This window comes from Oncorhynchus clarkii, chromosome 5 (assembly GCF_045791955.1).
Source record: "Oncorhynchus clarkii lewisi isolate Uvic-CL-2024 chromosome 5, UVic_Ocla_1.0, whole genome shotgun sequence".
Classification (NCBI taxonomy): Eukaryota; Metazoa; Chordata; class Actinopteri; order Salmoniformes; family Salmonidae; genus Oncorhynchus; species Oncorhynchus clarkii.
Genome location: NC_092151.1, coordinates 21,255,742 through 21,325,190, shown reverse-complemented (window position 1 = coordinate 21,325,190; position 69,449 = coordinate 21,255,742). Strand labels below are relative to the sequence as shown.

Here is a 69,449-nt window from a genome sequence, read left to right as displayed (position 1 = left end):
TCCCTGTTTTAGGTCAGTTAGGATCACCACTTTATTTTAAGAATGTGAAATGTCAGAATAATAGTTGAGAGAATGAATTATTTCAGCTTTTATTTCTTTCATCACATTCCCAGTGGGTCAGAAGTTTACATACACTCAATTAGTATTTGATAGCATTGCCTTTACATTCTTTAACTTGAGTCAAACATTTCAGGTAGCCTTCTACAAGCTTCCCACAATAAATTGGGTGAATTTTGGCCCATTCCTCCTGACAGAGTTGGTGTAACTGAGTCAGGATTTTTAGGCCTCCTTGCTCGCACACGCTTTTTCAGTTCTGCCCACAAATTTTCTGTAGGATTGAGGTCAGGGCTTTGTGATGGCCACTCCAATACCTTGACTTTGTTGTCCTTAAGCCATTTTGTCACAACTTTGGAAGTATGCTTGGGGTCATTGTCCATTTGGAAGACCCATTTGCGACCAAGCTTTAACTTCCTGACTGATGTCTTGAGATGTTGCTTCAATATATCCACATACTTTTCCATCCTTCTGATGCCATCTACAGTGCCTTGCGAAAGTATTCGGCCCCCTTGAACTTTGCGACCTTTTGCCACATTTCAGGCTTCAAACATAAAGATATAAAACTGTATGTTTTTGTGAAGAATCAACAACAAGTGGGACACAATCATGAAGTGGAACGACATTTATAGGATATTTCAAACTTTTTTAACAAATAAAAAACTGAAGAATTGGGCGTGCAAAATTATTCAGCCCCTTTACTTTCAGTGCAGCAAACTCTCTCCAGAAGTTCAGTGAGGATCTCTGAATGATCGAATGTTGACCTAAATGACTAATGATGATAAATACAATCCACCTGTATGTAATCAAGTCTCCGTATAAATGCACCTGCACTGTGATAGTCTCAGAGGTCCGTTAAAAGCGCAGAGAGCATCATGAAGAACAAGGAACACACCAGGCAGGTCCGAGATACTGTTGTGAAGAAGTTTAAAGCCGGATTTGGATACAAAAAGATTTCCCAAGCTTTAAACATCCCAAGGAGCACTGTGCAAGCGATAATATTGAAATGGAAGGAGTATCAGACCACTGCAAATCTACCAAGACCTGGCCGTCCCTCTAAACTTTCAGCTCATACAAGGAGAAGACTGATCAGAGATGCAACCAAGAGGCCCATGATCACTCTGGATGAACTGCAGAGATCTACAGCTGAGGTGGGAGACTCTGTCCATAGGACAACAATCAGTCGTATATTGCACAAATCTGGCCTTTATGGAAGAGTGGCAAGAAGAAAGCCATTTCTTAAAGATATCCATAAAAAGTGTCGTTTAAAGTTTGCCACAAGCCACCTGGGAGACACACCAAACATGTGGAAGAAGGTGCTCTGGTCAGATGAAACCAAATTTGAACTTTTTGGCAACAATGCAAAACGTTATGTTTGGCGTAAAAGCAACAGCTGAACACACCATCCCCACTGTCAAACATGGTGGTGGCAGCATCATGGTTTGGGCCTGCTTTTCTTCAGCAGGTACAGGGAAGATGGTTAAAATTGATGGGAAGATGGATGGAGCCAAATACAGGACCATTCTGGAAGAAAACCTGATGGAGTCTGCAAAAGACCTGCAAAAGACCTGAGACTGATCCAAAACATAAAGCAAAATCTACAATGGAATGGTTCAAAAATAAACATATCCAGGTGTTAGAATGGCCAAGTCAAAGTCCAGACCTGAATCCAATCGAGAATCTGTGGAAAGAACTGAAAACTGCTGTTCACAAATGCTCTCCATCCAACCTCACTGAGCTCAAGCTGTTTTGCAAGAAGGAATGGGAAAAATGTCAGTCTCTCGATGTGCAAAACTGATAGAGACATACCCCAAGCGACTTACAGCTGTAATCGCAGCAAAAGGTGGCGCTACAAAGTATTAACTTAAGGGGGCTGAATAATTTTGCACGCCCAATTTTTCAGTTTTTGATTTGTTAAAAAAGTTTGAAATATCCAATAAATGTCGTTCCACTTCATGATTGTGTCCCACTTGTTGTTGATTCTTCACAAAAAAATACAGTTTTATATCTTTATGTTTGAAGCCTGAAATGTGGCAAAAGGTCGCAAAGTTCAAGGGGGGCGAATACTTTCGCAAGGCACTGTATTTTGTGAAGTGCACCAGTCCCTCCTGCAGCAAGCACCCCCACAACATGATGCTGCCAACCACGTGCTTCACGGTTGGAATGGTGTTCTTTGGCTTGCAAGCCTTCCTTTTTTCCTCCAAACATAACGATGGTCATTATGGACAAACAGTTATATTTTTGTTTCATCAGACCAGAGGACATTTCTCCAAAAAGTATGATCTTTGTCCCCATGTGCAGTTGCAAACCGTAGTCTGGCTTTTTTATGGTGGTTTTGGAGTAGTGGCTTCTTCCTTGTTGAGCAGCCTTTCAGGTTATGTCGATATAGGACTCCTTTAACTATGGATACTTTTGTACCTGTTTCCTCCAGCATCTTCACAAGGTTCTTTGCTGTTGTTCTGGGATTGACTTGCACTTTTCGCACCAAAGTACATTCATTTCTAGGAGACAGAAAGCGTCTCCTTCCTGAGCGGTAATGATGGCTGTGTGGTCCCATGGTGTTTATACTTGCGTACTATTGTTTGTACAGATGAACGTGCTACCTTCAGCCGTTTGGAAATTGCTCCCAAGGATGAACCAGACTTGTGGAGGTCTAACATGGAGGTCCTGTAGACTGTGGAGTGTGCCCCTGGCTAACTTTAAATACAAAACAAACAAAAACATTTTTTTTTGCAATTACATTTACTTTTGATACTTAAGTATATGTAAAACCCAATAATTTGAGACTTTTACTCAAGTAGTGTTTAACTGGGTAACTTTCACTTTTAGTTGAGTCATTTTCTATTAAGGTATCTTTACTTTTACTCAAGTATGACAATTGGGTACTTTTTCCACCACTGCAAGTGCATAGGGCGAGGTTACAAGAGTCTGCTGTGGTGAGAGAGACAAATGTTCAGGTGAGTTCGGGGGGGAAAAAATATTTGTCTACAAAACAAGGAACATTTCAGTATTGTGAAAAGACTAGCCTACAATTAGCTCAAGTTTAATTTAGAATGCTTCAGCTTTTTTTAGCTTTATTTTTTAAACAATAGAACCCCATATCCTGGTTAAATTAGACCTAGGAAATAAAAATGTGTTGCTTTTAACAATTTCGGTCACGTTTAATTTGAAAGGTTCAATCGTGTAGGCTTCCTCGGCATACACATCACAGACAAACTGAAATGGTCCACCCACACAGACAGTGTGGTGAAGAAGGCGCAACAGTGCCTCTTCAACCTCAGGAGGCTGAAGAAATTTGGCTTGTCACCTAAAACCCTCACAAACTTTTACAGATGCACAATTGAGAGCATCCTGTCGGCTGTATCACCACCTGGTACGGCAACTGCACCGCCATCAACCGCAAGGCTCTCCAGAGGGTGGTGCGGACTGCTACCTGGCTTCTTCACGCATCGCACCGACAGAAACAAACATCTCTCTGGTAAGAAGAAGGGGGGGGGGGGGGGGGGGGGGGTGTATGCCTTATGATTAACGAGACGTGGTGTGATCATAACAACATACAGGAACTCAAGTCCTTTTGTTCACCTGAGCTAGAATTCCTTACAATCAAATGCCAACCGCATTATCTACCAAGAAAATTATCTTCGATCATAATCACAGTCGTGTATATCCCGCCCCAAACAGACACATTTACAGCCCTGAATGAACTTCATTTGACTCTATGTAAACTGGAAACCACATATCTTGAGGCTGCATTTATAGTAGCTGGGGATTTTTTAACGTGGCTAATCTGAAAACAAGGCTCCCTAAATTTTATCAGCATATTAAATGCGCGACCGGGGCTGGCAAAACCCTAGATCATTGTTACTCTAATTTCCGCGACGCATATAAATCCCTCCCCCGCCCTCCTTTCGGAAAATCTGACCATGACTCTATTTTGTTGCTCCCAGCCTATAGACAGAAACTAAAACAGGAAGCGCCCGTTCTCAGGTCTGTTCAACGCTAGTCAGACCAATCGGATTCCACGCTTCAAGATTGCTTCGATCACGTGGACTGGGATATGTTCCGCATACCGTCGGACAATAACATTGATGAATACGCTGATTCTGTGAGCGAGTTTATTAGCAAGTGCATCGGTGATGTTGTACCCACAGCGCCTATTAAAACAATCCCCAACCAGAAACAGTGGATTGATGGCAGCATTCGCGCAAAACTGAAAGCGCGAACCACTGCTTTTAGTCAGGGCAAGGTGACCGGAAACATGACCGAATACAAACAGTGTAGCTATTCCCTCCGCAAGGCAATCAAACAAGCTAAGCGTCAGTATAGAGACAAAGTAGAGTCGCAGTTCAATGGCTCAGACATGAGAGGTATGTGGCAGGGTCTACAGTCAATCACGGACTACAAAAGGAAAACCTGCCCCGTCGCGGAACACGATGTCTTGCTCTCAGACAAACTAAACAACTTCTTTGCTCGCTTAGAGGACAACACAGTGCCACTGACACGGCCCGCTACCAAAACCTGCGGGCTCTCCTTCACTGCAGCCAACGCGAGGAAAACATTTAAACGTGTTAACCCTCGCAAGGCTGCCGGCCCAGACGGCATTCCCAGCCGCGTCCTCAGAGCATGCGCAGACCAGCTGGCTGGTGTGTTTACGGACATATTCAATCAATCCTTATCTCAGTCTGCTGTTCCCACATGCTTCAAGAGGGCCACCATTGTTCCTGTTCCCAAGAAAGTGAAGGTAACTGAGCTAAATGACTATCGAACCGTAGCACTCACATCCATCATCATGAAGTGCTTTGAGAGACTAGTCAAGGACCATATCACCTCCACCCTACCTGACACCCTAGACCCACTCCAATTTGCTTACCGCCATAATAGGTCCACAGACAACGCAATCGCAATCACACTGCACACTGCCCTAACCCATCTGGACAAGAGGAATACCTATGTAAGAATACTGTTCATCGACTACAGCTCAGCATTTAACACCATAGTACCCTCAAAACCCGTCAATAAGCTCGAGACCCTGGGTCTCGACCCCGCCCTGTGCAACTGGGTCCTGGACTTCCTGACGGGCCGCCCTCAGGTGGTGAGGGTAGGTAACAACATCTCCACCTCGCTGATCCTCAACACTGGGGCCCCACAAGGGTGTGTTCTCAGCCCTCTCCTGTACTCCCTGTTCATCCATGACTGCGTGGCCATGCACGCCTCCAACTCAATCATCAAGGTTGCAGACAACACTACAGTGGTAGGCTTGATTACCAACAACAACGAGACGGCCTACAGGGAGGAGGTGAAGGCCCGGGAAATTTGGTGTCAGGAAAATAACCTCACACTCAATGTCAACAAAACAAAGGAGATGATTGTGGACTTCAGGAAACAGCAGAAGGAGCACCCTTGTATCCACATCGATGGGACAGTAGTGGAGAAGGTGGTAGGTTTTAAGTTCCTTGGCGTACACATCACGGACAAACTGAAATGGTTCACCCACATAGACAGTGGGGTGAAAACGGCACAACAGCGCCTCTTCAACCTCAGGAGGCTGAATAATTTCTGCTTGTCACCAAAAACACTCACAAACTTTTACAGATGAACAATCGAGAGCATCCTGTCGGGCTGTATCACCACCTGGTACGGCAACTACTCTGCCCACAACCGTAAGGCTCTCCAGAGTGTAGTGAGGTCTGCACAATGCATCACTGGGGGCAATCTACCTGCCCTCCTGGACACCTACACCACCCGATGTCACAGGAAGACCAAAAAAATCAAGGACAACAACCACCCAAGCCACTGCCTGTTCACCCCGCTATCATCCAGAAGGCGAGGTCAGTACAGGGACAGAGAGATTGAAAAACAGCTTCTATCTCAATGCCATCAGACTGTTAAACAGCCATCCGTAACATTTAGTGGCTGCTGCCAACATACTGACTCATCTCTAGCCACTTTAATAATGAAAAAATTAATAAATGTATCTCTAGCCACTTTAAACAATGCCACTTTTAATAATGTTTACATACCCTACATTACTCATCTCTTATGTATATACTGTACTCTATACCATCTACTGCATCTTGCCTATGCCGTTCGGCCATCGCTCATTTATATATTTTTATGTACATATACTTTTTCATTCCTTTACACTTGTGTGTATAATGTAGTTGTTGTGAAATTGTTACATTAGATTACTTGTTAGACATTACTGCATGGTCGCAACTAGTAGCACAAGCATTTCGCTACACTCGCATTAACATCTGCTAACAATGTTTATGTGACAAATAAAATTTGATTTGATTTGATCACCGGGGGCAAACTACCTGCCCTCCAGGACACCTACAGCACCCGATGTCCCAGGAAGGCCAAAAAGTGAATGAAGGACAACAGCCACCCGAGCCCCTGCCTGTTCACCCCTCTACCATCCAGAAGGCGAGGTCAGTACAGGTGCATCAAAGCTGGGGCCGAGAGACTGAAAAACAGCTTCTATCTCAAGACAATCAGACTGTTAAACAGCCATCAGTAACACAGAGAGGTTGCTGCCTACATACAGACTCAAATCATTGGCCACTTTAGTAAATGGATCACTAGTCACTTTAATAATGTTTACATGTCTTACATTACTCGTCTCATATGTATATACTGTACTTTATACCATCTATTACATCTTGCCTACGCTGCTCGGCCATCGCTCATCCATATATTTATTTGTACATATTATTATATTATATTCATCCCTTTACATTTGTGTGTATAAGGTAGTTGTTGTGAATTTGTTAGAGTACTTGTTAGATATTACTGCATTGTCGGAACTAGAAGCACAAGCATTTCGCTACACTCACATTTACATATGCTAACCATGTGTATATGTGACCTAAACAATTTGATTTGATTTGAAAATCAGATCAATCATTGTGAACAGCAGCAGCAGCACAATATACTGTTATCACTACTAACTGGCGGCATGTAGAATGGTTTAGCTGCACTCACCCCAAACCACAAGTACTTTTCATGAGAACATTCATATCTGTGATTTGGTGCATTGTGTAGGCTTATTGTTCCTGAAAAGAGCCCGAAACTGTGAATATGGTTTTATGAATATTTCTGGTTTTGTGTGATCTTTGTGTCCCACCAGTCCTCCATCTTTCAAATAAACAAACAGTGTTCAGTGGCGCCTGGGCTTCTGAGCTCCTCAGAACAATCACTTCTTATTAGTCTCTCTCTCTCTCTCTAAAAATATTCCAAAACATACATGGAATGGAGCTACTGTAAGCACATCTACACTTGAGTACTTACGAAGGAGACAGTAAATGTTCCTGAGAGGCCGAGTTACAGTTTAGTCTAAAATGTACTTGAAAATCTATGGCAAGACCTGAAATGGTTGTCTAGTATTGATCAAGCAATTTGACAGCGCTTGAATAATTTTTTAAAGAATAATGGGCAAATGTTGCACAATCCAGGTGTGGAAAGCTCTTAGACTTACCCAGAAGTACTCACAGCTGTAACTGCTGCCAAAAGTGCTTCTACAAAGTATTGACTTATGTAAATGAAATATTTCTGTATTTCATTTTCAATAAATTAGCAATTTCTTTGAAAAACATGTTTTCAACTGGTCATTATGGGGCATTGTGTGCAAAAAAAAAATATTTCATCCATTTTGAAGGCACTGTATGTGTGTGTGTGTTATCAGGGGGAAAGAGGTAATTTGTGAAGGTGGCGGAGTTTCCAAGATGACCTGTGTTACCGGGGCAACTTCTTTGGATCTGACACACACACACACTCTGACACACACACACACACACACACTCTGACACACACACACACACTGACACGCTGACACACACACACTGACACACACACACACACACACACACACACACACACACACACACACACACACACACACACACACACACACACACACACACACACACACACACACACACACACACACACACACATACCTCTTCAGCCTATAATGAGTTAAATGATCTGATAAGGACCTCAGTGCTGTGACGTCTGAGAACGGAAATGATCCTGTTTTACCTTTCATTAACTTTCCCCTCATTCATTCTCACACTCTTCCTCTCATTATTTCTCAAATTCTTCCTTTCACACACACTGTCACCTCTCCCTCCTTCTGGGTGTTTCTGCATGACACTGTGTTCTGTTAAGGTATTCAGAAATTTCATACAGGGTTTCAGGTTTTTATTTTGCTTATATGTTATGACTAAATGTTGTGAAACTGTACACTATTCCCCTACCCATTCAGAACATATCAACACAAACAAATCTCTAGAATATACTTTGTTTTGTAGAAAACTGTCATGAAGAGCATGTGAAAAAAACAGCTGATTGTCTAATTACCTGGAGATTCTATAATCCTCAGCTCACCCTGGCAGAGACAGCCTGTGTATCTGATAAACCCACCTGGTACACTTGGTAAACCTAGTACACCTGGTAAAAGCACCTACACCTAGGCAAGTTCGCATTCAAATGACTTTTAAAGCCTTGAGACAATTAATACATGGCTTGTCAGTGGTGGAAAAAGCACCCAGTTGTCATACTTGAGTAAAAGTAAAGGAACCTTAATATAAAATGACTCAAGTAAAAGTGAAAGTCACCCAGTAAAATACTACTTGAGTAAAAGTCTTAAAGTATTTGGTTTGAAATATACTTAAGTTTCAAAAGTAAATATAATTGTGTAAATATACTTAAGTATCTAAATTAATTCCTTATATTAAGTAAACCAGAAGTCCCCATTTCTTTCACGGATAGCAAGGGGCACACTCCAACACTCAGACATCATTTACAAACGAAGCATGTGTTTAGTGAGTCCAGAGGATCATATGCAGTAGGGATGACTGGGAGTGTTCTCTTGATAAGTGTGAACTAGACAATTTTGCTGTTCTGCTCAGCATTCAAAATGTAACGAGTACTTTTGGGTGTCAGGGAAAATGTATGAAATAAAAAGTACATTATTTGCTTTAGTAATGTAGTGAAGTAAAATTAAAAATATAAATAGTAAAGTACAAATACCCCATAAAACTACTTAAGTAGTACATTCAATTATTTTGACTTAAGTACTTTACACCACTGTGGATTGCATATGTGTGCCATTCAGAGGGTGAATGGGCAAGACAAAAGATTTAAGTGCCTTTGAACGGGGTATGGTAGTAGGTGCCAGGCGCACCGGTTTGTGTCAAGAGCTGCAATGCTGCTGGGTTTTTCATGTTCAACAGTTTCCTGTGTCTATCAAGAATGGTCCACCACCATTCTAATGTTCCTAATGTTTGGTATACTCAGTGTGTGTTTTTAAGTCAGAACTCTAGATCCCAGCCAGACTCCTCATCTGGGGGCGGGTCCTCGTTGTCATCAGGGAAACAGTCAAAGTTGCCAGTGACCAGTGGACCCTTCACCTGGGAGAGACGAGATAGTGCTGAGTGTGTGTGTGTGTGTGTGTGTGTGTGTGTGTGTGTGTGTGTGTGTGTGCTCACAGTAGGAGTGAAGGGAGGGGCCAGAGTTGCCTGTCGGAGTCCCTCCCAGTTAAAACCTTCAAACCACCTGGAGACAAACAGGAAGCAGTCACACCCAGAACCAAACAATCACACCTCTCCTTGTAGTATCAAGACGACCTGGGCTGTGTCCGAAATGGCACCCAATTCCCTATAAACTGCACTGCCTTTAACCAGAGCCCTATGTGGCCAATAGGATTCCATTTCAAGTGAAGGCCTGAAAAGTCAATTACTGACTCTTAGGCATAGAACTGAGGCGAAATCATACCTGTTGCTTCAACTGCTCTAGTGAGAATCATGCCTAGATGGTAGCTAAAGAATTCAACTTTATATCAGAAAATATAGCTATTTCTATACCATGCAGGTAGGTAGGAACAGTAGTCATCATCACCATGGTAATTCTTACTTGTGTTTTTGGATGTCCTTTACCCTGTTCTTCTGGTTCCCCACCCTCTCAGATGGGTTGTCCCTGTGCAACACACACACACACACACACACACACACACTCTCACACACTCTCACACACACACACGCACGCACGCACGCACGCACACACACACACACACACACACACACACACACACACACACACACACACACACACACACACACACACACACACACACACACACACACACACACACACACACACACACACACACACACACACACACACACACACACACACACACACACACACACTGCGCAAGCACCATTTGATGAAGTCTCTATGCTCGTGTGTATGCGTGTGTAACCTGCAGAGGAGTTTGATGAGGTTGGCAGCACTCTTGGAAATCTTCTTGGGGAACTCCACCATGTCGATTCCTCTCAGGATGATGTTATAGGTCTTCATAGGATCAGAACCAGAGAACGGAGGACTGGAGAAAGAGAGGGAGAGAGAGAGGGGCAGGGGGATGCCAGAGAAACATCAGCTTAACATTTAGACCAATAATAAGACTAATACGATCTCATCTCTGACACACAGAGGTGGGTGTACCTGCCGCTGAGCAGTTCGTAGATGAGTATCCCCAGGGACCAGTAGTCAACCGAAACATCATGTCCCTTGTTCAGAATGATTTCCCTTGGCCAGGTACTCTGGAGTGCCACAGAATGTCCACGTCTTTTGACCAAGACCCACCTTCTTAGCAAAGCCAAAGTCGACCTGATACACCTGTATGTGTCTCTGTGTATGGAGTAAAGGTGATCTATAGTGTATGTGTCTCTGTGTATGGAGTAAAGGTGGTCTAGACTGTATGTGTCTCTGTGTATGGAGGAAAGGTGAAGTAGAGTGTATGTGTCTCTGTGTATGGAGTAAAGGTGATCTATAGAGTATGTGTCTCTGTGTATGGAGTAAAGGTGATCTATAGTGTATGTGTCTCTAAGTATGGAGTAAAGGTGGTTTAGACTGTATGTGTCTCTGTGTATGGAGTAAAGGTGATCTATTGTGTATGTGTCTCTGTGTATGGAGTAAAGGTGGTCTAGACTGTATGTGTCTCTGTGTATGGAGTAAAGGTGATGTAGAGTGTATGTGTCTCTGTGTATGGAGTAAAGGTGATGTAGAGTGTAGGTGTCTCTGTGTATGGAGTAAAGGTGATCTATAGTGTATGTGTCTCTGTGTATGGCGTAAAGGTGATGTAGAGTGTATGTGTCTCTGTGTATGGGTGTATGGAGTAAAGGTGATCTATTGTGTATGTGTCTCTGTGTATGGAGTAAAAGTGATGTAGAGTGTATGTGTCTCTGTGTATGGAGTAAAGGTGATCTATTGTGTATGTGTCTCTGTGTATGGAGTAAAGGTGGTCTAGACTGTATGTGTCTCTGTGTATGGAGTAAAGGTGGTCTAGACTGTATGTGTCTCTGTGTATGGAGTAAAGGTGATCTATTGTGTATGTGTCTCTGTGTATGGAGTAAAGGTGGTCTAGACTGTATGTGTCTCTGTGTATGGAGTAAAAGTGATGTAGAGTGTATGTGTCTCTGTGTATGGAGTAAAGGTGATGTAGATTGTAGGTGTCTCTGTGTATGGAGGAAAGGTGATCTAGAGTGTAGGTGTCTCTGTGTATGGAATAAAGGTGATCTATAGTGTATGTGTCTCTGTGTATGGCGTAATGGTGATCTATAGTGTATGTGTCTCTGTGTATGGAGTAAAGGTGATCTGTAGTGTATGTGTCTCTGTGTATGGAGTAAAGGTGATCTATAGTGTATGTGTCTCTGTGTATGGAGTAAAGGTAATGTAGAGTGTATGTGTCTCTGTGTATGGAGTAAAGGTGATCTAGTGTATGTGTCTCTGTGTATGGAATAAAGGTGATCTAGAGTGTATGTGTCTCTGTGTATGGAGTAAAGGTGATCTATAGTGTATGTGTCTCTGTGTATGGAGTAAAGGTGATCTATTGTGTATGTGTCTCTGTGTATGGAGTAAAGGTGGTCTAGACTGTATGTGTCTCTGTGTATGGAGTAAAGGTGATGTAGAGTGTATGTGTCTCTGTGTATGGAGTAAAGGTGATGTAGAGTGTAGGTGTCTCTGTGTATGGAGTAAAGGTGATCTATAGTGTATGTGTCTCTGTGTATGGCGTAACGGTGATCTATAGTGTATGTGTCTCTGTGTATGGAGTAAAGGTGATCTATAGTGTATGTGTCTCTGTGTATGGAGGAAAGGTGATGTAGAGTGTATGTGTCTCTGTGTATGGAGTAAAGGTGGTCTAGACTGTATGTGTCTCTGTGTATGGAGTAAAAGTGATGTAGAGTGTATGTGTCTCTGTGTATGGAGTAAAGGTGATCTAGAGTGTAGGTGTCTCTGTGTATGGAGTAAAGGTGATCTATAGTGTATGTGTCTCTGTGTATGGCGTAATGGTGATATATAGTGTATGTGTCTCTGTGTATGGAGTAAAGGTGATCTATAGTGTATGTGTCTCTGTGTATGGAGTAAAGGTGATCTATAGTGTATGTGTCTCTGTGTATGGCGTAATGGTGATCTATAGTGTATGTGTCTCTGTGTATGGAGTAAAGGTGATCTATAGTGTATGTGTCTCTGTGTATGGAGTAAGGGTGGTCTAGACTGTATGTGTCTCTGTGTATGGAGTAAAGGTGATGTAGAGTGTATGTGTCTCTGTGTATGGAGTAAAGGTGATGTAGAGTGTAGGTGTCTCTGTGTATGGAGTAAAGGTGATCTATAGTGTATCTGTCTCTGTGTATGGCGTAACGGTGATCTATAGTGTATGTGTCTCTGTGTATGGAGTAAAGGTGATCTAGACTGTATGTGTCTCTGTGTATGGAGTAAATGTGGTCTAGACTGTATGTGTCTCTGTGTATGGAGTAAAGGTGGTCTAGACTGTATGTGTCTCTGTGTACGGAGTAAAGGTGGTCTAGACTGTATGTGTCTCTGTGTATGGAGTAAAGGTTATCTATAGTGTATGTGTCTCTGTGTATGGAGGAAAGGTGATGTAGAGTGTATGTGTCTCTGTGTATGGAGTAAAGGTGATCTATAGAGTATGTGTCTCTGTGTATGGAGTAAAGGTGATCTATAGTGTATGTGTCTCTGAGTATGGAGTAAAGGTGGTCTAGACTGTATGTGTCTCTGTGTATGGAGTAAAGGTGATCTATAGTGTATTTGTCTCTGTGTATGTAGTAAAGGTGATCTATTGTGTATGTGTGTCTGTGTATGGAGTAAAGGTGGTCTAGACTGTATGTGTCTCTGTGTATGGAGTAAAAGTGATGTAGAGTGTATGTGTCTCTGTGTATGGAGTAAAGGTGATGTATAGTGTATGTGTCTCTGTGTATGGAGTAAAGCTGATCTAGTGTATGTGTCTCTGTGTATGGAATAAAGGTGATCTAGAGTGTATGTGTCTCTGTGTATGGAGTAAAGGTGATCTATAGTGTATGTGTCTCTGTGTATGGAGTAAAGGTGATCTATTGTGTATGTGTCTCTGTGTATGGAGTAAAGGTGGTCTAGACTGTATGTGTCTCTGTGTATGGAGTAAAGGTGATGTAGAGTGTATGTGTCTCTGTGTATGGAGTAAAGGTGATGTAGAGTGTAGGTGTCTCTGTGTATGGAGTAAAGGTGATCTATAGTGTATGTGTCTCTGTGTATGGCGTAACGGTGATCTATAGTGTATGTGTCTCTGTGTATGGAGTAAAGGTGATCTATAGTGTATGTGTCTCTTTGTATGGAGTAACGGTGATCTATAGTGTATGTGTCTCTGTGTATGGAGTAAAGGTGATCTAGACTGTATGTGTCTCTGTGTATGGAGTAAATGTGGTCTAGACTGTATGTGTCTCTGTGTATGGAGTAAAGGTGGTCTAGACTGTATGTGTCTCTGTGTATGGAGTAAAGGTGGTCTAGACTGTATGTGTCTCTGTGTATGGAGTAAAGGTGGTCTAGACTGTATGTGTTTCTGTGTATGGAGTAAAGGTGATGTAGAGTGTAGGTGTCTCCGTGTATGGAGTAAAGGTGATCTATAGTGTATGTGTCTCTGTGTATGGAGTAAAGGTGGTCTAGACTGTATGTGTCTCTGTGTACGGAGTAAAGGTGGTCTAGACTGTATGTGTCTCTGTGTATAGAGTAAAGGTGATGTAGAGTGTATGTGTCTCTGTGTATGGAGTAAAGGTAATCTATAGTGTATGTGTCTCTGTGTATGGAGTAAAGGTGATCTATAGTGTATGTGTCTCTGTGTATGGAGGAAAGGTGATGTAGAGTGTATGTGTCTCTGTGTATGGAGTAAAGGTGATCTATAGAGTATGTGTCTCTGTGTATGGAGTAAAGGTGATTTATAGTGTATGTGTCTCTGAGTATGGAGTAAAGGTGGTCTAGACTGTATGTGTCTCTGTGTATGGAGTAAAGGTGATCTATTGTGTATGTGTCTCTGTGTATGGAGTAAAGGTGATCTATTGTGTATGTGTCTCTGTGTATGGAGTAAAGGTGGTCTAGATTGTATGTGTCTCTGAGTATGGAGTAAAGGTGATGTAGAGTGTATGTGTCTCTGTGTATGGAGTAAAGGTGATCTATAGTGTATGTGTCTCTGTGTATGGAATAAAGGTGATCTAGAGTGTATGTGTCTCTGTGTATGGAGTAAAGGTGATCTATAGTGTATGTGTCTCTGTGTATGGAGTAAATGTGATCTATTGTGTATGTGTCTCTGTGTATGGAGTAAAGGTGGTCTAGACTGTATGTGTCTCTGTGTATGGAGTAAAGGTGATGTAGAGTGTATGTGTCTCTGTGTATGGATTAAAGGTGATGTAGAGTGTAGGTGTCTCTGTGTATGGAGTAAAGGTGATCTATAGTGTATCTGTCTCTGTGTATGGCGTAACGGTGATCTATAGTGTATGTGTCTCTGTGTATGGAGTAAAGGTGATCTATAGTGTATGTGTCTCTGTGTATGGAGTAACGGTGATCTATAGTGTATGTGTCTCTGTGTATGGAGTAAAGGTGATCTAGACTGTATGTGTCTCTGTGTATGGAGTAAATGTGGTCTAGACTGTATGTGTCTCTGTGTATGGAGTAAAGGTGGTCTAGACTGTATGTGTCTCTGTGTATGGAGTAAAGGTGGTCTAGATTGTATGTGTCTCTGTGTACGGAGTAAAGGTGATGTAGAGTGTATGTGTCTCTGTGTATGGAGTAAAGGTGATCTATAGTGTATGTGTCTTTGTGTATGGAGTAAAGGTGATCTATAGTGTATGTGTCTCTGTGTATGGAGGAAAGGTGATGTAGAGTGTATGTGTCTCTGTGTATGGAGTAAAGGTGATCTATAGAGTATGTGTCTCTGTGTATGGAGTAACGGTGATCTATAGTGTATGTGTCTCTGTGTATGGAGTAAAGGTGATCTAGACTGTATGTGTCTCTGTGTATGAAGTAAAGGTGATCTATAGTGTATGTGTCTCTGTGTATGGAGGAAAGGTGATGTAGAGTGTATGTGTCTCTGTGTATGGAGTAAAGGTGATCTATAGTGTATGTGTCTCTGAGTATGGAGTAAAGGTGGTCTAGACTGTATGTGTCTCTGTGTATGGAGTAAAGGTGATCTAGACTGTATGTGTCTCTGTGTATGGAGTAAAGGTGATCTATTGTGTATGTGTCTCTGTGTATGGAGTAAAGGTGATCTATTGTGTATGTGTCTCTGTGTATGGAGTAAAGGTGGTCTAGATTGTATGTGTCTCTGAGTATGGAGTAAAGGTGATGTAGAGTGTATGTGTCTCTGTGTATGGAGTAAAGGTGATCTATAGTGTATGTGTCTCTGTGTATGGAATAAAGGTGATCTAGAGTGTATGTGTCTCTGTGTATGGAGTAAAGGTGATCTATAGTGTATGTGTCTCTGTGTATGGAGTAAATGTGATCTATTGTGTATGTGTCTCTGTGTATGGAGTAAAGGTGGTCTAGACTGTATGTGTCTCTGTGTATGGAGTAAAGGTGATGTAGAGTGTATGTGTCTCTGTGTATGGATTAAAGGTGATGTAGAGTGTAGGTGTCTCTGTGTATGGAGTAAAGGTGATCTATAGTGTATCTGTCTCTGTGTATGGCGTAACGGTGATCTATAGTGTATGTGTCTCTGTGTATGGAGTAAAGGTGATCTATAGTGTATGTGTCTCTGTGTATGGAGTAACGGTGATCTATAGTGTATGTGTCTCTGTGTATGGAGTAAAGGTGATCTAGACTGTATGTGTCTCTGTGTATGGAGTAAATGTGGTCTAGACTGTATGTGTCTCTGTGTATGGAGTAAAGGTGGTCTAGACTGTATGTGTCTCTGTGTATGGAGTAAAGGTGGTCTAGATTGTATGTGTCTCTGTGTACGGAGTAAAGGTGATGTAGAGTGTATGTGTCTCTGTGTATGGAGTAAAGGTGATCTATAGTGTATGTGTCTTTGTGTATGGAGTAAAGGTGATCTATAGTGTATGTGTCTCTGTGTATGGAGGAAAGGTGGTCTAGACTGTATGTGTCTCTGTGTATGGAGTAAAGGTGGTCTAGACTGTATGTGTCTCTGTGTATGGAGTAAAGGTGGTCTAGATTGTATGTGTCTCTGTGTACGGAGTAAAGGTGATGTAGAGTGTATGTGTCTCTGTGTATGGAGTAAAGGTGATCTATAGTGTATGTGTCTTTGTGTATGGAGTAAAGGTGATCTATAGTGTATGTGTCTCTGTGTATGGAGGAAAGGTGATGTAGAGTGTATGTGTCTCTGTGTATGGAGTAAAGGTGATCTATAGAGTATGTGTCTCTGTGTATGGAGTAACGGTGATCTATAGTGTATGTGTCTCTGTGTATGGAGTAAAGGTGATCTAGACTGTATGTGTCTCTGTGTATGAAGTAAAGGTGATCTATAGTGTATGTGTCTCTGTGTATGGAGGAAAGGTGATGTAGAGTGTATGTGTCTCTGTGTATGGAGTAAAGGTGATCTATAGTGTATGTGTCTCTGAGTATGGAGTAAAGGTGGTCTAGACTGTATGTGTCTCTGTGTATGGAGTAAAGGTGATCTAGACTGTATGTGTCTCTGTGTATGGAGTAAATGTGGTCTAGACTGTATGTGTCTCTGTGTATGGAGTAAAGGTGGTCTAGACTGTATGTGTCTCTGTGTATGGAGTAAAGGTGGTCTAGATTGTATGTGTCTCTGTGTACTGAGTAAAGGTGATGTAGAGTGTATGTGTCTCTGTGTATGGAGTAAAGGTGATCTATAGTGTATGTGTCTTTGTGTATGGAGTAAAGGTGATCTATAGTGTATGTGTCTCTGTGTATGGAGTAAAGGTGATCTATAGAGTATGTGTCTCTGTGTATGGAGTAACGGTGATCTATAGTGTATGTGTCTCTGTGTATGGAGTAAAGGTGATCTAGACTGTATGTGTCTCTGTGTATGGAGTAAATGTGGTCTAGACTGTATGTGTCTCTGTGTATGGAGTAAAGGTGGTCTAGACTGTATGTGTCTCTGTGTATGGAGTAAAGGTTATCTATAGTGTATGTGTCTCTGTGTATGGAGTAAAGGTGATCTATAGTGTATGTGTCTCTGTGTATGGAGGAAAGGTGATGTAGAGTGTATGTGTCTCTGTGTATGGAGTAAAGGTGATCTATAGAGTATGTGTCTCTGTGTATGGAGTAAAGGTGATCTATAGTGTATGTGTCTCTGAGTATGGAGTAAAGGTGGTCTAGACTGTATGTGTCTCTGTGTATGGAGTAAAGGTGATCTATAGTGCATTTGTCTCTGTGTATGGAGTAAAGGTGATCTATTGTGTATGTGTCTCTGTGTATGGAGTAAAGGTGGTCTAGACTGTATGTGTCTCTGTGTATGGAGTAAAAGTGATGTAGAGTGTATGTGTCTCTGTGTATGGAGTAAAGGTGATGTATAGTGTATGTGTCTCTGTTTATGGAGTAAAGCTGATCTAGTGTATGTGTCTCTGTGTATGGAAAAAAGGTGATCTAGAGTGTATGTGTCTCTGTGTATGGAGTAAAGGTGATCTATAGTGTATGTGTCTCTGTGTATGGAGTAAAGGTGATCTATTGTGTATGTGTCTCTGTGTATGGAGTAAAGGTGGTCTAGACTGTATGTGTCTCTGTGTATGGAGTAAAGGTGATGTAGAGGGTATGTGTCTCTGTGTATGGAGTAAAGGTGATGTAGAGTGTAGGTGTCTGTGTATGGAGTAAAGGTGATCTATAGTGTATGTGTCTCTGTGTATGGCGTAACGGTGATCTATAGTGTATGTGTCTCTGTGTATGGAGTAAAGGTGATCTATTGTGTATGTGTCTCTGTGTATGGAGTAAAGGTGATCTATAGAGTATGTGTCTCTGTGTATGGAGTAACGGTGATCTATAGTGTATGTGTCTCTGTGTATGGAGTAAAGGTGATCTAGACTGTATGTGTCTCTGTGTATGGAGTAAATGTGGTCTAGACTGTATGTGTCTCTGTGTATGGAGTAAAGGTGGTCTAGACTGTATGTGTCTCTGTGTATGGAGTAAAGGTGGTCTAGACTGTATGTGTCTCTGTGTACGGAGTAAAGGTGGTCTAGACTGTATGTGTCTCTGTGTATGGAGTAAAGGTTATCTATAGTGTATGTGTCTCTGTGTATGAAGTAAAGGTGATCTATAGTGTATGTGTCTCTGTGTATGGAGGAAAGGTGATGTAGAGTGTATGTGTCTCTGTGTATGGAGTAAAGGTGATCTATAGAGTATGTGTCTCTGTGTATGGAGTAAAGGTGATCTATAGTGTATGTGTCTCTGAGTATGGAGTAAAGGTGGTCTAGACTGTATGTGTCTCTGTGTATGGAGTAAAGGTGATCTAGACTGTATGTGTCTCTGTGTATGGAGTAAATGTGGTCTAGACTGTATGTGTCTCTGTGTATGGAGTAAAGGTGATGTAGAGTGTATGTGTCTCTGTGTATGGAGTAAAGGTGATGTAGAGTGTAGGTGTCTCTGTGTATGGAGTAAAGGTGATCTATAGTGTATGTGTCTCTGTGTATGGCGTAACGGTGATCTATAGTGTATGTGTCTCTGTGTATGGAGTAAAGGTGATCTATAGTGTATGTGTCTCTGTGTATGGAGGAAAGGTGATGTAGAGTGTATGTGTCTCTGTGTATGGAGTAAAGGTGGTCTAGACTGTATGTGTCTCTGTGTATGGAGTAAAAGTGATGTAGAGTGTATGTGTCTCTGTGTATGGAGTAAAGGTGATCTAGAGTGTAGGTGTCTCTGTGTATGGAGTAAAGGTGATCTATAGTGTATGTGTCTCTGTGTATGGCGTAATGGTGATATATAGTGTATGTGTCTCTGTGTATGGAGTAAAGGTGATCTATAGTGTATGTGTCTCTGTGTATGGAGTAAAGGTGATCTATAGTGTATGTGTCTCTGTGTATGGCGTAATGGTGATCTATAGTGTATGTGTCTCTGTGTATGGAGTAAAGGTGATCTATAGTGTATGTGTCTCTGTGTATGGAGTAAGGGTGGTCTAGACTGTATGTGTCTCTGTGTATGGAGTAAAGGTGATGTAGAGTGTATGTGTCTCTGTGTATGGAGTAAAGGTGATGTAGAGTGTAGGTGTCTCTGTGTATGGAGTAAAGGTGATCTATAGTGTATCTGTCTCTGTGTATGGCGTAACGGTGATCTATAGTGTATGTGTCTCTGTGTATGGAGTAAAGGTGATCTAGACTGTATGTGTCTCTGTGTATGGAGTAAATGTGGTCTAGACTGTATGTGTCTCTGTGTATGGAGTAAAGGTGGTCTAGACTGTATGTGTCTCTGTGTATGGAGTAAAGGTGGTCTAGACTGTATGTGTCTCTGTGTATGGAGTAAAGGTGGTCTAGACTGTATGTGTCTCTGTGTATGGAGTAAAGGTTATCTATAGTGTATGTGTCTCTGTGTATGGAGTAAAGGTGATATATAGTGTATGTGTCTCTGTGTATGGAGGAAAGGTGATGTAGAGTGTATGTGTCTCTGTGTATGGAGTAAAGGTGATCTATAGAGTATGTGTCTCTGTGTATGGAGTAAAGGTGATCTATAGTGTATGTGTCTCTGAGTATGGAGTAAAGGTGGTCTAGACTGTATGTGTCTTTGTGTATGGAGTAAAGGTGATCTATAGTGTATTTGTCTCTGTGTATGTAGTAAAGGTGATCTATTGTGTATGTGTGTCTGTGTATGGAGTAAAGGTGGTCTAGACTGTATGTGTCTCTGTGTATGGAGTAAAAGTGATGTAGAGTGTATGTGTCTCTGTGTATGGAGTAAAGGTGATGTATAGTGTATGTGTCTCTGTGTATGGAGTAAAGCTGATCTAGTGTATGTGTCTCTGTGTATGGAATAAAGGTGATCTAGAGTGTATGTGTCTCTGTGTATGGAGTAAAGGTGATCTAGACTGTATGTGTCTCTGTGTATGGAGTAAATGTGATCTATTGTGTATGTGTCTCTGTGTATGGAGTAAAGGTGGTCTAGACTGTATGTGTCTCTGTGTATGGAGTAAAGGTGATGTAGAGTGTATGTGTCTCTGTGTATGGATTAAAGGTGATGTAGAGTGTAGGTGTCTCTGTGTATGGAGTAAAGGTGATCTATAGTGTATCTGTCTCTGTGTATGGCGTAACGGTGATCTATAGTGTATGTGTCTCTGTGTATGGAGTAAAGGTGATCTATAGTGTATGTGTCTCTGTGTATGGAGTAACGGTGATCTATAGTGTATGTGTCTCTGTGTATGGAGTAAAGGTGATCTAGACTGTATGTGTCTCTGTGTATGGAGTAAATGTGGTCTAGACTGTATGTGTCTCTGTGTATGGAGTAAAGGTGGTCTAGACTGTATGTGTCTCTGTGTATGGAGTAAAGGTGGTCTAGATTGTATGTGTCTCTGTGTACGGAGTAAAGGTGATGTAGAGTGTATGTGTCTCTGTGTATGGAGTAAAGGTGATCTATAGTGTATGTGTCTTTGTGTATGGAGTAAAGGTGATCTATAGTGTATGTGTCTCTGTGTATGGAGGAAAGGTGATGTAGAGTGTATGTGTCTCTGTGTATGGAGTAAAGGTGATCTATAGAGTATGTGTCTCTGTGTATGGAGTAACGGTGATCTATAGTGTATGTGTCTCTGTGTATGGAGTAAAGGTGATCTAGACTGTATGTGTCTCTGTGTATGAAGTAAAGGTGATCTATAGTGTATGTGTCTCTGTGTATGGAGGAAAGGTGATGTAGAGTGTATGTGTCTCTGTGTATGGAGTAAAGGTGATCTATAGTGTATGTGTCTCTGAGTATGGAGTAAAGGTGGTCTAGACTGTATGTGTCTCTGTGTATGGAGTAAAGGTGATCTAGACTGTATGTGTCTCTGTGTATGGAGTAAATGTGGTCTAGACTGTATGTGTCTCTGTGTATGGAGTAAAGGTGGTCTAGACTGTATGTGTCTCTGTGTATGGAGTAAAGGTGGTCTAGATTGTATGTGTCTCTGTGTACTGAGTAAAGGTGATGTAGAGTGTATGTGTCTCTGTGTATGGAGTAAAGGTGATCTATAGTGTATGTGTCTTTGTGTATGGAGTAAAGGTGATCTATAGTGTATGTGTCTCTGTGTATGGAGTAAAGGTGATCTATAGAGTATGTGTCTCTGTGTATGGAGTAACGGTGATCTATAGTGTATGTGTCTCTGTGTATGGAGTAAAGGTGATCTAGACTGTATGTGTCTCTGTGTATGGAGTAAATGTGGTCTAGACTGTATGTGTCTCTGTGTATGGAGTAAAGGTGGTCTAGACTGTATGTGTCTCTGTGTATGGAGTAAAGGTTATCTATAGTGTATGTGTCTCTGTGTATGGAGTAAAGGTGATCTATAGTGTATGTGTCTCTGTGTATGGAGGAAAGGTGATGTAGAGTGTATGTGTCTCTGTGTATGGAGTAAAGGTGATCTATAGAGTATGTGTCTCTGTGTATGGAGTAAAGGTGATCTATAGTGTATGTGTCTCTGAGTATGGAGTAAAGGTGGTCTAGACTGTATGTGTCTCTGTGTATGGAGTAAAGGTGATCTATAGTGCATTTGTCTCTGTGTATGGAGTAAAGGTGATCTATTGTGTATGTGTCTCTGTGTATGGAGTAAAGGTGGTCTAGACTGTATGTGTCTCTGTGTATGGAGTAAAAGTGATGTAGAGTGTATGTGTCTCTGTGTATGGAGTAAAGGTGATGTATAGTGTATGTGTCTCTGTTTATGGAGTAAAGCTGATCTAGTGTATGTGTCTCTGTGTATGGAATAAAGGTGATCTAGAGTGTATGTGTCTCTGTGTATGGAGTAAAGGTGATCTATAGTGTATGTGTCTCTGTGTATGGAGTAAAGGTGATCTATTGTGTATGTGTCTCTGTGTATGGAGTAAAGGTGGTCTAGACTGTATGTGTCTCTGTGTATGGAGTAAAGGTGATGTAGAGGGTATGTGTCTCTGTGTATGGCGTAACGGTGATCTATAGTGTATGTGTCTCTGTGTATGGAGTAAAGGTGATCTATTGTGTATGTGTCTCTGTGTATGGAGTAAAGGTGATCTATAGAGTATGTGTCTCTGTGTATGGAGTAACGGTGATCTATAGTGTATGTGTCTCTGTGTATGGAGTAAAGGTGATCTAGACTGTATGTGTCTCTGTGTATGGAGTAAATGTGGTCTAGACTGTATGTGTCTCTGTGTATGGAGTAAAGGTGGTCTAGACTGTATGTGTCTCTGTGTATGGAGTAAAGATGGTCTAGACTGTATGTGTCTCTGTGTACGGAGTAAAGGTGGTCTAGACTGTATGTGTCTCTGTGTATGGAGTAAAGGTTATCTATAGTGTATGTGTCTCTGTGTATGAAGTAAAGGTGATCTATAGAGTATGTGTCTCTGTGTATGGAGTAAAGGTGATCTATAGTGTATGTGTCTCTGAGTATGGAGTAAAGGTGGTCTAGACTGTATGTGTCTCTGTGTATGGAGTAAAGGTGATCTAGACTGTATGTGTCTCTGTGTATGGAGTAAATGTGGTCTAGACTGTATGTGTCTCTGTGTATGGAGTAAAGGTGGTCTAGAATGTGTGTGTCTCTGTGTATGGAGTAAAGGTGGTCTAGATTGTATGTGTCTCTGTGTACGGAGTAAAGGTGATGTAGAGTGTATGTGTCTCTGTGTATGGAGTAAAGGTGATCTATAGTGTATGTGTCTCTGTGTATGGCGTAACGGTGATCTATAGTGTATGTGTCTCTGTGTATGGAGTAAAGGTGATCTATAGTGTATGTGTCTCTGTGTATGGAGTAAAGGTGATCTATAGTGTATGTGTCTCTGTGTATGGAGTAAAGGTGATCTAGACTGTATGTGTCTCTGTGTATGGAGTAAATGTGGTCTAGACTGTATGTGTCTCTGTGTATGGAGTAAAGGTGGTCTAGACTGTATGTGTCTCTGTGTATGGAGTAAAGGTGGTCTAGATTGTATGTGTCTCTGTGTACGGAGTAAAGGTGATGTAGAGTGTATGTGTCTCTGTGTATGGAGTAAAGGTGGTCTAGACTGTATGTGTCTCTGTGTATGGAGTAAAGGTGGTCTAGACTGTATGTGTCTCTGTGTATGGAGTAAAGGTGGTCTAGACTGTATGTGTCTCTGTGTATGGAGTAAAGGTGGTCTAGACTGTATGTGTCTCTGTGTATGGAGTAAAGGTGATCTAGAGTTTTGATACTCTAGTTGTACAGGTGACGTGCTGGTAGAAATTAGGTAAAACGGATTTAAATTTTCCTGCAATAAAATCACCAGTTTATGGTTCTATACAGCTTGTTGAGTGTGGTTTTAGTGCCAGCATCGGTTTGTAGTGGTAAATAGACAGCTACAAAAAATACAGATGTATGGTCTACAGCTTATCATGAGGTATTCTAACTCAGGCGAGCAGAACCTCAAGACTTCCTTAATATTAGAGATCACGCACCAGCTGTTATTGTCAAAGAGACACACACCACCCCCCGATCTTACCGGACTCTGCCGTCTATCCTGCCAATGCATAGAAAAACTAGCTAGATGTATATTATCCATGTCCTTGTTCAGCCATGACTACGAGAAGCATAGTATATTACAGTTCTTAATGTCCCTGTTGATAAGATAGACTCGTACGGAGCTAGTCCAGTTGATTCTCAAGCGATTGCACATTTGGCAATAGAACAGAGGGTAGAGGCGATTTATTTACTCGCCACCGTAGTCTTATCAGAGTGCCTGCGCGCCAGCCTCTATAGCGCCATCTCCTCCTCCTTCGAGTGTCAGGATTTGGGCCTGGTCCATAAAATTCAATTTGAAGTAGACATCCTCATCCAAATGGAGGTTAGTGATCGCTGTTCTGATGTCCAGTAGCGATTTCCAGTCATAGAAAATTATGGTGGAAACATTATGTACAAACAAGTTACAATCAGGGCAAAAACCCTCCACAAAAAAGCACAATATTGTCCAGGAGACCATAAAACGGCCGCTTTCCAATGTAACTCCATTGTGGTTGATGTTAGGGTTAAACTGGGATGTGGACATGAAGCGAGGGTTAGGGTTTTGGTTGAGGGTAGGGTTAAACTGGGATGTGGACATGAAGCGAGGGTTAGGGTTTTGGTTGAGGGTAGGGTTAATCTGGGATGTGGACATGAAGCGAGGGTTAGGGTTTTGATTGAGGGTAGGATTAAACTGGGATGTGGACATGAAGCGAGGGTTTTGGTTGAGGGTAGGGTTAAACTGGGATGTGGACATTAAGCTAGGGTTAGGGTTTTGGTTGAGGGTAGGGTTAAACTGGAATGTGGACATTAAGCGAGGGTTAGGGTTTTGGTTGAGGGTAGGTTTAAACTGGGATGTGGACAAGAAGCGAGGGTTAGGGTTTTAGTTGAGGGTAGGGTTAAACTGGGATGTGGACATTAAGCAAGGGTTAGGGTTTTGGTTGAGGGTAGGGTTAAACTGGGATGTGGACATGAAGCGAGGGTTAGGGTTTTGGTTGAGGGTAGGTTTAAACTGGGATGTGGACAAGAAGCGAGGGTTAGGGTTTTAGTTGAGGGTAGGGTTAAACTGTGATGTGGACATGAAGCGAGGGTTAGGGTTTTGGTTGAGGGTAGGGTTAAACTGGGATGTGGACATGAAGCGAGGGTTAGGGTTTTGGTTGAGGGTAGGGTTAAACTGGGCTGTGGACATGAAGCGAGGGTTAGGGTTTTGGTTGAGGGTAGGGTTAATCTGGGATGTGGACATGAAGCGAGGGTTAGGGTTTTGGTTGAGGGTAGGGTTAATCTGGGATGTGGACATGAAGCGAGGGTTAGGGTTTTGGTTGAGGGTAGGGTTAAACTGGGATGTGGACATGAAGCGAGGGTTAGGGTTTTGGTTGAGGGTAGGGTTAAACTGGGATGTGGACATGAAGCGAGGGTTAAGGTTTTGGTTGATGGTAGGGTTAAAATGGGATGTGGACAAGAAGCGAGGGTTAGGGTTTTGGTTGAGGGTAGGGTTAAACTGGGATGTGGACATGAAGCGAGGGTTAAGGTTTTGGTTGAGGGTAGGGTTAATCTGGGATGTGGACATGAAGCGAGGGTTAGGGTTTTGGTTGAGGGTAGGGTTAATCTGGGATGTGGACATGAAGCGAGGGTTAGGGTTAGGGCATAGCTGGTTAGGCAATTTGTTTACAGTCAGGTTTTACTTGCAGTTCCTCTAGACTTACACACACCCACCTGTCTCTCAGTAGTCCACAGTTCTCCTCCCAGACAGGCCTCTAGCAGCATGTACAGATATTTAGAGTCCCTGAATGTCCTATACAACCTGGACAGGACACACAGCGTCAGTGTGTTTGTGTGTACCTGGCGGTGAAGGGGCTCTGTGGTGTGTGTATATGTGTTTATGTGTACCGGACGGTGAAGGGGTTGTGTGGTGTGTGTATCTGTGTTTGTGTGTACCTGACATTTAAGGGGTTGTGTGGTGTGTGTAACTGATGGTGAAGGGGCTGTGTGGTGTGTGTATATGTGTTTGTGTGTACCTGACGGTGAAGGGGCTGTGTGGTGTGTGTATCTGTGTTTATGTGTACCTGACGGTGAAGGGGCTGTGTGGTGTGTGTATCTGTGTTTGTGTGTACCTGACATTTAAGGGGTTGTGTGGTGTGTGTAACTGACGGTGAAGGGGCTGTGTGGTGTGTGTACCTGACGGTTAAGGGGCTGTGTGGTGTGTGTACCTGACGGTGAAGGTGCTGTGTGGTGTGTGTACCTGACGGTTAAGGGGCTGTGTGGTGTGTGTATCTGTGTTTATGTGTACCTGACGGTCAAGGGGTTGTGTGGTGTGTGTATCTGTGTTTATGTGTACCTGACGGTGAAGGTGCTGTGTGGTGTGTGTACCTGACGGTTAAGGGGCTGTGTGGTGTGTGTACCTAACGGTTAAGGGGTTGTGTGGTGTGTGTACCTGACGGTGAAGGGGCTGTGTGGTGTGTGTACCTGACGGTTAAGGGGTTGTGTGGTGTGTGTACCTGACAGTTAAGGGGTTGTGTGGTGTGTATACCTGACGGTTAAGGGGCTGTGTGGTGTGTGTACCTGACGGTTAAGGGGTTGTGTGGTGTGTGTACCTGACGGTTAAGGCGTTGTGTGGTGTGTGTACCTGACGGTGAAGGGGCTGTGTGGTGTGTGTACCTGACGGTTAAGGGGTTGTGTTTGTGTGTACCTGACGGTGAAGGGGCTGTGTGCATCCATCATGATGCGTCTCTCTGAGAGGATGTGGCCCTGTTGGCTAATGTCCAGAATGTGACGCTTCTTTAGAACCTTCAGAGCAAAGGACCGACTGGTGTCACTCTTTAACTGAACCTGAAGACACACACATTATACAAATTAAACACACACACACGCAGGCATTACAGACACACACTAATGTAAGCACACACACATTATATACACACACACTCACACTTACCAGCTGGACGCGACTGAAGCCTCCTAGCCCGAGGGTGCAGATGACGTGGAAATCAGTGAGAGACACACTGGAGAAAAACCCTGCCTCTGCCTCCAACCTTGATTGACAAGGGGTCAATCAATTGCCCGTTATCTTTTCACTGTATAGCTAGCGAGTCTATATGGTTATATACAGTTGAAGTAGGAAGATTACATACACTTAGGTATTAAAACTCGTTTTTCAATCATTCCACACATTTCTTGTTAACAAACTATAGTTTTGGCAAGTCAGTTAGGACATCTACTTTGTGCGTGACATAAATAATTTTTCCAACAATTGTTTACAGACAGATTATTTCACTTATAATTCACTGCATCACAATTCCAGTGGGTCAGAAGGTTACATATACTAAATTGACTGTGCCTTTAAACAGCTTGGAAAATTCCAGAAAATGATGTCATGGCTTTAGAAGCTTCTGATAGGCTAATTGACATAATTTGAGTCAATTGGAGGTGTACCTGTGGATGTACCTGTGGAACAACAGCAAAGGATCTTGTGAAGATGCTGGAGGAAACAGGTACAAAAGTATCTATATCCACAGTAAAACGAGTCCTATACCGATATAACGTGAAAGGCCGCTCAGCAAGGAAAAAACCTCTGCTCCAAAACCGCCATAAAAAAGCCAGACTACGGTTTGCAACTGCACATGGGGACAAAGATCGTACTTTTTGGAGAAATGTCCTCTGGTCTGATGAAACAAAAATAGAACTGTTTGTCCATAATGACCATCGTTATGTTTGGAGGAAAAACGGGAAGGCTTGCAAGCCAAAGAACACCATCCCAACCGTGAAGCACGGGGTTGGCAGCATCATGTTGTGGGGGTGCTTGCTGCAGGAGGGACTGGTGCACCTCACAAAATAGATGCCATCAGAAGGATGGAAAAGTATGTGGATATATTGAAGCAACATCTCAAGACATCAGTCAGGAAGTTAAAGCTTGGTCGCAAATGAGTCTTCCAAATGGACAATGACCCCAAGCATACTTCCAAAGTTGTGGCAAAATGGCTTAAGGACAACAAAGTCAAGGTATTGGAGTGGCCATCACAAAGCCCTGACCTCAATCCCATAGAAAATTTGTGGGCAGAACTGAAAAAGCGTGTGCGAGCCTACAAACCTGACTCAGTTACACCAGCTCTGTCAGGAGGAATGGGTAAAAATTCACCCAATTTATTGTGGGAAGCTCGTGGAAGGCTACCAGAAACGTTTGATTCAAGTTAAACAATTTAAAGGCAATGCTACCAAATACTAATTGAGTGTATGTAAACTCCTGACCCTGGGAATGTGATGAAAGAAATAAAAGCTGAAATAAATCATTCTCTCTACTATTATTCTGACATTTCGCATTCTCATAAAGAAGTGGTGATCCTTACTGACTTAAGACAGGGAATTTTTACTAGGATTAAATGTCAGGAATTGTGGAAAAACTGAGTTTAAATGTATTTGGCTAAGGTGTATGTAAACTTCCGACTTCAACTGTACATCATAAACTGAATTTACTAAACTCGGTTTGGTGAAAGAAGAAAGAGTGAGAAAGAGAGTGAGAGTGGAAGATGGGAATTTTAGAGTTGTAGCTTGACACTTACTTGATGTTGAGTTACTTGAGTTACTTGATGTCCAATTGATGTCCAATCAGATGCATGAATGACCTGGAACAGGGGAGGGGTAGGGTTACACAACTCCACATCAACCAATGAAGAACCATTCAATTACATGCACACACACACTCTCTCCCCCTCTCTCTCTCTCCCTCTCTCTCCTGGGTTCTCTCACTCTCTGTCAACGACCAGACAGGTGACTTCTCCTACTGCCGTGACACTGGTCGTACGAACATCATCCCTGGTGGGAGAGAAATAGGAAGTCATCTTTATCTTTATCTTCCCTTTGCCTAATAGAACTCTATCTATCTATTATTTGAGACTGTATGTTTGTTTATTGGTTGGTTTGTTTGGTATGTTAAATGCTCTCATACATTGTATGTCAGGTTTGTGTTTGGATGTCCATTAAAGCTGCTTGTTGTTGTTTAGTGTTTAGCAGTGCTGTTGTCTCACCCTTTCAGCGCCTGCTCTCCAAACCAGTCCCCCTTAGTGAGAGTTGTTAGAAACTCTAGCTCCTCATTGATTGATTTCTGCTGCGTGACCTTTACCTGAGGACAGACAGAAGAAATGACCCAAAGAAGGGGGAGAGGAGAGGGGAAGAGGGAGAGGAGAGGGGAAGAAGAGGGGAGAGAAGAGGGGAAGAGGAGGGAGAGGAGAGGGGAAGAGGAGGGAGAGGAGAGGGGAAGAGGAGGGAGATGAGAGGGGAAGAGGAGAGGAGGGGGAAGAGGGAGAGGAGAGCTGAAGAAGGGGGAGAGTAGAGGGGAAAAAGAGGGGAGAGAAGAGGGAGAGGAGAGGGGAAAAGGAGGGAGAGGAGAGGGGAAGAAGGAGGGAGAGGAGAGGGGAAGAAGGAGGGAGAGGAGAGGGCAAGAGGAGGGAGAGGAGAGGGGAGTGGAGGAAGGAGGGCAGTAGAGGGGAAGAAGAGAGGAGAGAGTAGGGGAAGAGGTAGGAAGTTTGTGAAGTCTGTGAATTTAAATTATGAATTATGCATTACTGCATATGTCCACACAGTGGCAGTATGATTGTGATAGTATGACTCCGCCTCTCCTCCTCCTCCTCTTCATCACCTGTTGTTCGCTGATGATGAAGAATGTGTCTCCTGTGGTGCCCTGTCTGATGATGTAATCACCTTCACTGTAGTGAGTCTGAGAAAGAGAAACAGATCAAGGAGAGAGAGAGAGAGAGAGAGAGAGAGAGAGAGAGAGAGAGAGAGAGAGAGAGAGAGAGAGAGGACAAGTGTGAGGGAGAGAGAAAAAGAGAGAAAGAAAGAGATAGGGGAGAGGGAGAGAGAGAGAGAGAGAGAGAGAAAGAGAGAGAGAGAGAGAGAGAGAGAGAGAGAGAGAGAGAGAGAGAGAGGGGGGGGACAAGGGAGAGGGAGAGAGAGAGAGAGGACAAGGGAGAGGGAGAGGGAGAGAGAAAAATAGAGAAAGAGGGGAGCAGGAAAGGAGAGGGAGAAATACAGAGGACAGCAGAGGAGAAGAGAGAGAGGTGGGGAGAGAGACAAAGGGACAGAGAGTGAGAGATGGAGGGAGGGAGAGAGAGAAAGGAGGATAACAGCAGAGGAGAAGAGAGGGGGGGAGTGATTAAAGTTATTTTAATAAAGTCAGTTAAGAACAAATTCTTATTTACGATGACGGCCTACACCGGCCAAACCCGGACAACGTGGGCCAATTGTGAGCGCGTGTGTGTGTTTGTGTGTGCATGTGTGCACTCCACACCTCCTCCAGAACATCAGCCACCTTACTAAGAATGTCCTCAGGCAACGACTGAAAGGAAGGAACACTGACAGAGAGAAAGAGAGAGAGAGAGAACAACAACATTGTTGCCAAAAATAAATTGTGTGAATAAGACTTTTTAAGAGACGTGACAGAAGCTAGCAAATATTTTGTGTTCTGTGTCTATTCAACTAGGCTCATAGAATGATGCAAAGCTGCATAATGTGTGTTTGAAGCAGAAGCTAACCGTGTGTGTGTGTCTGTGTGTGTCACCTGCGGATGAACTCCATATACTGGAAGTGTTTGATGAGTCCAGTCCTCATCATGATGGTCTGGAAACCCTGTCTGTCTATCACCCACAGCTTAATGTCCGTCAGAGCTGGAGAGACGTAGAAAGAAAGAAAGAAAGAAAGAAAGAAAGAAAGAAAGAAAGAAAGAAAGAAAGAAAGAAAGAAAGAAAGAAAGAAAGAAAGAAAGAAAGAAAGGGAGATGAGGAAAATAAATATATAACAAAGGGGAAATGGGAGCCAGAAGAGTAAGACAATTGAAATTAATTTCAATGCCTCCATATGCTCTCCTGTTGCTCACATGTACGCTCCCCATCCCTTTCCACATTAAAGAAAAGCAACTTCAAGTGCAAAGAGTTATAAAACATTTGAAGTACAACAGAGCCAACGTGTCAAACATGATAATATGATTCAAACCTGTGGCACGTAGCCAGCAGAGAGAGAAGCTCAACAAAAGCATTACATACACAGACACTCAGAGAGATGCAGACCCTCTCCCTCTCTCTCTCTCTCTATATATATATATATATATCTGTCTATCTGTGTGCTGCCCACACTGTAAGATAAACAGAATATTACATAATCACAGTGACATAATGATCTGATGATATTCAGACTGTATATATTCATATTCCAACAGTAACATCCACACTCAATTATGCAACAACACACACACAGAAGTATTTATGTACAGTGGGGAGAACAAGTATTTGATACACTGCCGATTTTGCAGGTTTTCCTACTTACAAAGCATGTAGAGGTCTGTAATTTTTATCATAGGTACACTTCAAATGTGAGAGACGGAATCTAAAACAAAAATCCAGAAAATCACATTGTATGATTTTTAAGTAATTAATTAGCATTTTATTGCATGACATAAGTATTTGATCACCTACCAACGAGTAAGAATTCCGGCTCTCACAGACCTGTTAGTTTTTCTTTAAGAAGCCCTCCTGTTCTCCACTCATTACCTGTATTAACTACACCTGTTTGAACTCGTTACCTGTATAAAAGACACCTGTCCACACACTCAATCAAACAGACTCCAACCTCTCCACAATGGCCAAGACCAGAGAGCTGTGTAAGGACATCAGGGGTAAAATTGTAGACCTGCACAAGGCTGGGATGGGCTACAGGACAATAGGCAAGCAGTTTGGTGAGAAGGCAACAACTGTTGGCGCAATTATTAGAAAATGGAAGAAGTTCAAGATGACGGTCAATCACCCTCGGTCTGGGGCTCCATGCAAGATCTCACCTCGTGGGGCATCAATGATCATGAGGAAGGTGAGGGATCAGCCCAGAACTACACGGCAGAACCTGGTCAATGACCTGAAGAGAGCTGGGACCACAGTCTCAAAGAAAACCATTAGTAACACTACGCCGTAATGGATTAAAATCCTGCAGCGCACGCAAGGTCCCCCTGCTCAAGCCAGCGCATGTCCAGGCCCGTCTGAAGTTTGCCAATGACCATGTGGATGATCCAGAGGAGGAATGGGAGAAGGTAATGTGGTCTGATGAGAAAAAAAATGAGCTTTTTGGTCTAAACTCCACTCGCCGTGTTTGGAGGAAGAAGAAGGATGAGTACAACCCCAAGAACACTATCCCAACCGTGAAGCATGGAGGTGGAAACATCATTATTTGGGAATGCTTTTCTGCAAAGGGGACAGGACGACTGCACCGTATTGAGGGGAGGATGGATGGGGCCATGTATCGCGAGATCTTGGCCAACAACCTCCTTTCCTCAGTAAGAGCATTGAAGATGGGTCGTGGCTGGGTCTTCCAGCATGACAACGACCCGAAACACACTGCCAGGGCAACTAAGGAGTGGCTCCGTAAGAAGCATCTCAAGGTCCTGGAGTTGCCTAGCCAGTCTCCAGACCTGAACCCAATAGACAATCTTTGGAGGGAGCTGAAAGTCCTATTGCCAAGCGACAGCCCTGAAACCTGAAGGATCTGGAGAAGATCTGTATGGAGGAGTGGGCCAAAATCCCTGCTGCAGTGTGTGCAAACCTGGTCAAGAACTACAGGAAACGTATGATCTCTGTAATTGCAAACAAAGGTTTCTGTACCAAATATTAAGTTCTGCTATTCTGATGTATCAAATACTTATGTCATGCAATAAAATGCTAATTAATCACTTAAAAATCATAATGTGATTTTCTGGATTTTTGTTTTAGATTCCATCTCTCACAGTTGAAGTGTACCTATGATAAAAATGTACAGACCTCTACATGCTTTGTAAGTAGGAAAACCTGCAAAATCGGCAGTGTATCAAATACTTGTTCTCCCCACTGTACACTTTATGCAGAAACATACGGACACACACATATACAAACACACAGAGTTGTGCCTCTGGCTTCTGGCAGTGATAATGTGTTTCATTGTTTGTCTCTACAATAATAAGAGGGTAAGTCTATAAACATGTCAACATATTGTTTTTGTGAGGATACAGCAGAGTTCTACCTTACTGCCTTGCCTTCCCTCCCTCTCTCTCTCTCTCTCTCTCTCTCTCTCTCTCTCTCTCTCTCTCTCTCTCTCTCTCTCTCTCTGCATACCAATTGCTGCCTGACGCTGAATAACATTGTACAGCAAACATTTCACCATTCATAGAGAGAGAGGGAGAGAGAGATTGAGAAAGAGAGAAAAAAAATGAAGAGCGGAAGAGTATCAAGATGTGTGTGTGTGTGAGTTGCACAGGGACAACCCATCTGAGAGGGTGGGGAACCAGAAGAACGGGGTGAAGGACATCCAAAAACACAAGTAAGAATTACCATGGTGATGATGACTACTGTTCCTACCTACCAATAGGACTGCATGGAATAGAAATAGCTATATTTTCTGATATAAAGTTGAATTCTTTAGCTACCATACAGGCATGATTCTCACTAGAGCAGTTGAAGCAACAGGTATGATTTCGCCTGCCTCAGTTCTATGCCTAAGAGTCAGTCATGTATGTGCATGCTTGTGTGTGCGTGCATTTGTGTGTCTTAGCAGCATAGATGTGACACCACCCCTCACCCCAATCACTCAGCCGCAACACACACACACACACACACACACACACACACACATTCGTCTGACAACAAATCTCACCTCAATCCATCAGACTAAACGTTAGTGGCAGAAAGGAGAATGAAGAGATTACAAAAAAGACAAAAACAAATCCAAATCCTGAATTCAATCAAATGGCTGTTAGGGTTAGTGTTAGTGGTTAGGGTTAGTGTTAGTGGGTTAGGGTTAGGGATAGGGATAGGGTTAGGGTTATTGTTAGGGTTAGTTCTACCTAAAATAGCAGTGTGTGTTTGTAACCTGTAACAGTATCGGTCCTGGTACAGTTGTAGAGGATGGCCAGTTCTCCAAAGACCTTCCCAGGATCCATGATGCACAGCTCCGGTCCCCCTTTAGTAACCTCCACCTTACCCTCTACATACACACACACACGCACACAATTAGATAATGTTGATCCTATACTCCATTCACTTTATAAACATCCACAAATGAATAGGAGAGTGTGGGTGTATTACCATGAAACATGATTGTATTCATCATATGTGTTAATGAAACAGATCATGGGTAATATTAATGCATGTCTTTAAGTGTGAATGAGTGGGGAGTTGGGGAGTTCTGTTCAGTTCAGGAAGGTTTGATGATGTAACTGGCCACATGTGAATGAGTGGGGAGTTGGGGAGTTCTGTTCAGTTCAGGAAGGTTTGATGATGTAACATGTGTACATGTGAATGAGAAACAGAGAGGAAAATAAACTGTAATAAAAAGAGAGAGATTAACAGATATTTTTTAAGAGAATAGAAGTCAAGGTGCTAGGAACAGATGACTCAGAGAGCCTGCGAGAGCAAGGTGTGTGTGTCTGTGTATGTCTGTGTGTGAGTGTCTTTGTGAGTGAGTGACCTGTCTGCCCCTGCTACAGTGAGCTCACTATACTGACCTTATATAGAGTATTATCTCTCTCCCTCTCCCCTTTCTGCTAGACTATTACACCTTCTCACCTCTTTACATTCTCTCTCACTGTCTCCCATCCCTCCCTCCCTCCCTCACATCATCTCTCTATCCCTCTCTCTGAAAGGCCCAGTGCAGTCAAAACAATAGATTTTCCTGTGTATTATATATATTTTCACACTATGAGGTTTGAATAATACTGTGTTTTGGTGGGACAGTATGAAAGGGAATTCCATGCAGATCATTTCCAGGTTTTCCCTCCCCACTCAGGCTACTTCCAGACAGTCCTAGCTAAAATATTTGCTAAGAAGCTATTTTTTGCCATTTTAATTGAAAACAATCACAGTAAGTTACTTAATTGTTATACAGATATTATTTGATATTGAGATCAAAATAGCTGCATTGAACATTTGACTTATCTTCCCACCTCATCTCTCATCATGAATCTCTCCTCACCATCCCTCCACCTCCCCTTAATGTCTCTCACCCTCCAGTACATAGACCAGAGATCCATTGTTTCCCTCCTGTATGACACAGCAGCCCTGTGCCAGACGGGTGGGATGCATACAGTCCACTATGGTCTGAACCTACAGAGAGAGGGGAGGGGGCAGAGAGAGAGCGAGAGAGAGAGAGAGAGAGAGAGAGAGAGAGAGAGAGAGAGAGAGAGAGAGAGAGAGAGAGAGAGACAGCGAGAGCCGAGAGAGAGAGAGAGAGACAGCGAGAGCCGAGAGAGAGCGAGAGAGAGAGAAAGGAGGGGGCAGAGAGTGAGAGAGAAAGAGAGAGAGAGAGAGAGAGAGAGAGAGAGAGAGAGAGAGAGAGAGAGAGAGAGAAAATATATAAATGGATAGCCATCAAAGACATTGAGAGTAATACTACAGCAGTATTACACTAACACTATATAGTCATAGTACCTGTCCCTGCTCCAGGTGTTTCATTAAGTCATTCTCCAGCAGAGCCCTCTGGATCAGCTCTCTAGACCTGTACATGGAGAAAGTGTGTGTGTGTGTGTGTGTGTGTGTGTGTGTGTGTGTGTGTGTGTGTGTGTGTGTGTGTGTGTGTGTGTGTGTGTGTGTGTGTGTGTGTGTGTGTGTGTGTGTGTGTGTGTGTGTGTGTGTGAATGCATGTGTTTGTGTACTTCTCGCTCTTGCTGTAGTTGGTGAGTGTGACGTGTGTGAGTTCGGCGGGGTCCAGGGCAGTGGGTTCTGCTGATATTGCCTGTCTCTTAGTCCGCGGCGGTTCATCAGGCACTGGTGGGGATAACCCAGATGCTGACGGACACATATTTCTGTTAGGCTTTAGCTCTTTCTTGCATAAGTAGTGCACAGTAATTGTTATATAGTATACAGTGCATTCGGGAAGTATTCATACCCCTTCCCTTTTCCAACATTTTGTTACGTTACATCCTTATTCTAAAATGGATTAAATAAAAAAAATCCTCATCGATCTACACACGATATTCAATAATGACAAAGCGAAAACAGGTTTTTAGAAATGTTTGCAAATTCATAATAAAATAAAATAGAACTACCTTATTTACATAAGTATTCAGACCCTTTGCTATGAGACTCGAAATTGAGCTTAGGTGGATCCTGTTTCCATTTATCACTCCAGTGTTAATCTGCAAAATTGTAATTATTCGCCTACCTCCTCATGCCTTTTGCACACAATGTATATAGATTCTCCCTTTTTCTACTGTATTATTGACTTGTTAATTGTTTACTCCATCTGTGTTGTCTGTTCACACTGCTATGCTTTATCTTGGCCAGGTCGCAGTTGCAAATGAGAACTTGTTCTCAACTAGCCTACCTGGTTAAATAAAGGTTTAAAAATGTAAAAATCCTTGAGATGTTTATACAATTTGATTGGAGTGCACCTGTGGTAATATACATTGATTGGACATTTGGAAAGGCACACACCTGTCTGTATAACATCCCACGGTTGACAGAGCATGTCAGAACAAAAACCAAGCAACAAGGTCAAAGGAATTGTCCGTAGAGCTCTGAGACAGGATTGTGTTGAGGCAAAGATCTGGGGAAGGGTACCAAAAAATGTCTGCAGCATTGAAGGTCCCCAAGAACACAGTGGCCTCCATCTTTCTTAAATGGAAGAAGTTTGGAACCACCAAGACTCTTCCTAGAGCTGGCTGCCCGGCCAAACTGAGTAATTGGGGGAGAAGGGCCTTGCTCAGGGAGATGACTCCCCAAATCTCCCCAGATACAGGTGTGCCAAGCTTGTAATGTCATAGCCAGGAAGACTCGAGGCTGTAATCGCTGCCAAAGGTGCTTCAACAAAATACTGAGTAAAGGATCTGAATACTTATGTAAATGTGATATCATTTTTTACTTTTTTTTATAAATCTCCACAAAAATTCTAAAAACCTGTTATTGCTTTGTCATTGTGGGGTATTTTGTGTAGATTGATGAGGGGGAAAACAATTTAACAAAATGTGGAAAAAGTCAAGGGTCTGAATACTTTCCAAATGCACTTCATGACTAGTTTGGTACGGGTATCTCTTACCTGTGTTCTCAGTGCTCCCTGGGTATTGTGGAGCTTTGCTGTGTCGGTCCAATTCAGTCTGCAGCTGTCTGACGAGGTCATCTTTAGTGTCCAGCTCCAACTCCAGCTCATCTATCAGAGTGTCTCTCTGACGGAGCTCCTCGATCTTCAGCTGCAGCGCAAACTGCAGGTCCCTCAGAGTACCCATAGCCTTGATATGCACACGTTCAGAACACACATAGCAATCACACACACGATGCACACACACAGGAATGGAGAATAAATTATTTATTTAGTGAGTTTTGGGGACAGCTCCACCACATGCAAAATCCTTGATTATTCACTGGTTAATCCCACAAACATAAATACATTGAAATACAATAACGATATGCACATACAGGTTACAAAAAACTGAAATATAGAAACATACAGTGCCTTGCGAAAGTATTCGGCCCCCTTGAACTTTGCGACCTTTTGCCACATTTCAGGCTTCAAACATAAAGATATAAAACTGTATTTTTTTGTGAAGAATCAACAACAAGTGGGACACAATCATGAAGTGGAACGACATTTATTGGATATTTCAAACTTTTTTAACAAATCAAAAACTGAAAAATTGGGCGTGCAAAATTATTCAGCCCCTTTACTTTCAGTGCAGCAAACTCTCTCCAGAAGTTCAGTGAGGATCTCTGAATGATCCAATGTTGACCTAAATGACTAATGATGATAAATACAATCCACCTGTGTGTAATCAAGTCTCCGTATAAATGCACCTGCACTGTGATAGTCTCAGAGGTCCGTTAAAAGCGCAGAGAGCATCATGAAGAACAAGGAACACACCAGGCAGGTCCGAGATACTGTTGTGAAGAAGTTTAAAGCCGGATTTGGATACAAAAAGATTTCCCAAGCTTTAAACATCCCAAGGAGCACTGTGCAAGCGATAATATTGAAATGGAAGGAGTATCAGACCACTGCAAATCTACCAAGACCTGGCCGTCCCTCTAAACTTTCAGCTCATACAAGGAGAAGACTGATCAGAGATGCAGCCAAGAGGCCCATGATCACTCTGGATGAACTGCAGAGATCTACAGCTGAGGTGGGAGACTATGTCCATAGGACAACAATCCAATATTGCACAAATCTGGCCTTTATGGAAGAGTGGCAAGAAGAAAGCCATTTCTTAAAGATATCCATAAAAAGTGTTGTTTAAAGTTTGCCACAAGCCACCTGGGAGACACACCAAACATGTGGAAGAAGGTGCTCTGGTCAGATGAAACCAAAATGACACTTTTTAGCAACAATGCAAAACGTTATGTTTGGCGTAAAAGCAACAGCTGAACACACCATCCCCACTGTCAAACATGGTGGTGGCAGCATCATGGTTTGGGCCTGCTTTTCTTCAGCAGGGACAGGGAAGATGGTTAAAATTGATGGGAAGATGGATGGAGCCAAATACAGGACCATTCTGGAAGAAAACCTGATGGAGTCTGCAAAAGACCTGAGACTGGGACGGAGATTTGTCTTCCAACAAGACAATGATCCAAAACATAAAGCAAAATCTACAATGGAATGGTTCAAAAATAAACATATCCAGGTGTTAGAATGGCCAAGTCAAAGTCCAGACCTGAATCCAATCGAGAATCTGTGGAAAGAACTGAAAACTGCTGTTCACAAATGCTCTCCATCCAACCTCACTGAGCTCGAGCTGTTTTGCAAGGAGGAATGGGAAAAAAAATTCAGTCTCTCGATGTGCAAAACTGATAGAGACATACCCCAAGCGATTTACAGCTGTAATCGCAGCAAAAGGTGGCGCTACAAAGTATTAACTTAAGGGGGCTGAATAATTTTGCACGCCCAATTTTTCAGTTTTTGATTTGTTAAAAAAGTTTGAAATATCCAATAAATGTCGTTCCACTTCATGATTGTGTCCCACTTGTTGTTGATTCTTCACAAAAAAATACAGTTTTATATCTTTATGTTTGAAGCCTGAAATGTGGCAAAAGCTCGCAAAGTTCAAGGGGGCCGAATACTTTCGCAAGGCACTGTACATACACCACTTGCTGATACATTGGGAATGTAAAGTTCATGCAGTTATTAGAAAAATACATTTAAAGGTATAAAAAATGACCTACCTTTGTCCAAGCGTTGGGTGTGTGTGAACAAGAAGCGCGTGCCGACTTCTCCTGTTAGCGCTCCATTCACAGTTGTGTGCGGATCTCTCATCTCATCACGTCTCAATTCATTTATAGCTGATGTGAAAATCGAGCAGAATATGATAATCAAACAGAGACTGCGACGAATGTGAATTAGGGTCATTTTAAAGGATTGGAAACTTCAGATGATGGAGAGAGATACCAGACACATTCGCCCCATCTGCCGGTTGCGCTCTAGTGAAGATTTATAACCGAGCACTGAATGGACAATTTCTACAGTTGGCAATATTGCCGTGCACTTATGCATAAAAGTTTGGATATAAATGTATGGGCGATTAGTGTACATTAATTAAATAACAGCCTTGACACCATGCACATGATCACAGGGTTTGCTTGTGATGTTTCACACTGAATATGTTGAATAAATAGTTATATGTTTAATAAGATTGATGACACCAGTTAATTCACGTTTTTTGTATTTTTTGTGTTTGCAAATCCACTTTCTTATGTATCTGAAAACACAGCAGTGTAGTCATCAATCGTGACGAATCTCCACATCATGTTTTAAATATATATTTGTTATATCATTCACAGGGAATCTGCAATGCGGTCGCAAAAACTAGATTTACCTACTAGAATAACCACCATGGCTGCACCCTGCACTGAAAACAATCACAAACAAGGCACATTGGAATTGCATCCTTTTTACCCAATATAAAACGTCAGTATAATGTTTGTTGGCATTAACTCTTGATTGTATTCATATTTTGGTAATTTAACATGAAAGTTAAGAGTGAAAGCTTCCTTGACAGTTCCGCAGTGCTCTGGACGTCCCGTTCCCATCAACTCGCGAAGCGTCCATCGCGCTCCAGTCCCTCTCCCCAGACCGCGAGCCCCGGAAAGGAGGCATCAGCAAGGAGCTCACGGTTTCCGGTAGCACGCTGTCTGTGTGAGTATCTGCTGTATGTGTACTATCACCTAGTGTAATCAATGGTGTAAGAGTATGGAGGTACTACTGTAGGTCATGTGAATCCCTCCCTCATCTCTTCTTTCACCATCTCGTCTCTTCCATACCCCATAAGGAGGTGGAGGGCAGATGAGGCCCGTATCCTGCGTGTCACTGTAGGGTCGTTTATGAACCACCTCTCCCTGGTGATGGAAACCATGGAGTTGTTCGGACCACCTCTCCCTGGTGATGGAAACCATGGAGTTGTTCGGACCACCTCTCCCTGGTGATGGAAACCATGGAGTTGTTCGGACCACCTCTCCCTGGTGATGGAAACCATGGAGTTGTTCGGACCACCTGTCCCTCAGTGACCACTCACACACTCAGCAGTCTCTGTTCTGCAATGAACTGCAGAGAACCAAGAGGAGCAGTGTTATGCTGAACAGAGGGGTCTCTCTGGCCGACAGACCCAGCAGAAGCATGCTGTACAGTGACATGTCCCACTTTCAATCCTCTGCTATTCAAATTGAAGGAACTGGATTCTCTTATACCAATGCAACATTTCTGTAGTTGTTGAATTAGAATGTGATTTAGAGCAGTGGGCCTGCAGGTCTAAGACTAAAAAAAATAAAAGACAACTGACATTTCCATAAAGTAAATATTTATGTTTTACAGCGAAGAGATATGCAACAAAATATGACAGTTGAAGGAGTTGTGCGAAAATGTTCACGTAGATAGATGACTAAGGATTTTTTCTCATTGGTTGTTGGCATGAAAGAGTCAATTCATTTCTGTTACTAGAACACACAGCAACACTAGTGGATGGTGTAGAATAGGAAGGCAGATTTAAGACAATGGAATAGAAAAACTAGAAGAGAGGTGATCAGTAGGACCAAAGAGGGGCACGGCCCACTGTTAGGGCAGAGGACATGGGGTCCAGTCCCAAACCCTCCCCTCTTTCCCTAGACACTTCTAGATAGCCTCCTGGTAGACCTGAGAAGTAGTGTAAGCAATATGGCCAACTACTATTTCACTAGAACCACACTGCTTACACAAATCAGATCATTTTTGATCTATTAGGAGCCTTGAGGGGGCTAGGGTTTAAACTTGAGACAGGCCCATAGTGACTGCTCATCTCATGTCTTCATTCCATAAAATGTATGACCAGCCTCTACAGGGATACAGTTGTGTAGTATGGATAACAAGAAATGTACTGAACTAACCAGTATAAAAGAACAGAACCGATGTTGCTGTTGGGTCGAGAGAATGTCAGTGCACACCGTCGTATTTTGACTGCACACAGTTACCTTCACTGCATCTGGTTAGTTTAGCACCCTCTACACAACTGTTTAAAACAGACACTTATCAAATACAACAGATTCAAATTGACATTTTTCTAAGGGTCTAGGGGTTGACAGTTTGGCAACATAAGGACTGCTGAAAGGCAGAAAAACACCACATATACTGTATATATAGATTAATATGACAGATCTGCTGCAGTAATACTTGTCATGAGATGAAAGGCACAGAGCGAGAAGAGTAAGTAAGAGTTGCTCCTAACCAATCCCTCTAATGGTTAAGGTTAGGTTTGGCCAAGAGTAATCTGATCCTAGATCAGTAGTTAATGACAACTTCTACTTTGACCACAAACAAACAGACAAATAGTCTATACCCCAGTATAAAAGGATGAAACAATTAAAACGACAAGAACTAAAAGACATGACAACATTATTAGAAATGATTATAATAGGAGCATCATGATTGTATTTTCCATAGTATCACCGGTTCTTCTATCTTATTAAAAAGTGATGCTGTGCAAATGGGGGATTCTCCTCTCCTTCCTGTCAGGTCACCATGGGAGACAGTGAGTTAAGAAAAATGTGTTTTCTTTCTTTTCATCTGGAATCTTCAGTAGCTGACTGAGGAAGGGAGGGCAGAGACGGGGGGGGTCCCCGCCTCTCTTCATGGGGTGCATCTCAATAGTCTAAAGTGGCTTCCTCCCCTTCATCTGCACCGATGTGAAAACACGGGAAGGATGTGGGGAGATGGCTTCACCTGTCCCAATCTTTCACACCAGTGCAGAGGACGAAAAGGAGACAAGGAGCACTATTGCGATGCACCCATGTCCTCTCCTCCATCCAACGTCCGTCCATCGTTGGTCTCAGCAGGAGCAGCCGTCGCTGGAGGAGGAGGACCGGTCGTCTCTCAGTTTGATCTGGTCTGGAAAGTCATACGTCTCCACCTCAGACTCCTACAGACAGAGATAGTGTGCAAAAACAGCAAGTAGAAGAATTTAATAAAAACATCTTCCTCATTTCCGCGAGACCGATACGATCTGCTGTACTTAGATATACTCACATTGGATGGGTTGATTAGGATTCAAACCTCTAAAAACAGTCTAATACATACTCTTAGAGTAGGTACATTTGCAAAGTTTGACTATGATAGAAGTTCCAGAGAGCTGCCTCAGTGAACGGGTGGAGGTGCTCTGCCTACCAGTGTGTAAGGAGGGCATGTTTGGACAGGTGTTCCCTGTGGCAATATTGTGTGTGTGTGTGTGTGTGTGTGTGTGTGTGTGTGTGTACCTGTTTGAGGGCGTTGCGGGCGATGGTCTGGAATGCTTGGTCTACGTTGATGGCCTCCTTGGCACTGGTCTCAAAGTAGGGGATGTTGTTCTTACTGGCACACCAGGCCTGGGCACGCTTTGTTGTCACCTAGACAACATAACAGTAACACACCATGATATCATTAACACCACTGTCATACACACTTCCTCATACATCATTAACAACTGTGTCATACACACTTTCTCATACATGGAACCATCTCTAGCCACAAAAAACATTTGACAAGGTCTGACTGTACTGCCTACGCTTCACCACCTGTCTGTTCCGGCTCTCCAATGTACACACACCTACCTGTCTGTTCTCGAGGTCAATCTTGTTGCCTAGCACCACAAAGGGGAAGTTATCTGGGTCTCTGGGGCTGGCCTGGATCAGGAACTCATCCCTCCAACTGTCCAGAGTCTTAAAGGTGTTGGGCGCCGTGACATCATAGACCAGCACACAGCAGTCAGCTCCACGGTAGAACGCCACACCCAGAGATTGAAACCGCTCCTGCCCCGCCGTGTCCCAGATCTGTCAGGAGAGAGATGTTAATCACTATGTTTTTGGTATTTTAGTACTTTATTGTATTGTTTTCAATATGTGATTACACTAAGAGGAAGAGAGGGAGCGAGAGGGTCGGAATGAGGAGGGAAAGAGCGAGGGTGCGAGTGGGGAATGAGAGGGTAAGATAGAATTTCATTGTCTGTTTTCACAGAAATGTGCCTTGCAACATAAGGGGGTGGGGGGGGGGGGGGGGGGGGAGATGTGTAAGAGGTCAAAAAGAAAGGATAAAACTATGATTCATTAATCACAGGATGAAATTTGCCCAATCTCTGATTCAAACACACTATGACGTATCTGGCAGAGGTAAGCACCCATGACTAGGCTAATAATATAGAAGAACATACACAACCACACGAGACTGACCTGTATGGTGACCAGCCTGTCATCCACCATCACCTCCTTGGTGAGGAAGTCAGCTCCTATAGTGGCCTTGTATTGGTTACTGAACCTCTTATTTACATACTGGTTCATCAGAGATGTCTTCCCTACCCTGGGGACACACCAACACACACACACATTTAGAACGGTAGCTATTTAGTAGAACAGCCAGAGAAGGACTTGAACGACTGACCCCCCCCTGCACAACTACCTGTGCCATAAAGGTCCTGACTTCTTTACAGAGGCTGATGTACATGTACGAGCGCTACGGAACAAACACACACTTGAGCGGTAACATTCAAAATAAGGTGACATCTAGTTGTGTAAACACCATGATCTTCTGGGCCCAGTTTTTCAAGTTATCGGATACGACTAAATGCATAGAAACAATGAATAGAATGAGTCCCCATTCAAGTCAATTATTAGTCTGTTCTATTCATTTTATTTCTATGCATTTAATACTTTATGATAGGTGAGGTCCAGATAACTGAAAAACTGGGCCCAGGTCACTCACCCAGAGTCTCCGAGGATGATCACCTTCAGCAGCACCTTCTTACGGGAGGCCATCCTTCCCTGGGACTAACGTAATTATGCTGAGAAAACACGGGGGGAAATACAGTCAACAGGCTGGACTTGTAGCTGGCATTATCTATTCTAGGTCATTTACAAGACACAGTAAGTAGACTGTTGTGTTAATTGTGATAACAGACACATTGCTAAAGGGAACTTATTTACACATCGTGTGATACAGACTTGCTAGTTAACGACTTTGCTAGCTAAGAACCTTTAGCAAATTAGCATACCAGCTAGCTAAATATGTAGCAAGCTAACTTGTTGAAACATGACAGTGGACCTAGCGAGAAAGCTTTGGGCATAGTAGAAATCGAATTAAGTAGGACTTATTAAAATTGTAATCTTACCAACTGCCATGACTAGGTTAACACAACATGTGACATTATCGTTAGCAGGCAGCAGGTGCAGCGAATGCTAACCTTTGCTACCGACTGGTCACACTATAGTGTCGTCTAGACTGTCGAAGAGCTGTCAAACAGCTAATGTTAACAATATGTAGTTAACTATATAGGCAAGCGGCTCATGCTGTTTGAGACCAAGCACGCCGATAATATGCAACAGGATGTGTAAAACAGATGCATCTAGCTAGCTAAACGAATTAATCGTCGAAATACTAATTAGCTAACTATATGGACTGTCACAGAAAACACAAATGTTGTAGCAAGCTAGCTAAAAGTGCCTAGTAAGCAAGCTAACATTAACCAGCTAGCTACAGATTGTGTAAAAAGACAAAATGTCGACCAGTTTTAACATTACCTGTTCAACAATCAAACGGCGATAATACGGCGCAGGGACAAAATCAAAAATGTTGTCCTTATGTCAGTTTGCCGGGATCTATGTCTATTTTTTGAAACGTGGAAATCCTGACCACCTAGCTATCGTTAACCAGCTTCATTAAACCTTGTCCCAGGTCAGCTAGCTTGCTAAGAACATCCGCCTTTTGTTACGCTATTGCTGGCAGAGTCACGAGGGACTGACGTGTCTCCAGGTCAACACCAATGAACGCCCTCCACACTTTGTGTCAAATAGCTAGAGTATATATAATGTATGACATTCCATGTTAGGAAGACATGTCAGTCTGACAATGAACATTACATGGCATTAAGAAGATACTATATCTGGTAGGTTTATATCACAGTTATATCAATTTTGCATTTTTTAAAAACCTTTATTTAACTAGGCGAGTCAGTTAATTAAGAACAACTTCTTATTTACAATGATGGCCTACCCCGGCCAAACCCGAACGACGCTGGTCCAATTGTGCGCCACCCTATGTGTCGCCCTTATTACTCTGTCTTTCTTGTAATGCCAACATTTAATCCTGCATGTTCTATTAATTCCAAAACAATACATGAATTGACTGTTTTTGACTTGATTATCAGTTGGAAAAACAAAATACCGTAACACTTTTTGTTGTTGCTTACCCTAGTATGAAATAAAATGCCATTCCATACACGATTTTCATGCACTCTTGCCTTGAGCTATTGGAGGTGCCAAATACCAATTATTATCAGGTGGTTAAGAAGCCAACTGCTTCAAAGACTCAAACAATGATGGACTGGAATACCTGTGTCACACCTGTTTTAAAATTTTTAAAAAGCATTTTGTGTAACTTATATTTTTACTTATTGTGTATATAATGTTGCTGCTACTGTCTCTTATGACTGAAAATAACTTCTGGACATCAGAACAGCGATTACTCTCCGTGGACTGGAAGAAACTTTTTCCTTTAACGAGTCTCATGAGAAGGATATCCTGCTCTCACTGGAACAGGCCCAGATCCTCGCCTTTTGCGTAAAGAAAAGATGGAGGAAAAGTGGCCGCAGATCGGGCAGCCTTCTGAGAATCCGTAGGCAAGGGAGTAAACTCCCACTGCTGTCCGTTCTTCTTGCTAACGTGCAATCATTGGAAAGAAATTGATGACCTACGATTTAAGATTATCCTACCAACGGGACATTAAAAACTGTAACATCTTATGTTTCACAGAGACATGGCTGAATGATGATATGGGCAATATAGAGCTAGTGGGATTTTCCATGCACCGGCAGAACAGAGACGCTACCTCTGGTAAGACGAGGGGTGGGGGTCTGTGTCTATTTGTCAATAACAGCTGGTGCGCGATGTCTAATATTAAAGAAGTCTCAAGGTATTGCTCGCCTGAGGTAGAGTACCTTATGATAAGATGTAGACCACACTATCTACCAAGAGAGTTTTCATCTATATTATTCGTAGCCGTCTATTTACCAACACAGAACGAAGCTGGCACTAAGACGACTCTCAACAAACCCTATAAGGTAATAAGCAAAGAAGAAAATGCTCACCCAGAAGTGGCGCTCCTAAATCAAATCAAATCAAATTTATTTATATGGCCCTTCGTACATCAGCTGATATCTCAAAGTGCTGTACAGAAACCCAGCCTAAAACCCCAAACAGCAAGCAATGCAGGTGTAGAAGCACGTGGCTAGGAAAAACTCCCTAGAAAGGCCAAAACCTAGGAAGACTTCCAGAGAGGAACCAGGCTATGTGGGGTGGCCAGTCCTCTTCTGGCTGTGCCGGCTGGAGATTATAACAGAACATGGCCAAGATGTTCAAATGTTCATAAATGACCAGCATGGTCGAATAATAATAAGGCAGAACAGTTGAAACTGGAGCAGCAGCACGGTCAGGTGGACTGGGGACAGCAAGGAGTCATCATGTCAGGTAGTCCTGGGGCATGGTCCTAGGGCTCAGGTCCTCCGAGAGAGAGAAAGAAAGAGAGAAAGAGAGAATTAGAGAACGCACACTTAGATTCACACAGGACACCGATTAGGACAGGAGAAGTACTCCAGATATAACAAACTGACCCTAGCCCCCGACACATAAACTACTGCAGCATAAATACTGGAGGCTGAGACAGGAGGGGTCAGGAGACACTGTGGCCCCATCCGAGGACACCCCCGGACAGGGCCAAACAGGAAGGATATAACCCCACCCACTTTGCCAAAGAACAGCCCCCACACCACTAGAGGGATATCTTCAACCACCAACTTACCATCCTGAGACAAGGCTGAGTATAGCCCACAAAGATCTCCGCCATGGCACAACCCAAGGGGGGCGCCAACCCAGACAGGATGACCACATCAGTGAATCAACCCACTCAGGTGACGCACCCCTTCCAGGGACGGCATAAGCCAGTGACTCGGCCCCTGTAATAGGGTTAGAGGCAGATAAACCCAGTGGAAAGAGGGGAACCGGCCAGGCAGAGAAAGCAAGGGCAGTTCGTTGCTCCAGAGCCTTTCCGTTCACCTTCCCACTCATGGGACAGACTACACTCAATCATATGACCCACTGAAGAGATGAGTCTTCAGTAAAGACTTAAAGGTTGAGACTGAGTTTGCATCTCTGACATGGGTAGGCAGACCGTTCCATAAAAATGGAGCTCTATAGGAGAAAGCCCTGCCTCCAGCTGTTTGCTTAGAAATTCTAGGGACAATTAGGAGGCCTGCGTCTTGTGACCGTAGCGTACGTGTAGGTATGTACGGCAGGACCAAATCAGAGAGATATGTAGGAGCAAGCCCATGTAATGCTTTTTAGGTTAGCAGTAAAACCTTGAAATCAGCCCTTGCTTTGACAGGAAGCCAGTGTAGGGAGGTTAGCACTGGAGTAATATGATACATTTTTTTGGTTCTAGTCAGGATTCTAGCAGCCGTACTTAGCACTAACTGAAGTTTATTTAGTGTTTTATCCGGGTAGCCGGAAAGTAGAGCATTGCAGTAGTCTAACCTAGAAGTGACAAAAGCATGGATGAATTTTTCTGCATCATTTTTGGACAGAAAGTTTCTGATTTTTGCAATGTTACGTAGATGGAAAAAAGCTGTCCTGGAAATGGTCTTGATATGTTCTTCAAAAGAGAGATCAGGGTCCAGAGTAACGCCGAGGTCCTTCACAGTTTTATTTGAGACGACTGTACAACCATTAAGATTAATTGTCAGATTCAACAGAAGATCTCTTTGTTTCTTGGGACCTAGAACAAGCATCTCTGTTTTGTCAGAGTTTAAAAGTAGAAAGTTTGCAGCCATCCACTTCCTTATGTCTGAAACACAGGCTTCTAGCAAGGGCAATTTTGGGGCGCCACCATGTTTCATTGAAATGTACAGCTGTGTGTCATCCGCATAGCAGTGAAAGTTAACATTATGTTTTCGAATAACATCCCCAAGAGGTAAAATATATAGTGAAAACAATAGTGGTCCTAAAACGGAACCTTTAGGAACACCGAAATGTACAGTTGATTTGTCAGAGGACAAACCATTCACAGAGACAAACTGATATCTTTCCGACAGATAAGATCTAAACCAGGCCAGAACTTGTCTGTGTAGACCAATTTGGGTTTCCAATCTCTCCAAAAGAATGTGGTGATCGATGGTATCAAAAGCAGCACTAAGGTCTAGGAGCACGAGGACAGATGCAGAGCCTCGGTCTGATGCCATTAAAATGTAATTTACCACCTTCACAAGTGCCGTCTCAGTGCTATGATGGGGTCTAAAACCAGACTGAAGCATTTCGTATACATTGTTTGTCTTCAGGAAGGCAGTGAGTTGCTGCGCAATAGCCTTTTCTAAAAATTTTGAGAGGAATGGAAGATTCGATATAGGCCGATAGTTTTTTATATTTTCTTGGTCAAGGTTTGGCTTTTTCAAGAGAGGCTTTATTACTGCCACTTTTAGTGAGTTTGGTACACATCTGGTGGATAGAGAGCCGTTTATTATGTTCAACATAGGAGGGCCAAGCACAGGAAGCAGCTCTTTCAGTAGTTTAGTTGGAATAGGGTCCAGTATGCAGCTTGAAGGTTTAGAGGCCATGATTGCTAACTACATGCCGGGTACTTTAATGCAGGCAAAATTAACTTCTTGACGCAGGGATCATTTTCAGCGCGATCATTTTCATCAACACCCGCTGCAATTTCAAATTAAATTACTAAAAATATTTAATTTTCATGAAATCACAAGTGCAATATAGCAAAACACAGCTTAGCTTGTTGTTAATCCACCTGGCGTGTCAGATCTCAATACAGCTTTTCGGCGAAAGCATAACAAGCGTTTATGTAAGAACACCTCTCTCAGTAGACAAAATATTACAAACACTAGCAGCCAAGTAGATTGGTCACGAAAGTCAGAAAAGCAATAGATTAAATCGCTTACCTTTGATGATCTTCGGAAGTTGCACAATAAATGTTCCTTTTGTTCCTTAAAGATTATTTTTATATCCAAAATACCTCCAAAATTCCAAATAGTATCCGTAATGTCCACAGTAACATGTCAAACGTTTTTATAATCAATCCTCAGGTTGTTTTTAAAATATATAATCGATAATATATCAACCGGGACTGTCGCTTTCTCAATAGGAGAGGGAGAGACAATGGCTGCCCCACTCTGTTGCGCAAGCAAATCTCTGTGAACACCCAGCTATCCACTGACGCAAATGTTATCTTTCTTGCTCATTTTTCAAAATAAAAGCCTGAAACTATGTCTAAAGAGGAAGCCATGGGAAAAGGAATCTGGTTGATATCCCTTTAAATGGAGGCAAGGCATCCAATGGAACAGAGAGCTTTCAGAAAAAACAACACTTCCTGGTTTGATTTTCCTCAGGTTTTCGCCTGCAATATCAGTTCTGTTATACTCACAGACAATATTTTGGCAGTTTTGGAAACTTTAGAGTGTTTTCTATCCTAATCTGACAATTATATGCATATTCTAGTTTCTGGGCCTGAGACATAGGTAGTTTCAAATGGGTATGTTTTTTTGTTGTTGCCAAAAACGAAAATCCTGCCCCCTACACTCAAGAAGTTAAATCAGTTTTACCAAATTTTTACCAGCATGTCACAGGTGCAACCAGAGAAAAAAAATCCTAGACCACCTTTACTCCAAACAGAGAGATGCATACAAAGCTCTCCCCTGCCCTCCGTTTGGCAAATCTGGCCATAATTCAATCCTCCTGATTCCTGCTTACAAGCAAAAACTAAATCAGGAAGTACCAGTGACTCGCTCAATACGGAAGTGGTCAGATGATGCGGATGCTACACTACAGGACTGTTTTGCTAGCACAGACTGGAATATGTTCCGGGATTCATCCAATGGTATTGAGGAGTACACCACCTCAGTCATCGGCTTCATCAATAAGTGCATCGACAACGTCATTCCCACAGTGACTGTACGTACATACCCAACTAGAAGCCATGGATTACAGGCAACATCCGCATTGAGCTAGAGCTGACGCTTTGAAGGAGCTGGAGACTAATCCGGACTCTTATAAGAAATCCCGCTATGCCCTCAGACGAACCATAAAGCAAGCAAAGTGTCAATACAGGATTACGATTGAATACACTGGCTCTGATGCTCGTTGGATGTGGCAGGGCTTAAAAACTCTTACAGACTACAAAGGGAAACCCAGACGCGAGCTGCCCAGTGACACAAGCCTACCAGGCGAGCTAAATGCCTTTTATGCTCGCTTTGAGGCAAGCAACACTGAAGAATGCACGAGAGCACCAGATGTTCTGGATGACTGTGTGATAACACTCTCGGTAGCCGATGTGAACAAACCTTTAAACAGGTCAACATTCACAAAGCTGCTGGGCCATACGGATTACCAGGACGTGTACTCAAAGGACGCGTGGACCAACTGTCAAGTGTCTTCACTGACATATTCAACCTCTCCCTGACCGAGTCTGTAATACCTACATGTTTCAAGCAGGCCACCATAGTCCCTGTTCCCAAGGAAGCGAAGGTAACCTGCCTAAATGATTACCGCCCTGTAGCACTCACGTCGGTAGCCATGAAGTGCTTTGAAAGGCAGGTCATGGCTCACATCAACAGCATCCTCCCGGACACTCTAGACCCACTCCAATTCGCAAAACTTCCTGATGGGCCGACCCCAGGTGGTAAGAGTAGGCAACAACACATCTGCCACACTGATCTTTACACTGGGGCCTCTCAGGGGTGTGTACTTAGTCCCTTCCTGTATTCCCTGTTCACCCATGACTGCATGGCCAAACACGACTCCAACACCATCATTAAGTTTGCTGACGGCACAACAGTGTTAGGCCTTATCACCGACAATGATGAGACGGCCTACAGGGAGGAGATTAGAGAACTGGCAGTGTGGTGCCAGGACAATAACCTCTCCCTCAATGTGAGCAAGACAAAGGAGCTTATCACGGACTACAGGAAAAGGCGGGCCGAACAGGCCCCCATTAACATCGGCAGGGCTGTAGTGGAGTGGGTTGAGAGTTTAAGTTCCTTGTTGTCCGCATCACCAACAAACTATCATGGCCCAAACATACCGTGAAGAGTGCACGACAAAACCTTTTACCCTTCAGGAGAAGGAAAAGATTTGGCATGGGTCCCCAGATCCTCAAAAGGTTCTACAGCTGCACCATCAAGAGCATCCTGACCGGTTGCATCACCACCTAGTATGGCAACTGCTCGGCATCTGACCGTAAGGCACTACAGAGGGTAGTGCGAACGGCCCAGTACATCACTGGGGCCAAGCTTCCTGCCATCCAGGACCTATATAATAGGTAGTGTCAGAGGAATGCCCATAAAATTGTCAGAGACTCCAGTCACGCAAGTTATAGACTGTTCTCTCTACTACCGCATGGCAAGCGGTACCGCAGCGCCAAGTCTAGGACCAAAAGGCTCCTCAACAGCTTCTACCCCCAAGCCATAAGACTGCTGAACAATTAATAAAATCGCCACCGGACAAATTTACATTGACACCCCCCTCCCTCCTTTTGTACACTGCTGCAACTTGCTGTTTATTATCAATGCATAGTCACTTCACCCCCACCTACATGTACAGGTTGCCTCAGCTAGCCTGTACCCCCGCACACTGACTCGGTACCGGTGCCCCCTGTATATAGCCTTGTTATTGTTATTCTTATAGTGTTACTTTTTATTATGACTTTTTATTTTAGTCTACTTGGTAAATATTTTCTTAACTCTTCTTGAACTGCACTGTTGGTTAAGCATTTCACGGTAAAGTCTGCACTGGTTGTATTTGGCGCATGTGACAAAGTTTTATTTGATTGGACAGATCATACTTTCAAAATCTTAGCTAGCAGTCATCATCATGAATCAAGTCGACAATCTACTGGCAAATCCTTGTCATATGAAGAGAAATAATGAAGATAAATTATAGATCAAATTAATCGGTTCTCATCGGACATTGGACATAAACATTACACAACAAGCAGGAAATTGAAAATTCAACATTGAGTGGTTTGGAAGAAATCAGTGGCTAACTGCAAGCATTGCAAAGCAATCACTAGCCTGATATTCAGTGGAGTGGGTGTGTGGTCCAAAGTCTAGGTTTAAGGGTCTCTTTTTCAAGCTTAAAATTATAAACATTCAACATTGGCCATGCTGTCAATCCGGCCTCGGTCAAAACAACTTAACTGGGAAATATGACGTCTGTGAGTTCAAGACAATTAGGAACTCGGGGGGAAAAAACTAGCTCCAAATGGGAAAATAAGTTTTGAACGGTCAATCTCGGAATTGTAAATCAGGAACTCAGGCCTCTTTCTAGAGCTCCGACCTGAAGATCACTGACGTCATCATGATTCCCAGTTGTCTTGAAAGCACCATAAATTCAGAGAAAGCCAGACTTTGATGACATAGTTTGATGACAACATTTGTTCAAGTGAGCACAGCACAACAAGGTGAGTCCAAAAATGTATTGTATGCTGCTGCATAAATTATGTAATATGCCAGGGAGATATGTATACTGTAGCTAAGAAAGTAATACTAAGTGTATGTTGTGTAGTAAACTGTTAGTAGCCCATGTGCCTCACCCTAATAATTTGGTATATTTTCCTCCTCCTACTTTCGCCTACTGTTCTGACTTGTTAGCCTATAACCTGTTTTAGATAAATGTAATCATCAAATATTGTAAGAGCTTTCATTGTCTACTTATATGACCACTTTTTTATCCTACTGTTCTGACTTGGTTTACAGGGAGAACACTGTAAGAACGGCCCATGTTCTAAATTCTGTCGCTGTACATTATAAAAGTGCTGATCAAATAGTTATATTGACTACGTTTCTACTAGCTCGCTCATAAATAAAATTATGAAATTGCCTCTTATCCGCTTGTCGTCCCCTTATGTCGTAGTTTGTACATCTCAATTGTCAGTAGAAACCACATTTATTTAAGCAAGTCTGCCATATTAGCTATGCTTTTTTTAAAGCAGTAAATGAGGCTGAATGAACTGTTTTGCTGCCAGACAAGGTCATCTGATAGCCAGGTGTAGCAGTGGTAAAGTTTTGTGACTGCTGTTGGGACTCTGCTGTTGGGACAGCTTTATGTAGGCCCTAACAGTTTGTGGGCACCGTTTGTCACTGTAATAGTGCAATTAATGTATTGTTTACAGTGGTGTAAAGTACTTAAGTAAAAAAATACTTTAAAGTACTACTTAATTCGTTTTTTGGAGTATCTGTACTTTACTTTACTATTTATATTTTTGACACTTTTTACTTTTACTTCCCTACATTCCCGAAGAAAATAATGTACTTTTTACTCCGTACATTTCTCCTGACACCCAAAAGTACTAGCAGGACAGGAAAATTGTTAAATTCATACACTTATCAAGAGAACATCGCTGGTCATCTCTATTGCCTCTGATCTGGCAAACTCAATGTTGGTGATTTGGTTGGTCACTTTCATATTTACTTGAGTAATTTTCTATGAGGGTATTTTAACTTTTACTCAAGTATGACATTTGGGTACTTTTTCCATCACTGCTCCCCACCCCGCTTTTACATCGGCACAAATATTTTTCTCTTAATTAGCCCATATGTAATGCATATACAGTGATTTGCATTGTGGCCAATGGAATGGGTGGAGTAAAAGACCAACAACACTCCATATTATTCAGAGCCCCATGAAATGACACCATATATATACAGTGGGGCAAACAATTATTTAGTCAGCCACCAATTGTGCAAGTTCTCCCACTTAAAAAGATGAGAGAGGCCTGTAATTTTCATCATAGGTACACTTCATCTATGACAGACAAAACGAGAAAAAAAATCCAGAAAATCACATTGTAGGATTTTTTATGAATTTATTTGCAAATTATGGTGCAAAATAAGTATTTGGTCACCAACAAACAAGCAAGATTTCTGGCTCTCACAAACCTGTAACTTCTTCTTTAAGAGGCTCCTCTGTCCTCCACTCATTACCTGTATTAACGGCACCTGTTTGAACTTGTTATCAGTATAAAAGACACCTGTCCACAACCTCAAACAGTCACACTCCAAACTCCACTATGGCCAAGACCAAAGAGCTGTCAAAGGACACCAGAAACAAAATTGTAGACCTGCACCAGGCTGGGAAGACTGAATCTGCAATAGGTAAGCAGCTTGGTTTGAAGAAATCAACTGTGGGAGCAATTATTAGGAAATGGAAGACATACAAGACCCCTGATAATCTCCCTCAATATGGGGCTCCACGCAAGATCTCACCCCATGGGGTCAAAATGATCACAAGAACGGTGAGCAAAAATCCCAGGACCACACGGGGGGACCTAGTGAATGACCTGCAGAGAGCTGGGACCAAAGTAACAAAGCCTACCATCAGTAACACTACGTCGCCAGGGACTCAAATCCTGCAGTGCCAGACGTGTCCCCCTGCTTAAGCCAGTACATGTCCAGGCCCGTCTGAAGTTTGCTAGAGATCCAGAAGAAGATTGGGAGAATGTCATATGGTCAGATGAAACCAAAATATAACTTTTTGGTAAAAACTCAACTCGTCGTGTTTGGAGGAGAAAGAATGCTGAGTTGCATCCAAAGAACACCATACCTACTGTGAAGCATGGGGGTGGAAACATCATGCTTTGGGGCTGTTTTTCTGCAAAGGGACCAGGACAACTGATCCGTGTAAAGGAAAGAATGAATGGAGTCATGTATCATGATATTTTGAGTGAAAACCTCCTTCCATCAGCAAGGGCATTGAAGATGAAACGTGGCTGCGTCTTTCAGCATGACAATGATCCCAAACACACCGCCCGGGCAACGAAGGAGTGGCTTCGTAAGAAGCATTTCAAGGTCCTGGAGTGGCCTAGCCAGTCTCCAGATCTCAACCCCATAGAAAATCTTTGGAGGGAGTTGAAATTCCATGTTGCCCAACAACAGCCCCAAAACATCACTGCTCTAGAGGAGATCTGCATGGAGGAATGGGCCAAAATACCAGCAACAGTGTGTGAAAACCTTGTGAAGACTTACAGAAAACGTTTGACCTCTGTCATTGCCAACAAAGGATATATAACAAAGTATTGAGATAAACCTTTGTTCATAATTTGCAAATAAATTCATTAAAAATCTTACAATGTGATTTTCTGAATTTCTTTCTCTCATTTTGTCTGCCATAGTTGAAGTGTACCTATGATGAAAATTACAGGCCTCTCTCATCTTTTTAAGTGGGAGAACTTGCACAATTGGTGGCTGACTAAATACTTTTTTGCCCCACTGTATATTGTTTGTTTGTTTTTTTCTTCATGTTACGTTGTGTTGTAGTTTTTGTATTTGCATGTGTTTATTTCAGGAAATGGCTTCCTGAAATCCCTCAAGCAGCTGATTGGTCGACTCCATGGCTAAGTGGAGAGCTGACCCCGCCCCCTTGTCAATACACAGCTGTCTCCAATTACCCATTCCTTCTGAAGCTATATAAAAGCCAGTGTTCTGTTCAGGAGGGAGGTTCATTACTGGGAGGTCATTGCAGAGCGATTGAATGTGAGGGTGGTCATTGCTGAGAGAGGAGGTGATGGCTGTGGATAATTTACTATGTTAGTAGCAGTTGGTATGTTCAGTGAGTTTGTTGCTCAGATAGAGCTTATTTGATGTCCTTTGTTTCTTAGTTTGTTTGAGAAATTATTTGTTCTCCTGTTTCATTTGTTCCCAGGGGGGAAGGGGAAGGCACCTAGGGAGTGCTTAGGCAAGAGGCCCGCGGGCATACATATACACGTAGTATATTCATTGTCTAGGCACAATAGGTAAGACCTGGGCGGACCACCCCCTATATTTTGGTTAGGGCACCAGGTGGTGCTAAAGTAGGTAAGTAGTGGGTAGGCAGGTAAGATCGGAGAGGGGGGACTTTGAGATTTACTTTCTTTGCTTTGGTTCTGTCCAGCCCCTTTTCCCCATATTACCGTGTAAAGGAATAAAGTCCTTGTAAACGGTACCGCATTCTGCCTGTTGTCATCCTTACTCACGCCTACAGTCCATACCTCTTTCACTTCACGGAGAATCTAGTTGTAGCAGGGTGTTGCATTCCCTCTTCATAGAGGCATGCGTAACACTTCACGAAAGTAATGCACTGGGCCTTTACTAGTCCTGTAGCCTATTAGCAGACAGAGCGTTCTGTAGCACAGCCAAAACAGTTTTTACAGCGCCGCAAAAAATATCAGTTTATTGCATAAATCGAACATTCATTGGATTGCAATGCTGGTTTGGTAAAATAATCTGCTCCGGGTGAAAGGATTGTCTATGGTGCTGTTATTCAAGATTCTTTATTCTGCTGTTGGTAATGAGTACGGGACGGTGGAATTCTGGCTTCTGGTCAAATGGATGAATCCAGCAGGGAACACATGTAGTATACAGACACCATGGCTACTGACCTACCACAGATCTTACTTACAGTGGATTCTATGCAATTAATAGATTCTAATAATAAACCAGTTAAGTATTAGAATCAGGTGCACTAGATTAGGGTTGGAATGAAAACCGACATGATGGCAGCTCTCCAGGAACAGGGTGGAGATCCCTGTAATAAAATATGCATAAAATCCATCCTCCAATTGCAACGTCTGCCTATGCCCACACATATTGTCTCACGAAAATGTTATATTTTTAATACCCTCAAACACCAAGTTTGGCATTCCTATGGCCACCACCACTGTCAATCATGAATGATGATTATTCACATTTTACCAGTGAAACTACATCTGCATGCCAATATTTGATTGATCTCAATCAGTTTCATAGGAATAGCCTATGTACTTCGATCTTCACGAATGACTGTTTTGTGAGCGAATCAGAGCAGATGATGTTAACAAACTATAAGCCATTCTTGTATTTTATTTCAATCAAAGCACATCCTGCCTAGTGGCTCTGCTGAGTTTTGGCTCATAAGAATTTCTTCGGACTATTCAGCTCCAGCTAAACATCCTAAAACGTCATTAGAAATGAGGTGTTTTTGGTGGAACAGTAACATTACCCGATAGGCCTGCGATACTATGCAGTTATATTTGGTTCTGTTATGTAAAATACGAATTGATCGTTATTTGATCTTGGTAGAATGATTCAGCTTTGATCTAACTTTACTTAATCAATATGTTTTCCAGTTTCTTGCAATACTTTGCAAATGCAACTTATTTCTATGTGAAAACTGAAATGGTCTATTCATTCCATTTACGCTCTTATACAGAGCAACTTACAGTAGTGAGTGCTTACCTTTTCATACTTTTTCGTTTGGTCCCCCATGGGAATCAAACCCACAACCATTGCAAGGGCCATGCTCTACCAACTGAGCCACATCATCACATCACCAAAAACCACTTGATGTACTCAATTACTGTATTGTGCATTGTTTTTCTTCATGGTGATGGAAAGTCTACAGGTACACACCTACTGTAGATGACCAGCCTATGTACAATACAGTAATGTATATTTGCATTAAGTGGTTTGTAAGGATGGTCAATTAATACTTCACAGAAAGTGGTTGTTTTCCATGGTATTTGATCAAGAAAACTATTTAATTTGATGTGGATGTTTTGGGTCTTTGCCCATAACGTTGCACCTTTTGATGTAAGTGTTGAGGACAGGGTTTTGTTCTTTCTGAATTCCATTGTCATTCTAATCTCAGAGAAAGGGACAAGGCAACAACTCTTACAATTCCAACTATAGCATCCTGCAAGATACTGTTCTTAATTATGCAACTACCTGTTTTGCCAAAGCAGAGATGCTTAATTTTGTTTTGCCTGCAGTACAGATCTGTCTCATACTACTAGTAAAGGCCCAGTATTTATTTCAACAAATATTTTATATTTTCTATTCTTAATTTTAGGGGCTTGCAGCACCCTACTTCCCACTGCTATGCATGTACTTCAGTTCAAGTGAATTGTGCCAAATAGCTCTACTGTACTGCTTTGCTAATATCACATGTACTGTACTGTAGGCTACTCTGCTGTACTGCTTTGCTAATATCACATGTACTGTACTGTAGGCTACTCTGCTGCACTGCTTTGCTAATATCACATGTACTGTACTGTAGGCTACTCTACTGTACTGCTTTGCTAATATCACATGTACTGTAGTGTAGGCTACTCTGCTGCACAGCTTTGATAATATCACATGTACTGTACTGTAGGCCACTCTGCTGTACTGCTTTGCTAATATCACATGTACTGTACTGTAGGCTACTCTGCTGCACAGCTTTGATAATATCACATGTACTGTACTGTAGGCTACTCTGCTGTACTGCTTTGCTAATATCACATGTACTGTACTGTAGGCTACTCTGCTGTACTGCTTTGATAATATCACATGTACTGTAGGCTACTCTGCTGTACTGCTTTGATAATATCACATGTACTGTACTGTAGGCTACTCTACTGTACTGCTTTAATAATATCACATGTACTGTACTGTAGGCTACTCTGCTGTACTTCCTGACATGTTTGGAGACAATTCAATGTAGACCATTTTGCTTTAATTTCCAATTGCTTTAAGTAATAAAAGTGATTGAATGAAGAAGAAAGGAGACATCCTAAATGAACCATGAGTATCTGAGATCAGGCTTGTTTGTACGTTAAGTTCTCCTGTGTTATGGTCCCTTAGTCTCTAAGCCTCAGGAGCGAGAGAGAGAGAGAGAAAATAAGAGGAGAGCAGGTGTTTATTATGCTCATTATGAAAATGAAAACAGGTTTTTATATCAGCAATATAAAACACATTTAGGTGTCATTACTGTTGTTCTGGAGCTGTCTGGGACTCCATACCTAGTTAATACCGAGCTGGATATCTTTGTGTGTTCTGTGTGTGTGTGTGTGTGTGTGTGTCTGCATGCGTGTGTGTGTGTGTTTTGCTATAGTTAAACAGTAGAGAGCGCTGTAGACTCATGTGGTGAGCTGCACAGAAGGGACAGAGTCCTGTAGGAGACAGGGAGATCACAACACAGCATAACATAGTGGATCAAATTATTTTATGAGATATCAGACACACACACATTTTGTAACAGAGATAGAGAGGGAGAGAAAGCAAGAGAGGAAGATGGCAATAGGAGAAAGAGAGACCGACACTGACAAAGATACATTTAAAGTTGTATTTGTCACATGCACAAGTACAGTGAAATGCTTAACTTGCAAGCCATTCCCAACAATGCAGTATTAAAAATCAAGATAGTACAACTAAAAACATGAGAGATGAGAAATAAGAGACAAAGAAGAAAAAAACAGGAGAATGTAAGCTATTCACAGGGTTGGTGTCAGTAGCACATTTACAGTGTGCAGGGATACTGGAGTAGTTGAGGTAGATATGTACCTGTAGGCAGGAGATTAGGAGAAAGTCACTGATAGAAGGATAAATAATAATAATAATAATAATAGTAGCAAACAATATGGCAGCAGCATAAGTGATGTGTGGGTGTGTGCGTGGTGGTGAGTGTGTCAGTTGAGGCTGCTGAGGGGAGGACGGCTCATAATAATGGCTTGAACGGAATAAATGGAATGGCATCAAACACATGGAAACCTTGTGTTTGATGTATTTGACACCATTACTCCGATTCCGCTCCAGCCATTACCATGAGCCCGTCCTCCCCAATCAAGGTGCCCCCAACCTCCTGCGGTGTGTGTATTTGAGTGTATGTGTGTGGGTGTTAGTGTGAGTGTGCAAGAACGTCAGTGTAGGCGTGATAGGCAGATATGCATGTAAATGGCTGAAAAGTCACTGGAATATATAAAGAACAAAAATATAAACGCAACATGTAAAGTGTTGGTCCCATGTTTCATGAGCTGAAATAAAAGATCTTAGGAATGTTCCATACGCACAAAATTATTGTGCACAAATTTGTTTACATCACTGTTAGAGAGCATTTCTTCTTTTCCAAGATGATCCATCCACCTGACAGGTGTGGCATATCAAGAAAGTGATTATACAGCATCATCATTACACACTGCACCTTGTGCTGGGGAACAATAAAAGGCCACAAAAAGGTGCAGTTTTGTCACACAACACAATGCCACAGATGTCTCGAGTTATAGGGAATTGGCATGCTGACTGCAGGAATGTCCACCAGAGCTGTTGCCAGATAATTTAATATTAATTTCTCTACCATAAGTTAATGTATAGAGATACCGTGCCGAGATGCCGAGGCCCATGGTCGTGCCATTCATCAGCCGCCATCACCTCATGCTTCAGCATGATAATGCACGTCCCCATGCTGCAAGGATCTGTACTCAAATTCTAGAAGCTGAAAATGTTCCAGTTCTTCCATGGCCTGCATACTCACCAAACATTTCACCCATTGAGCATGTTTGGGATGCTCTGGATCGACGTGTGCGACAGTGTGTTCCACTTCTCGCCAATATCCAGCAATTTTGCACAGCCATTGAAGAGAGTCAGACAACATTCCACAGGCCACAAACAACAGCCTGATCAACTCTATACGAAGGAGATATGGCACGCTGCATGAGGCAAGTGGTGGTCACACCAGGTACTGACTGGTTTTCTGATCCACGCCCCTACTTTTTTTTTAAGGTATCTGTGACCAACAGATGCACATCTGTATTCACAGTAATGGGAAATCCATAGATTAAGCCCAATTAATTTATTTCAATTGATTTATTTCAATCCTTATATGAATTGTAACTCAGTAAAAAAATTGAAATTGTTGCATGTTGCATTTACATTTTTGTTCAGTAATATAAATGTTTATGCTAATATACTAATACAGTGCATTCGGAAAGTATTCAGACCCCTTGACTTTTCCACATTTTGTTACATTACATCCTTATTCTAAAATGGATCAAATTGTTTTTTCCCCTCATCAATCTACTCACAATACCCCATAATGACAAAGCAAAAACTGAAATATCACATTTACATAAGTATTCAGACCCGGCCAAACTGAACAATCGAGGGAGAAGGGCCTTGGTCAGGGAGGTGACCAAGAACCCGATGGTCTCTGACAGAGCTCCATAGTTCCTCTGTGGAGATGGGAGAACCTTCCAGAAGACAACCATCTCTGCATCCCTCCACCAATCAGTGGCAGCATCATGCAGTGATGATGTTTTTCAGCGGCAGGGACTGGGAGACTAGTCAGGATCGAGGGAAAGATGAAAGGTGCAAAGCACAGAGTGATCCTTGATGAAAACCTGCTCCAACGCACTCAGGACCTCAGACCGGGGCGAAGATTCACGTTCCTACAGGACAACCACCCTAAACTCACAGCCAAGACAACGCAGGAGTGGCTTCTGGACAAGTGTCTGAATGTCCTTGAGTGGCCCAGCCCAGCCATCGAACATCTCTGGAGAGACTTGAAAATTGCTGTGCAGCAACGATCCCCATCCAACCTGACAGAGCTAGAGAGGATCTACAGAGAAGAATGGGAGAAACTCCCCAAATACAGGTGTGCCAAGCTTGTAGCGTCATACCCAAGAAGACTAGAGGCTGTAAGCGCTGCCAAAGGTGCTTCAACAAACTACTGAGTAAAGGGTCTGAATACTTATGGAAATGTGATATTTCTTTTTTTTTGTTGCAACAATTTCTAAAAACCTGTTTTTTCTTTGTCATTATGGGGTATTGTGTGGAGACCAACACTTATCGAATGCACTATACATGTAAATAGGATTAATAGCGACCAGTAGCAGGATAAATAGATACACTACATGACCAAAAGTATGTGGACACCTGCTCGTTGACCATCTCATTCCAAAATCATGTGCATTAATATGGAGTTGGTGCCACCCTTTGCTGCTCTAACAGCCTCCACTCTTCTGGGAAGGCTTTCCACTAGATGTTGGAACATTTCTGCGGGGACTTGCTTCCATTCAGCCACAAGAGCATTAGTGAGGTTGGGACTGATGTTGGGCGAATAGGCCTAGCTCGCAGTCGGCATTCCAATTCATCCCTAAGGTGTTTGAAGAGGTTGAGGTCAGGGCTCTATGCCCCCTCCACCAAACTTTACAGTTGGCACTATGCATTGGGGCAGGTAGCATTCTCCTGGCATCCTCCAAACCCAGATCCATCTGTCGGACGGCCAGATGGTGAAGCATGATTCATCACTCCAGAAAACGCATTTCCACTTCTCCAGAGTCCAATGCCAGCGAGCTTTACACCACTCCAGCTGACGCTTGGCATTACACATCTTAGGCTTATGTGCGACTGCTTGGCCATGGAAACCCATTTCAATAAGCCCACGGCAAACAGTTCTTGTGCTGACGTTGCTTCCAGAGGCAGTTTGGAACTAGGTATTGAGTGTTGCAACCGAGGACAAACAATTTTTATGTGCTTCAGCACTCAGCGGTCTCATTCTTTGAGCTTGTGCGGCCTATCACTTCGCGGCTGAGCCGTTGTTGCTCCTAGACGTTTCCACTTCACAATAACATCACTTGCAGTTGACCGAGGCAGCTCTAGCAGGGAATACATTTGATGAACTGGCTTGTTGGAAAGGTGGCATCCTATGACGGTGCCACATTGAAAGTAACTGAGCTCTTCAGTAAGGACATCGTACTGCCAATGTTTGTCTACGGCAATTGTATGGCTGTGTGCAACGGGTGTGGCTGAAATAGCCAAATCCACTAATTTGAAGGGGTGTCCACATACTTTGTATATATAGTGTAGATACTAATGGTAATGGCAATCAATAGTCAATGAATAGCAGCGTAGTGTTAGTAATTCATTTAATCAATAATCATTTTTTAGCAGTGTAGGTGTGAGGGGGTATGTGCCTGTGAGCATAAGTGTGTGGCGTCAGTAATAAGTGTGTGAGTTACACGGAACCCAAACCGGCTGCGCGCATGCGCGCTATCGTGCATACATTTATTTTGTCCCCTTACACCAAACACGATCACAACACGCAGGTTAAAATATCAAAACAAACTCTGAACCAATGACATTAATTTTGGGACAGGTTGAAAAGCATTAAACATGTATGGCAATTTAGCTAGTTAGCTTGCACTTGCTAGCTAATTTGTCCTATTTAGTTAGCTTGCTGTTGCTAGTTAATTTGTCCTGGGATATAAACATTGAGTTGTTATTTTACCTGAAATGAACAAGGTCCTCTACTCCGACAATTAATCCACACATAAAACGGCCAACCGAATCGTTTCTAGTCATCTCTCCTCCTTCCAGGCTTTTTCATCTTTGAACTTATATGGTGATCGGCATCTAAACTTTCATAGTATTGCCACGACGACCGGCAAAACAGTTCGTCTTTCAATCAGCCACGTGGGTATAACCAATGAGGAGATGGCACGTGGGTACCTGCTTCTATAAACCAATGAGGAGATGGGAGAGGCAGGACTTTCAGCGCGATCTGCGTCAGAAATAGAAAGGAGTTCTATTTTAGCCCTTGGCATCGCAGATGTTTGTTGGCGCGCGCGAGCAGTGTGGGTGCAATAATTGAATAACATGGATTTCTACATTTATTTTGCGACACTCGCGCACGCGACGTGTCCGGGCTGGTCAGCATGTAAGGGTGTATGTGAGTGTGTGTATGTGATCATGTGTGTGCATCACAGTAGGTTGGTGCCACCTTCATTGGGGAGGATGGGCTCGTGGTAATGGTTGGAGTGGAATTAGTAGAATGGCATCAATGGACACCAGGTGTTTGATGTCATTCCATTTGCTCCGTTCCAGCCATTATTATGAGCCGTCCTCCCCTCAGCAGCCTCCACTGGTGTGCGTGTGAGTAAGACTAACAGTGAGGGTGTGTGTCTGAGTGGGTAGATCCCTGTGGATGGGCTTAGAGTCAATAGTCTCTGCGAGAGCATTAGTTGTTAGCCATTTAACAGTCTTACTGTATGTCTAGGGGATAGAAGCTGTTACGAGGACAAAGACACAGAGAGACAGAGAAAACAACACCACAAGTAAGAGAACATCAGACAGGGATCAGACTGATTGGTCTGTGCGTAGCCAGCTAGCCTCAGCCAGCACATTTACATAAGGCCAAACCTCTTCACATCTCTCCACATAACAACCACTCTGTATCCCTCATTAACCATCTCTAACACTACCTTTCTATCTCTCTAAAAAAAACACACAAATGCAATCTGTCTCTGTGACACTTAAATGATCAAATCTATTTCCATCATGCCTCCAATCTCTCTTCCCTTCCTTTCCTTCCCCCATGGGTTACAGATGTATGTGTGTGTGTGTGTGTGTGTGTGTGTGTGTTACACAGCAGCCCAGGGTTTTTATAAGCAGAATTCTATTTCCTCTCTCTCTGCATTAAATTGCTTCCCCTACTAAACTAGTTCACAACCTCAATGGATAATACAGTAATGATAAAACTTGATCAATAAGCTGGGATACACTAACTCACTCACTCAGTGTTGAACACACATAGGCACACGACACACACACACATGCATGAACACACACACAACACACACACACATTCACACAGTTGATGTGCTCGTCTTTAGCCATCTAGTGATTAGCCAGTGCTAATGGCTTATTGGCCCACTGCCTCTAGCAAGCTGATGGTGCTCTGGGTCTGGGACTGCTAATGACATTATCATACCAATGATACTGCCTCTCTCTTTATCTCTCTTTTTGGCTCTCTCTTTTTATCTCCCACTTTCTGTCTCTCTCTCTTTTTCTGTCTCTCTCTCTCTTTCTGTCTCACTCTCTTTCTCTCAATCTCTCTCTCTTCCTCTCCCTCTATTTTTTGAATCACTCCCCACTGGGCACAAACTGGTTGAATCAATGTTGTTTCACTTGAAGAAAGTAATCTGTTGTGTTGAGGGTGAAATTTCAACCACAGGATTATATCATCATGGTAACCAATTTTCAACAGACAAACTATATTTGTTGAATTTGTACTTTGGAAACAATGTCAGATCTTTAAAGTTATATCCACTATCAGAAAGAAACAATAGGCTGGCCAGCACCTCCTATTGAATAATTGACTTATATACAGCTATCCATTTGGTCTCCCATCCAGGGTTTTAACCAAACCAAACCCAGACCTGCTTAGCTTTAATATGTCGCCGACTACTAATATGCTATAGTGGCAATGATTATTGAGAGATCTCTTAATAACTAAATGGATTTCCTGTTTCTATTGAAGTCATTCCAAAGGGTAGGTTTAACAGTGCAAATTAAATGTAACCATACTTTACAGGTCATATATCATCAATATTTATGCCTAAATCGCATTTGTCATCAACAGCTATTGTTTCAATTAAACTAAAAATAGACCATTTTTTTTTTCCAGGTAAGTTGACTGAGAACACGTTCTCATTTACAGCAACGACCTGGGGAATAGTTACAGGGGAGAAATGTAAACTGTGGATTATTAGGTGACCGTGATGGTTTGAGGGCTAGATTGGGAATTTAGCCAGGACACCGGGGTTAACACCCCTACTCTTACGATAAGTGCCATGGGATCTTTAATGATCTCAGAGAGTCAGGACACCCATTTAACGTCCCATCCAAAACCCTACACAGGGCAGTGTCTTTTTGGGATATTTTTTAGACCAGAGGAAAGAGTGCCTCCTACTGGCCCTCCAACACCACTTCCAGCAGCATCTGGTGTCTCATCCAGGGACTGACCAGGACCAACCCTGCCTAGCTTCAGAAGCAAGCCAGCAGTGGTATGCAGGGTAGTATGCATAGTGGTATGCAGGGTGGAATGCAGAGTGGTATGCAAAGTGGTACAATACAATAGGCCTCGGGTTTCAAGCTTTGGTTCATTTCAAATTTCATCTTCAAGTTGTTAATTAATATGTTGGACTCACTTCTCCATCTCAACCAAAAATCTAAGTTAAAGAGTAGGACTAAATCAAATCAAACTTTATTTAAAGTGCATTTAATGTTTGATTTGATTTAGTCCTATTCTTAAACTTATTTTTTGTTTCAAATTGTTTGGGGGTTGAGATGAATCCAACATATCAAGTATTAATTTGTTGACAAACTGGAATTAAAGCCAGACTAAGTTTGTGGCACAAAAGATACATCGCGTTCAAATGTTGATATTTTGTTGCGTTGACAACCAAACACAATTCAATATCACTTTTGCAATACATGAAACAGCCTACAGTTAAGACTATCTTACAAACTAATGTAACAGTATTTATTCAACCTTAGAATGAGTAACACATCCACGGCCACATTTTGAGGTTACTGTAACTATAATTTTTGATTTTGAGAACAAGTTCTCATTTGCAACTGCGACCTGGCCAAGATAAAGCATAGCAGTGTGGACAGACAACACAGAGTTACACATGGAGTAAACAATTAACAAGTCAATAACACAGTAGAAAAAAGGAGAGTCTATATACATTGTGTGCAAAAGGCATGAGGAGGTAGGCGAATAATTACAATTTTGCAGATTAACACTGGAGTGATAAATGATCAGATGGTCATGTACAGGTAGAGATATTGGTGTGCAAAAGAGCAGAAAAGTAAATAAATAAAAACAGTATGGGGATAAGGTAGGTAAAAATGAGTGGGCTATTTACCGATAGACTATGTACAGCTGCAGCGATCGGTTAGCTGCTCAGATAGCAGATGTTTGAAGTTGGTGAGGGAGATAAAAGTCTCCAACTTCAGCGATTTTTGCAATTCGTTCCAGTCACAGGCAGCAGAGAACTGGAACGAAAGGCGGCCAAATGAGGTGTTGGCTTTAGGGATGATCAGTGAGATACACCTGCTGGAGCGCGTGTTACGGGTGGGTGTTGCCATCGTGACCAGTGAACTGAGATAAGGCGGAGCTTTACCTAGCATGGACTTGTAGATGATCTGGAGCCAGTGGGTCTGGCGGCGAATATGTAGCGAGGGCCAGCCGACTAGAGCATACAGGTCACAGTGGTGGGTGGTATAAGGTGCTTTAGTGACAAAACGGATGGCACTGTGATAAACTGCATCCAGTTTGCTGAGTAGAGTGTTGGAAGCAATTTTGTAGATGACATCGCCGAAGTCGAGGATCGGTAGGATAGTCAGTTTTACTAGGGTAAGTTTGGCGGCGTGAGTGAAGGAGGCTTTGTTGCGGAATAGAAAGCCGACTCTAGATTTGATTTTCAATTGGAGATGTTTGATATGGGTCTGGAAGGAGAGTTTACAGTCTAGCCAGACACCTAGGTACTTATAGATGACCACATATTCAAGGTCGGAACCATCCAGGGTGGTGATGCTAATCAGGCGTGTGGGTGCAGGCAGCGAACGGTTGAAAAGCATGCATTTGGTTTTACTAGCGTTTAAGAGCAGTTGGAGGCCACGGAAGGAGTGTTGTATGGCATTGAAGCTCGTTTGGAGGTTAGATAGCACAGTGTCCAAGGACGGGCCGGAAGTATATAGAATGGTGTCATCTGCGTAGAGGTGGATCAGGGAATCGCCCGCAGCAAGAGCAACATCATTGATATATACAGAGAAAAGAGTCGGCCCGAGAATTGAACCCTGTGGCACCCCCATAGAGACTGCCAGAGGACCGGACAGCATGCCCTCCGATTTGACACACTGAACTCTGTCTGCAAAGTAGTTGGTGAACCAGGCAAGGCAGTCATCAGAAAAACCGAGGCTACTGAGTCTGCCGCTAAGAATATGGTGATTGACAGAGTCGAAAGCCTTGGCAAGGTCGATGAAGACGGCTGCACAGTACTGTCTTTTATCGATGGCGGTTATGATATCGTTTAGTACCTTGAGCGTGGCTGAGGTGCACCCGTGACCGGCTCGGAAACCAGATTGCACAGCGGAGAAGGTACGGTGGGATTCGAGATGGTCAGTGACCTGTTTGTTGACTTGGCTTTCGAAGACCTTAGATAGGCAGGGCAGGGCAGGATGGAAATGTCTTGTTATGTAAAAAAGTGTTCATGTTCAAGATATCATGATGAGGTCACGGGTGTGTGGAGATCTTAACAATATGGCTGTAATAATCAGAGCAGAATCTGGAACACCAGGTACTTTTAATGTCATCAGCAATCCAGGTCATTTGGTTGTGCTATTAGATGAAGCACAGTGATAACACGTTACGTTGTTGTATAAATACTAAACATCTGACATTGTATTCCCATTTGAACTTTGTTGTGCTATTAAATGGTTGAAAGCAGTGATAACACATGGGGAATTCAACACACTTCTGGCTGTCTTGTTGAGTGTGCGAATAAAGGTTGAAATCGCATTGATCAATGTCTCAACCAAATATTACCCACATTTCCCAGTTGAAATGACGTGGTGTGCCCAGTGGGTCTCTCTCTCTTTATCTCTCTCTCTAACAACATAACGAGGGAGAGTAGGGTTCACAAGGTGTTGTTCCTGGAAATAGATGTTCATCAGGTTTTGTTAAGGGTTCTTTGCTTGTTCTAGAAAGTTGCTTGGTTTTCTGAGAAAACTAAACACCTTCTAGGGGTTGCTGAGTGTGTTTTGTTTTACAGAGAGTGTCTTCTCCGCTCTGTTTGTGGGTAATTCTAATGAACAGATACAATGTTGCCATGACAATCCTGCTAATCAACCGTGTCTACTGTAATTATACTTCATTAGAATAAGAATAGTTATTCAGATGGAAGATTGTTGCAGGAGCACTCATAGTCTGTGCCCAAATGACACTCTACTTCCTGCATAGTGCACTTCTTTAGACAGGAGGCCTATGGGCCCTGGTTAGATGTAATGTACTATATAGGGAATAGGGTGCTATTTGGGAAGCAACCATACACTCAGCATTTGTTTGCTGGGAAGAGAGACTGAGGTTGTCACATTCAGCAATCAGGTCTGTGTTTCCCTCTTCTGGTGCAGTCATCACACTCATCAAACACATTTAAAAGTCGGTGGTTAAAACGTTTTCCTGGAATCTAATGGAATCTATGCACGCCTCCCATCCTCCTGTGTGTCAGAGTCCATTAGTAACAGCAATGAGGGAAATTAACTTGACTGTGTGACACTGTGTATTGTGCGTGCGTGTGTGTCTGTGTGTCTGTGTCTGTGTCTGTGTCTGTCTGTGTGTGTGTGTGTCTGTGTCTGTGTGTGTGTGTGTGTGTCTGTGTCTGTGTCTGTGTCTGTCTGTCTGTGTGTGTGTGTGTCTGTGTCTGTGTCTGTGTGTGT

At 42.7% G+C, this 69,449-nt stretch overlaps 1 protein-coding gene, 1 long non-coding RNA gene and 1 pseudogene across 2 annotated transcripts; 1 reads left to right on the top strand and 2 right to left on the bottom strand.

The window, feature by feature from the left end:
* Positions 1-9,368: 9,368 nt before the first annotated feature.
* On the bottom strand, positions 9,369-37,154 carry LOC139409652 (cGMP-dependent protein kinase 1-like; annotated as a pseudogene).
* A 2,577-nt stretch (positions 37,155-39,731) lies between these two features.
* Positions 39,732-40,582, top strand: LOC139408518 (uncharacterized). The gene is made up of 3 exons (XR_011634297.1): positions 39,732-39,795; positions 39,920-40,048; positions 40,182-40,582. It is a non-coding gene; the product is annotated as an uncharacterized lncRNA (long non-coding RNA).
* A 107-nt stretch (positions 40,583-40,689) lies between these two features.
* Positions 40,690-45,138, bottom strand: LOC139408517 (ras-related protein rab7-like). Its single transcript, XM_071152500.1, has 6 exons — positions 44,923-45,138; positions 44,108-44,186; positions 43,579-43,705; positions 42,964-43,182; positions 42,631-42,759; positions 40,690-42,296 (listed from the first exon to the last, which is right to left on the bottom strand). Exons 2-6 carry the CDS (start codon positions 44,158-44,160, stop codon positions 42,207-42,209), a joined length of 618 nt encoding a protein of 205 aa, XP_071008601.1. The 5' UTR covers positions 44,161-44,186; positions 44,923-45,138; the 3' UTR covers positions 40,690-42,206.
* Positions 45,139-69,449: the final 24,311 nt, after the last annotated feature.

What these genes read in the sequence shown, in the direction of transcription:
- LOC139408517 (XM_071152500.1), bottom strand. Translation starts at nt 44,160, where the DNA reads ATGGCCTCCCGTAAGAAGGTGCTGCTGAAGGTGATCATCCTCGGAGAC. An exon ending in ACAGGCTGGTCACCATACAG is followed by an intron (nt 43,183 to 43,578) that starts GTCAGTCTCGTG and finishes CTCTCCTGACAG; the next exon opens with ATCTGGGACACGGCGGGGCA. An exon ending in TTGACCTCGAGAACAGACAG is followed by an intron (nt 42,760 to 42,963) that starts GTAGGTGTGTGT and finishes TATGTTGTCTAG; the next exon opens with GTGACAACAAAGCGTGCCCA.